At 46.6% G+C, this 72,089-nt stretch overlaps 3 long non-coding RNA genes across 3 annotated transcripts; 2 read left to right on the top strand and 1 right to left on the bottom strand.

Annotated features, from left to right (window-relative positions):
* The first annotated feature begins 23,118 nt into the window (after nt 1-23,118).
* Nucleotides 23,119-27,668, top strand: LOC135373197 (uncharacterized). Its single transcript, XR_010416338.1, has 3 exons — nt 23,119-23,307; nt 23,717-23,927; nt 27,067-27,668. It is a non-coding gene; the product is annotated as an uncharacterized LOC135373197 (long non-coding RNA).
* Nucleotides 27,669-56,026: 28,358 nt separating this feature from the next.
* Nucleotides 56,027-57,187, bottom strand: LOC135373200 (uncharacterized). Its single transcript, XR_010416343.1, has 2 exons — nt 56,677-57,187; nt 56,027-56,207 (listed from the first exon to the last, which is right to left on the bottom strand). It is a non-coding gene; the product is annotated as an uncharacterized LOC135373200 (long non-coding RNA).
* Nucleotides 57,188-67,647: 10,460 nt separating this feature from the next.
* LOC135373207 (uncharacterized) lies at nt 67,648-68,453 on the top strand. Its single transcript, XR_010416347.1, has 2 exons — nt 67,648-67,796; nt 68,273-68,453. It is a non-coding gene; the product is annotated as an uncharacterized LOC135373207 (long non-coding RNA).
* The last annotated feature ends 3,636 nt before the right edge of the window (nt 68,454-72,089 follow it).

The raw sequence follows: 72,089 nt of genomic DNA, 5'->3' as shown, positions 1-72,089 counted from the left end.
CAACATGCTGTCAATAAAAAGAATAATGGAAGGAGCTCAATATGATCCTTAGGCTGTGCGTGGTCACTGCTTTCTGACAAATGGTGACTTAGAATTTCAGCACAGTGCCTGCAGTGGTAGTATTCTTGTGTTCTCACCCTTGACGCCCATTGTGTGTCATCGGTCACCTGTAATCTGCTAACATGCACATAGCTAAAACAAAGTATATTTGTATTTCTTTGAATACAGTTGGTACAGCACATTGTTTTTTACATGTTCTTTGGAAAGTATCAATAAAAAATTATCTACTCTGCAAGTCTTCTGTCAGCTCTACAGAGCAGCTTCGAATTGCACTAGAAGCCACGTGCGAAACCTAGACCAAACTAGTGGTGAAGGTCCATTTAGGTCATAGATAGATACTATTATTATTATTAGATCATAGGCCAGGGTTAGGTCCTGGTTGGTAGCAACGCATTTGAATCTTATTAAAAATTGGTGCCGGATGTGACCAACAGCAACTAAATACACCAACTGACTCTCGCAAATTCTGTAGTGTTATACTTTTGAAACAACATTAATACGCCGCAGTGGTCTTTTCTCCTTTGTTCCTTTTAACCTAGAAATATTAGGTCTTCGGCATCACCAGCCTTAGTTGCTGAGCATGCAGTTATTTACGTTGAGCACTGCAGTTTCATATTTGTTTCTCTGGACAAGCAAGCCCGCTTCCCCATTTTGATAAGAGTCTTTCAGCTTTCACAGGGCATTTGTGGACAAGGAAAACATTTGGACTATTGTGTATTTTGCTATGAAGTGCACCATACAAGGCAGAGGACACCATCAACCATTTCCACCAAGGTTATCAAATTTGTGATAAAGTACATATACCTTTTGTCACTGACTAATTTGGTGGCAAAGTTACTTGAGTGGCAGTTGTGCAATTTTAAGCACATGTTTAAAAAAAAAAGATATGGCAAGTGCTGACTGGTTGAACATGTGGAGTACCCAATATCATGATTGGGGGTTTACGTCGCGAGACAACTGAGTGTGGAATACACAGCACAGTGTAATGTTCCTTATTCTGACAATGTTAGCATGGTTCAAGAAGTGGGAAATGTTGCAGTACCCTTAAAAACATCTGTTGGGCCCAGCAAACAGGATACACATACCCTGATCTGAAGACACTATGCCTAACTCAAAAGCAATATGAGATCGACCCGTACTTGTTTATTTGCGAAACTGTTATTAATGAAATATGGCCTGTGTTGTATAGAACAATGCACCCACTCAAGTAAACATGCAAAAAATACGTATAAGGTCTCTCGACCTACATGCCGCGATGCGCTCTACGAGATAAAAAACACAATACAAAACTACATCCAACACTTTTTGTGCAGGGCAACTCTAATGAGCACTTTCATATAAACGACGAATGGTTCAACGAATGCAGTTCGAGTGGTCACGATACATTGCTACGTCGTTCATTGCAGTCGCGCTATGATGCTGCACAATATATGTATCTCGCGTAACAAGCCTGGCAATCGCACGATGTGCATGGGCAGAAATACGGCCTTCTTTCTTTGAAGACCAGTCCTCTGCAGGCATATGCTCAAACACTCACCAAGTCTCACGTTGTTGCTCAATCGCTCCCGTACCTGCACTTGTAGTAAAAGCAGCAAACGGGTTGACGTGAATGGCAGCTGAACGGTTGAACTGCGAAGTTCTCGAGCACAGAATCACAATTTCACGCCGAAAATGATGTTGAGCTGAGTTCCCGGTTGTTGTTTCCATCGTTCAATAGTTCTCGGGATTACCTCGGACTCCTCGGACGAAACGCTCATCGTAGCCGGCGGCCATAACTGGATTTCCTCGCAAACGGGAGAAGACGCCAGGGAAGTCAGAGAAAGCCTCAGCTTTCATCGAATCAGATCGCACGATTCTCTATCTACGTAGATGGAGCAGGTTTATCCCATCTACGTCACAAAAATCGCTGCGCCCATGGCTTGTTTTGGTTTCTTTGATGAATTAATTTTCATAGGAAGACAAAATTGAGAAACGAAGGTGCGTTTCGGGGGCAGTTGGATGTGCTCGTTCTGAATATCACAACCGTTTCAACACATCAGGAAATCGGCGTAGCTCACCTTTAATTAATATGCAACGCGACTGCAAACAGCCTCAATCTGCGGCAAAAGTATCTGTGTGTATTCCAAGCAAATCCTGTTTTTAGAAATTTAATGACACTTTCTCACCCGACACCTCGTATATTGTGATGTTTTGTGTTCGTGGGGAACTTGGCACAAAGAGCACTCGCAGACACTGCCATAGAGTGCGAAGAACAGCAACAGCTATGTACCAGACGCAGTGTAAAAGTCAGGACATGGAGGCTGTCATAAGATACAGAAAAACAGGCATCTGTCAGAATTTCGTGCAAGGACTACTTCAGGAAGGCAGGAACTGACATTTTTTTTGGTACTTAATGTCTTCAGTACTCTGTTTTCTGTGATTACTCATATTTTGCATTTCAAAGTACCCTTTAATTCGAGGTAAGAAATCCGTTGTTGTGTAGACACCAGCGTAATTTTTTTCGTGCCTAAACCAGGAAGATGTTTTATCTCCGCTTATATTTAAATATTGGCAGCCAGCTCCTGCCCTTTCACTAGTCATTAGCCTACCCTGTGATGTTAACAGGCACCAACATTTTTATGGTATTCAGTACATTTGATGTTTTGTTTCCTGTGATTAGTCATATTTTGCATTTCAAATTGCCCTCTAATCCCAGGTAGGAAATGTTTGTTTTTAAGTCTGCAGACACCAGTGTCACTTTTTGTTTTTACGCCTAAACTAGTAAATTTTTTTGTGTGAAGTTTTTCTTTTTAAATATTGGCAGCCACCTGCTGCCCTTGATTATTCTAGTGCACCCTGTGATATTAACAGGCATTGCCACTTTTATGGAGTTTAGTATGTTCAGTATTTCATGCCGTAACTAGGAAGGTCTTTTATCTCTAGTTTCTTTTTTTAAGCATTGTCAGCCAACTGCTGCTCTTTCTCTGATCATTCAAGACTACGTTGTGATGCTAACAGGCACTGACGGTTTTATAATGTGCGCAGGTGTTGTTTTATGATCACTCACATTTTGCATTTTAGCAGCGAGAGGCTCTGCATACTTTTATGCTACTTTAATGGTATATTTCTTATACATAGTTCTGGTACTTTAACATGTATGAAAGCCAAGGTACAATATATTGCAGTCACAGAAAACGTTGTGTCGTAGTTGTGCCACCTAAACTGTGTTAGTTTACAAGACATGCTGTTGCTTTGTCTTCTTGTATGGCTATTTGATACATCACTACTGCCCAGTACCTGGCAGTTGCAATAAATATTTAGTACCAATTTGTGTGTCTCTAGATTACTTCCAGATGTCAATCACCTGCATGGTCTGAGTTTTGCAAAAGCCATACAATTTGGTAGGAGGACTCATGTTTACGCAGTTCTTTCAGTGGACATAATACCTACAAGAAGCCTCTTCACGGAATGCGCTACATGTTGCAGCAACAATAAACAGTCCCGTGTCAGCATATTTATAGATCATAAGAATGCACAGCTGGGTAGCCCCCTTTTCTTCCCAGAGTCATCCATGCCACGTCCAATAGGATATCCATGGGACGTCAATCGGTGGACAACGGGACGTCCCTGAAACGTCTGGCGGCGATAGTGGGATATCACATGGATCTCCCGCACGTCCCGTAGTGATCTCCTTGGGACGTCCAGAGGATGTCACTGTGTTGTCTGGGAAGTGCTTCTGCGGACGAAACTTTCAAAGCATGTTGCAGCAAATGGTTCTGAAACAGTTGCACAGCATAATCAAAGACAAATGTTTGTGCTTTATAGACAAAAACCATTACCTTTTCAGATCTGAGAGTGTTGTTGTTCAATATCCCCTTTTTTATACGTGCCCGCTAACCTGACACTGTCTGCTGCCACTACTCCGTGCATTTGTCACTAATCTTGGATATAGGTATATAATATATTATATTCAACTCAATTCAATTCAATTTTATTAGTAGTATTTGCAATACATAGTACACAGTGGGGGCCCCGTAGCATAGCTAGAGGTGGGGCCTCCGGGAAACAATCTGAATATCATATCATATGTGGCGACAACATCTGAACAAGGTATCCAATACAGTATGGGACAAAGCACAATACGCACAAAAGAAAAAGAAGAACAAACCAATTAAATAAATATAAGAAATAAAAACAACTGAGATTGAGCAAAATTGTGACGTTTATGAAGGTGAACAGCGTAGGCGAGAAAACCCATGGGAGAAAAAAGACAAATAGTTGAAAAAGCGTGCATGAAAAGAATGTGTATGAATATGAATAACTAATTCATGAAATGGTTCGTTAAGATGATTCGAAAACGATGGAACGAACGTACTGACTTTAGGTTATCGGGCAAGGCGTTCCATAGTTTGGCAGCAACGAAGGTGAATGTTTGCTTCCCGTAGTTGGTTGTTGTGCGTGGCAGGAGAAAATTACCGGAGCGAGGTGATCTAGATGGAACGACTACTGCAAGACACTGATTGTTGAAGACACCTGACAAATGTTGTACAGAAGCAGTAGAACGCGGAAATGAAACAGCTGCATGAGTGGCAAAATACGCAGTGATATGAAGAGGTGGCGACTGCTGCATACTGTGGGAGTGAATGTAATGATGCGAATAGCTCTTCTTTGTAAGCGGTTTAGAGACGAGAGATGAGAGATATATGTGGATCCCCAAGATGTGATGCAGTAAGAGAGGTGGGAATGTATGAAAGCGTAATATAATGACACAAGTGTATGGAGTGGAAAAAAAATATTTGACCTTGGATAACACATGAAGGCCGTAAGCCGCACGACGACATATGTTTGAGATGTGTGATGTGAACTTCAAATGGGTATCTAACGTTACTCCCAGGAACGTTACCTCGCCAGTAGGTAAAAGAGAGCTACCATTTAGCGTTAAAGTTGGCAGCAGCGGTAGTTTCCTCTGAGGGCTATGGAAGAGAATGAATTCAGTTTTTTTATTATTAATAGTTAGCTTGTTGGTGCGGCACCAGTCAACAACATTAGTAAGGTCCTCATTTAGTTTAGCCTGCAATGAGTTAATGTCATTTTCAGCTAAGAAGATGGTGGTGTCATCAACGTACAAAATGCACTGTGAGTGAATGGTGGAGCTAGGTAAGTCATTAACATATAGTAAAAACAGTAGGGGACTTAGAATAGAGCCCTGGGGAACACCTCTATTAGTTGTTACGGGTGAAGACAACGCATCATTAATTTTAACCACCTGCGAGCGATTGGACAGATAGTTAGATATAAGTGTGTAAGCAGGACCACAAATGCCATAGCTATTTAATTTAGACAAAGGAATGGTATGGTCAATAGTGTCGAATGCCTTGCTTAAATCGATGAGAACAGCTGCGGTCACTTGGCCCGAGTCGATTGCACCTCTGATCTTGTTAGTAAGTTCAAGTACAGCATATTCAGTGGACGAGTGGCGCCTAAATCCAAACTGGTTCGGCGTGAGCAGATTGAACTTCTCAATGTAATTATTGAGACGAATCACAAGAAGTTTCTCGAGGACCTTGCTAAAAAATGGCAGGATGGCAATGGGACGATAGTTATCGATAAGGGTAGGCTTGCCTTTTTTGTAGACTGGTGTAATCCTAGCAAGTTTTAAAGGAGTAGGGAAAGTGCCGGTCTTAAACATGAGGTTAAAAATGTGTGCTAATACGGGAGCAAGAGTGTGCTTTACAAGTTTGATGTGACTCGAGCAAATACCATCAAGACCAGGAGCGGTATTACGCAGATCTGATATCACGTTTGCTACCTCCTCAGGGGACGTGGGTCGCAAGTAGAAAGAATGATGACGCCTACTCAGAGGTACAAATGGCGAAGTTGCGCAAGTCTGACTGGGTGTTGTAGTGAAATGGATACTGAACGCGTTGGCAATTTCACTGTCACCTTTTAAAATATTTTCACCCGAGGACATTTCGGGGGGAAAGCATGTGCCTTATTTCTGCCTAGAAAATTGTTGATGACCCTCCAACTTTTCCTGGGGTCGCTTTTATATTTTTCAATTTCACCAAAGTAATATTCCCTTTTAGCGACCCTAAGAAGAGTGGTTAAATTATTTGAAAAATTCTTGTATCGATTCTTAAGGTTATTGTCATGAGGGTATCTTTTTAACTTCTTGTAGAGATTATTCCTCCTACGAATGGAATTGAGGAGGCCAGTGGTTACCCACGGGTTCACGGGACTACTAAACCTCCCACCGCACCTTTTATATGTTGTGCACCGAGCGCATGCATTGGTGATGAGGGACACAAAAGCTGCGTAAGCTTCTTCACTGGACTCTAGCTCGTAAATGTCAGACCAATCTGTGGTATTCAGTATCTCGATGTATTTGTCTTGATTGAGAGATGGTTTCAAGAAAGTATTTCCGTTAACCTTAACGTGAAAATCGCAAGTTGCAAAAATAGGATAGTGGTCAGTGATCTCATGGCGTATTACCCCTGAAGCGTGTATGTGGTCGAAATTGGTGAAGATTGGTGAAGATGTGGTCCATAGTGCTGCTGCATGAGTCAGACACCCTAGTTGGAATGTTGACAACGGATGTAAAACCATAGCTAACTAAGCACTCAAAATATTCGGAGCAGGCCGATGCAGATGTATCAGCAAGGTTAATATTGACATCACCGAGTAAAAGTACATATTTGTTTTCCCGACAAACGGTGCTTAATAATACGTCTAAATAATGACAGAAAATATATAATATATATATTATATATTGGAAATAGGTATATAATATATATTAAATCATAGGTTCTGTGAACATTTTCCCAGAGGCAACATGTTGAACCTGTGGTGTACAGCGTAACACAAGACACATACAACCATCATCAAAGTTCACTGCTTAAGAAGAGCTGACTAGTGGCTTCCAGCTATGTTCCTCCTCGTGGCAACTAACAAGGGGGGCAACGAAAGCTCAGCCTGATTCTGGGGGAGTGTCGCATTGTCAGGTGTTGTATAGCCTCCGCCATATTCCAGTTCAATGATAGCACGTTAGGAGGTGTCAGGGACGCAAAGTGTTTGTGAAACATTTCCAAGACACTCACATCCGCACCTGGAAGAAACTACAATTAGAGAACTAGGTCATCCATATGATGTATCGCATGTTACACAATGTTATGGATCTGGTTGCGTGCTTCTGCCATATTTCTACAGGGTGTCCCCCCGAAAAAGGGCCAGGGGCTAAAGAAAAAAGTGAGTGCTCTACGCAAATGGAACCAAGTGCACGTGCTTGGCTGTTGTGTAGTCCATCCGAAAATATTTTTTCATCGCCCCTTGTCAATTAATTAACGGTAATTAATTTTCAAACTTTTTAATTGTCGGTTTTAGCTCTCGGATGTCAATCAGGAAGTTGTAGTACATGTCGAAAAAGACGCAACTGAAGTGGTTCGAGCTTGCTATGGCTTGTGGTTTCGTTTTTTCCCGGGTATAAAAATTCGTTTCAGAAGTCGCGCGCACCACATAGTGCTCCCCGTAATTCGGCGCCCGCGCGCGACGATTGCAGTGCACTCTGATAGGTGTGCCGTGAAACAGGTTAAATATCTTCCTCTTGAATGACGTGGCCCAACGATGGTCTCCAAGCGCTAATCTCAGGGTCAATGTACGCCGGAGGGCGCTGGAATCGTCGCGCGCAGGTGCCGGATTGTAGGCAGCGATCTGCGGTCCGCCCGGCATCAGAAACCCGGGAAAAAACGAAACCACAAGCCACAGCGACCTCGAACCACAACAGTTGTGTCTTTTTCGACATGTAATACAACTTCCTCATTGACATCTGAGAGCTAAAACCGATAATTAAAAAGTGCGAAAATTAATTATCGCTAGTTAATTGACTAGGGGCGATGAAAACTATTTTTGGATAGACCACACAACTGCCAAGCACGTGCAGTTGGATCCATTTGTGTAGAGCACTCTGTTTTTTCTTTAGCCCCTGGCCCTTTTTCGTTGGGACACCCTGTATATATGCGTACAACTGTAGCTATGTTGTATATAGTGTGTGTCAATGAATATGTAATTAAATGTGATGAGTTAACCAGTTTCTATGACATATCAAAGCATACTGACAACTTAGTGCGTTGACCCTAGTTGAGTCCAATGTCTCCTTTGCAGGCTTATCCTTGTGCGCATTTGATGCAATGCCAAAGAGGGATTTGCTCATCAATTCTTCTTCGGTGAAGAGTACACATAGAAGGGCCCTTGCAAACTTCGTTGGCTGCCTGCACAGCGACTTTTGAGGTAGGTCAGGTGTGTGATGCCAACGAGCACTCCACCACCAACGTCCACCCCATTGCAAAAGCATGATAACACGGCCACTGCGCATTGGCTTCGTTTCATGCACTAACACTGTACTACAAGCGTATTTAGAATCGGTTAACGACTCTGTTGATTCACACAGTAAAAGATCCCAATATCCGAGGCTCATCCAGCATACAACAGCTGGATTTGTCGCTGAAGGACAGTGGCAGATATGAGTCTGATTCATGAGGTCTAACTGCAATCAACGATTTAGCACACAACTCATGACTAGCAAGCATAACAGAATACATCAGCTTGTTCTAAAACGTCAATAAAGGGCTTCCACGGCTCCCACTCAATTTTGAAACAAAAATTCAAGGGGGTTTCAAAGGCCAGTGTGCGGCATTCTATTTAAGTAAGTATTACTTAAGAAAATACTTACTTAAGGGCCTTCTTTCTTGAATATGTATATGAACTGTTAGGTATGGACTGCTAGGCAAGCCCGAGATGCAGTCCCACTAGACCGTTAGCAGGGCTACACGAGACTGCAGCATCTACGATGTTCCTCTCGTTGATCGCACAGGCAGTACAAAGACTCGTCTAAACCGCTCTCTCATCCTCTACGCCTCGTGACCATATTTAAAGCTTTGGTTTTCAATCGCTTTCTTGCTTGCACTACTCTCACGCTTTTGTGATTCTCACCATCCCGCGCAACCACCTTCATCGTAACGTATCCCTGTCCAGACAGCACCTCTCATTCAACGGAAAGCAGCTCGATCACTCATCCGTATAACTCTTTGACTTAAGGTTTCTTGTTCTGAGTACGCGTCCTGGAGTCCGTGGCTGACCATGTAATGGAAGGCTAAGATTCGGAACATACAGAAATAAAACTGCACGCGTGTGCTTAACACAATGATAACATATAACAACCGTATCTCGCGTTTCTGCGTCAGGTAAAGAGTGGCGCCTCGTTATTGTGGTTACACGAGCGGTCATGTCGAAGACAATGCGAAAGGTGGCACTTCCGCCCCTAGAAGAATGGATGGAGAGGCAGCTCTTAGCAGCTTCTGTTTCCTTTCTCCATCTTATTATATGGTGGCGACGCACATTCGTAAAGGCGACGACATTTTGATTCATGGTACGAATAAATTAAATACCAAGGATCTGCCGCATAGATTTATTGTAATGAGGATTACAAACCATCGACTCAACCAACGGCTACCTTGGTGAAGAGATAACGGCGTCTCTATGCGTCGAAATAGCCAATTGCTGAATCACCATAGACGATGACAAGCATCACACAAAACGCGAGACTGAACATTGGCATGTTGCTATTTTGCTGCATACCTCTGTGTATATCAGTGTGTATCTGTGTATCTAGTTGATTCAGTGATGGATTATTTCTTACACTGTGTCCTTCGGATCGTCTACTTGACGCTAGCCACTGTTTGTATCATCTGTGCCATAAACGGGGCTAACCTTATGGACGTTGTATTCTGCAGTTGCGCTGCTATTGCTTTCGTTTTGTTCGCTGCATACGACTACGTAGTCTTCGGCAAGTGGTCAGATAAAGAGCCTTCTGAGCATTTTCTCGCTGAGCTTACGGTGGATCATAGTGCCTCTGCGTACCCGCCTACCGGATGGCTATCCTCGAACACAAGCACTACCATATCGATGGAATAATCTGAATACCGCCTAACCTGGTCCACCTATGCATGTGTGCCTGTGCCTGCCCTGGGCTCACTGAGTCCTGGTAAAACAGTGCAGGAGCTCAGGGCAGTTTTACGCGAGGTACAGGAGAGGGGAGAAATTCGAAGCACATCAGGCATACATGACGTCAATCAGTCTGTCAACCAGCAATTGAATCGGTCAGTCAACCAACCAGTTAATGAGTCAGTCAACCAATCAGTGAATCAACCAGTCAGTCAATCAGTCAGCCAACCAACTAATCAATCAGTGAACCAATCAAACAATCAGCGAACCAAACATTCAGTCAGTGAGTCAACCAATCAGTCAACCAACCGATCAATCAGTCACTCGACCAAAAAGTCTGTCGGGCATCCAACCAACCAATCAGTCAGTCAATCAACCAATCAATCAGTCAGTCAGTCAGTCAACCAACCAACGAATGAATCAGCTGACCAACCAACCAGTCAGTTAGTCAATCAAACATTCAGTCAGTAAAACAATCGGTCAGTAAAACAACGGATCAGTCAGTCAACCAACCAATCAATGAGTCAACCAACCAACCAACCAATCAGTCAGCCAACCAACCAACCAATCAGTCAACCAACCAACCAATCAATCAGTCAGCCAACCAACCGATCAATCATTCAGTCAAACAACCGTTTGAATGAATCAGCCGACCCTCCAATCAGTCAACCAATCAATCAATAAGTCAGTCAGTCAACCATCCAATCAATCAATCAATCAATCAATCAATCAATCAATCAACAAAACAATTAATAAATCAGTCAGTCAGTCAACTAACCAACCAACCAATCAGTCAACCAATCAGTCAGTCAACCAACCAATCGACTAGTAAATCAAGCAACCAATCAATCAATCAGCCACCAAGCAATCAGTCAACCAACCATTCAGTCAGTCAGTTAACCGACCAAACAGTCACTCAACCAACCAATCAATCAGCCAGTCAACCAACATATCAATCAGACAGTCAACCAGTCATCCTACAAATCAAGCAACAAATCAATCACTCAGTCAGCCAATCAATCGGTCAACTAATCAATCAGTCAGTCAACTAATCAATCAGTCGGTCAACCAACGAATAATAGGCAATGGACAGACAATGTCGGCGGGAAACAGCTATAGAATTGATGCGGAAGTCCATGAAAGCCAGGACACTTCCCAGTGCGCAGGGCCTTGACTGCAGCATAGCATGCATGCAGAAGCATGCACACCACAATATAAAAGTACAAAAAAGGGTGCAATGGTTAGGGTGCACCACATGCGGCGGACTACCTTCTTGGCCCGGAGATTCGTTTCTTTTGTTCCTTTCAGCAGTATAGGCCGCGCTCAGAGTTTACAGTTCCCCACTTAAAAGATGTGGGGACCTGGTGCTCGCGATGTGGTACCTATTACTGTGATTTCCATTACGCGGACTTCCACGTTGTGGGGACCATCCCCACTCTCGGGGTCGTGCTCGCACGTCCGGCCCGTGAAAGCAACTCAGAAACCAAGTCAATGCATCAATATTTTATTTACCTCCGTGCCTCAGCAGTTTACACGAGTATATCCACCAAGGAGAGCCTCCCGTACCTTCTTCCTTCTGCACCTTAAATCCCTTTCTCTTAAAGCACCACCACGCCCCCCTTCCCGAACAGCGGACCGATAAGGACTGCGCCCTCTATCGACATGGTGCCGACATACTTGAAAGAATGCCCACATTTCCCCCACCCCAAAAGTATGTACACAGTGGAAGACAATCACGATTATGCGTCCAGGTCGATGAGGTCATCGTCACGGGCGGGGGGAGGAGAGGGGGGTCTGGGTTGCCGCTTGGTCTCGCGTAGCAGCTCCGGACGGAGCCGACAGAGGGTCGAGAGGGCGATGGCAACGTCGATCATCTCAGGGCGGTGGGCCTGCTCAACACGAGATCGGCGCAGGTTGCCGCGCCGGTGAGTTGCTCGGTGCAGCTCAGGTACCTGACAGACGGGACATAACTTGCTCTTCTCTTCCGGTGACCAAGGCTGAAGAGGATCAGCTGGGTTCCGCTCTGACATGGTGAGTCCCCTGAACGGTGGTGTGGCAGAGGCCAGACCAGCAGTCCTAAGGAGGCGTGGCTGCGCCGACCACCGGCTATGTGACGCCCAAGAAACTGGGTAACCTTGATGCACTACGGTCCACGTCGACGCAGACCTCTGGGTGGGTCCGGGCGACCGCGAACGGGCGTACTGCGTCGACCGAGGGAACCGAGATGCCCATCGAGATGGCAAGGGTACGTTTTCGTATTGGGGTTGACGGTGCATAGTAAACCTGAAAAAAAAAAGGAAAAGGGAACGGCAGTAAGAGGGCAACTCTGTACCGCGAGCGCCTGGAAAAGCCCTCCCCAAATGTAAACGTGGAAGTCCGCGTAACGGAAATCACAGTAATAGGTACCACATCGCGAGCACCAGGTTTTGGTGACCGAAAATAGTAACTGCTACGTGCGCTGCGCGCGCATAGTGTCGTAGCTGAAAGCAGGTCCGGAAGGAACCAAGCGTAGTTGATGCAATGCGGGCCTCTCTAGGTCCCTAATTGCGGTGGTCGACCTCTGTAGAAATACGAAGGGATCAAATGCTTGGGGGAACAACACATTAGAAGCATGCTTTGCTCATCCCACCAGCTAAAAGCCGGTACTCGGTTGAGTAGACGCCAAATTCACCAGGAAGATATCGTGTAAATACGATATTCCCACGCTATCGCTTCAGAGTTATCAAAGTGATACGCTCGGAGATATATGCACTAGGGGGGTGGCAGTGGCGGGAATAGCTTGTGCCAGACGTCTGATATCAGTGCAGCCTACACGATACACGTGATTATTACTCCGTTGACGGTTCTCATGACAGTCTGATAGGCAGTCATGCTAGCTACGAAGTCTGGTTCAGACCTCTAGTCTGTGTACCGGTACTAAGTCAGCACCGAATTGATTTTGGGGAAGGCACTGCAGATACCATAACCCCAAGAACGTGACTGCCCGGCAAATCGGGTCACCGTCAACAGGCCTACGTCCGACCGACGTGACTGGCCGGTGAGGAATCTCCCCTTGGGGGCGGGTTTCATATCCATGGTCGGGACGCGCCCATAAAATGGTCGTCCGCGCAGCATCGCTTGCGGTGCTGTTCCGGGAAGATATTTTCTCAGAGTGAAAAAATTGGAATCCGAGAAAGAAATTTTTTCGCCATGTACCAGCTGGCCTGCACCCTTGCCCTTTTGCCATTTTCTCAAAGCTTGTATTAAAGCTTGTGGGGATGAAACTAGCGCAAAAAAAAAAAACGCAAGTGATTGTAGTACCGTGCTGCTAGCAGTCGGGCCAGAAAACTAATCCTGAGATCAACAAATTTAAGCTGCCGCAGCAAAGCACTACAGCGGCTGAATTCTCGGGCCCGGTTGCCAGCTGAGACCACTACACTGTCAAAAACTACTACTAGGATAACATAGCGTGTGTACTCTCATCAAGTAATAACGCTAACGGTGATAACGCTTCCTACACGTGGAAACGCTTTGTTGGATTTATTTCTTGTGTCTGACGAAATTACTTCCTTACCACCGGTTCATATTAGAGGATCAAGCGATCATGACGTTGTGGTCATCGATACAAATATCCAATTTATGAAAAGGACTCAACGCAGTACCAAAGTCTGGGATTATAAGAAGGCAAACACTGCGCAAATTGGCTTGTACCTTTCAACCTTCATCAATAATTTTTTGAATACACGTCATGACTACTCCATCAATGATAACTGGATTCGCATAAGGGATGCTCTTCTCACAGTGCGCGAACGTTTTGTTCCTTGCATCACAGTACGAAAAACGCAGTCTTCCCCATGGCTCAATCGCTCTTTGCGAAGACTAGATAATAAAAAGAAAAGACTATTTCGCCAGGCCAAAAGAAAAAATACTGCGGAGACATGGATGGCCTATTATGAGTGTCGTAAGCTATATAAAAAAGAAGTGAAGATGAGGAAAACTAGCTTCTTCATGGACGATTTACGACATATTTTAAAAACAAGCCTGGAAAATAATTAATCCGAAAGTGCGCCGGAAAACTCCCGTTATCTTAAAAGATAATGGGGAAACTTTCACAGCCGAGGAGGTAAATTCAACCTCTTCTTTTCCTCTGTATTCACTGAAGAAAGTTCCCCCCTTGACGTTTCACTCCTACAAGTACTGCAAGAGATGCCTCCAGTAATTATCAATCCATTGGGCATAACAACATTAATAGATAAGCTACCTAACGCATGCTCAGCCGGGCCAGATGACATCGATAGCAAAATTCTAAAGTTAACGGTCCAGTACTCCAGCCTCCTCCTGAGTTGCCTTTATCAAGATTCTCTATGTGAAGGTGAATTACCCGTCGACTGGTTGCAAGCCAATATTATACCCATGCATAAAAGCGGAATTCCTAGCTCAGTGGACAATTACCGCCCGATCTCGCTGACATCAATCCCATGCAAAATTCTAGAGCCTATACTGGTTTCACATATAATGGACCATCTTGATGCTAACGGTATTCTTTTCAAAAACCAACATGGCTTTCGAAAGCAATTCTCGTGCGAGAAACAACTATTTGAATTAGTGACCGATCTTCACAATTGCATGCATTCAAATGGCCAAACTGACGCCTTATTTATTGATTTTAAAAAGGCTTTTGATAAGGTCCCCCATCAACGACTCCTTCTAAAGATTGCTAACTACAAGCTACATCCTCAAGTTCTAAAGTGGTTGCGTGCTTTCCTTCAAAATAGATATCAATCGGTTATCATGGATGGTAAAAAGTCTCCACACAGTTTGGTGAAGTCCGGAGTCCCTCAAGGGTCTGTGTTGGGTCCTATCCTGTTTTTGATGTATATTAACGATTTACCTGACTCTGTTCAATCAACAATCAGGTTGTATGCAGACGATTGTATTATTTACCGAAGTATCGACTCAATAAGGGATTGCGAGATTCTTCAATCGGACCTGGATAGTCTTTACTCCTGGTGTTCTAAATGGCTTATGGAAATCTATGACGATAAATCTAAATGCATGACAGTCACTTCTCTGACAGTCCCATATATGTATACATACACAACTCCGCATTCTTCACTGCAAAGAACCTCTGCGTATAAATATCTCGGTGTCACTATAACAAGCGACCTCACCTGGACCTCACACATAAACTCCATCGTGACTCATGCAAATAAATCATTAGGCTTTATTAAGCGTCACCTGCACCTGGCCTCACCTGAAACGAAGTCTCTCGCTTACACAACCTTAGTCCGACCACAGCTGGAATATGCCTCTACAATCTGGAACCCATCCCAGCATCTCTTAATCGATAAAGTAGAATCTGTACAGAACAGAGCAGCGCGGTTTATTGTTCGTGATTATCATCCTTTTTCCAGCGTCTCAGCCATTAGAGCCCGACTCTCTCTTACTCCTTTGATTACCAGACGAAAGGTATCAGGCCTGGCGTTCTTTCATAAGTTATACTACGGTCACCCGCTTCCGCACCCCAGTTACTGTCAACCACCTCACAAGTCCTTTCAACGACGTGATCACCCGTCCAAAGTACTTGCTCCTCCTACGCGAACCAAAAAATTCCTCTACTCACCACACCAGCTGATGATATCAAACTGGAATGACCTTCCTGCCCACATAGCATCAGACCGAAATATATCGTCATTTATTTCCAATTGCTATGATCATTTTCAAAACGAATGAATTTCTATGTGTCGAGTAAACGAATTTTGTGCATTTTTGTGTACGTCGTTGTTGGTGTTTGTCTTGTTACAAAACTCCCCCCTTTATGTAACTCCCTTCACAAGGGTCTTTAAAGTAAATAAATGAAATGAAATGAAATGAAAGTAAGGAACGTAGACTAACAATGGTTTCTCCTTCTGGAGGATGAGACAAGCGTAAGCTCGTCCTCACCGGCCTCCAAGCATAGTACTGCACACGCCCCAAAGACGAAGAGCAGGCGTACTAAAAGCAGGCAGGTAGCAGACTTCATAGGAATACTCCCTTCCACGGCAACCGTAGTTGTATTGCCAACTGTAGGACGAGGCAATCACAAGATTACTCACATCAATCCACGGCAAATGCATTTACCTTATGTACCTGGATCAGGGATCTTCCCAGGAACAGCTTCGCAAGCGATACTGCCCTGATAGTGCGATCAGGTGCGATCACGTGCGATCAGTGCACTTGCTTGCCATGAAGAGACGGCTGCGTACAGTGAATTGACTCCTGCGAGCTGTCCCTGGAACGCATCTGACAATTCCAGAACTCCCACCACGCCACCACGTGTGCTGAACAGCTGTGGAGCTGATGAAGTGCTGCCAGCACTCGCAGGGTGGAGAGCGTGGGCGGGGGCACGCGTTTCTTCATCGTCGGCGGAGGCCGCTACAGTAAAATGAAGTGCCCCTCCCACTTCCCTTTTTCTTCTCCCTCCTCGAACACAGTCACAAGGCTAGTTACACTGCACTTTATTGTGGCTGCATTTTTCCTATGAGTTGCATTCTGGGTATTTGTTAACCCAATGTTTTCTTGTCAAACCAGACATTAAAACCGTACAAGAAGTTGTGCCACCTGTTGGTGTAGAAAGAGACTCAATGCTAAGACTTTCTTCAACCTGTACTTCACAGATGAACATACATAGTAAGAAACTGCCCACTAGGTGCTAAAATTCTGTTTCCTGAGTATTACTTTGAAGCAGGACGAGCATTATTCGACTTAAGTTGCTAGCTCATTTCCAAAGAAACAGAATCCCAGGTTCATGATCATGCAAAGAAATGAAAGAAATGTAAAAATTCAATGGAGTTTTGGTGACAGGTATTGATGAACTTCTATTTTTGGGGACATGTGGCATTTCTTGCAAAGAAATGCTTGTGCAAAAAATGTTTAGGCTATAGAGCCAAAGATACCCTTTTCTTGATATATTTGTTTGCCTACGTTTTCAGTTCCACGCTGGGAATGATGTGTGGCTTCCCAAGACTGTTTGGGAGAAGGTGTCGTCTCATCAAGACGACGTCTGCTCATCAAGCAAGCGGCGCTGGCCATCTGACCAGCATCGGTTCTGGCAAACAGGTCTCTCTGCGATACCCTCTCGAACAAAGCCATTGTGGATGGGAGTAGTATAGAAAGAAGTCATATAGCCAAGAGTTTTCTCTAATCCAATTTCAATCCAATTCTAATCCAATTCCAATCCAATTCTAAGCCATAATCCAGTTATAATCCAACACAATCCAGTTCTAAGCCAACACAAGCCAAATCCAAAGCCATCTGATTGGCCGCCATTAGCTCCGCCCACTTCACGTTGATTGGCCCATGCTAAGCCTACTGATCTGATTGGCCGCCATTAGCTCCGCCCACTTCACGTTGATTGGCCCATGCTAAGCCTACTGATCTTTGATTGGCTGCCCGTAGCTCCGCTCCTTTATGCTAATTAGTTGGCTTGGCTCCGCCCAGTTCACGCTGAATGGCCCGTGCTAAGCCTACTGATCATTGATTGGTTGACTGTAGCTCCGCCCCTTTATGCTAATTACTCGGCTCTGCCCACTTCACGTTGATTGGTGCCTGCGTATCGCTGAGCACAGCTCCGCCCCTTTATGCCGATTAACTGGCTCCGCTGATTGGTCCATTCGAAGCCTACTGATCACTCTCCACATTTTCCAGACTTTCTAAGCCCTCTGATTGGTCGTCCCCCGTTTAAGCCTACCGATTGGCCCCATTCTAAGCCCACTGATTGGCTGACTAAGCCCGCTGAACATAGCCTTCGTTAGCGCCCGCCAGATGGCGCACTCGGCAGCGACCCTGCTGCGGCTTTATCTCAGACATCCAAACTTACCTCATGCTACCAGATGGCGCGACTCAGGTGCATCAACTCCACGCTGTTCCACTTTGAGGCGTCACACGAGCGAGAGAACTTTGTCGAGATGTGCTGCCACATATTGCGCTCCCGTATCACCGCAAAAAAGTTGCGGGAAATCATACGCGAAATCTTGGATGAGTACCTGTCGGCTTACAGGGAGCAATCACTGCGCGAGCTTCAGGAACTATGTCAGGAAGAAATAAGAGTCCTGGAGACGATCATCAATCGCGCTAGGAGCTATGGATGAAAATAAAGATGCATCACACCTCGCTACACAGTCTGCTCGAGTTATTCCACGATGCGCATGCAGTTCCAGCACCCCGCTCGAATTCTCATCTCCGGTGCCTCCATGTGTGGGAAGACGGTGCTCACGCAGAATATAATGAGACACCCCGAGTTATTTAGCGTTCCACCGCAGAAGATACTCTACGTACGAAAGTATGCAGCCGGCTGGGAAAAGGATTTCGACGGTGTGGAGTTTATGGACAGGATACCCGCAGATTGGGATGAGCGATATCCCACTCTCATAGTTATTGACGATCAAATCACGGAAAAGGGGGTTCTATCGGAGGTAGAGTCGTTGTTTGTACGTGGTAGCCATCATAAGAATGCGTCTGTGATCCTGATCACACAAGCCTTGTTCTATCACAATGCCGCTTTCGAACGATATCGCTGAACGCCAGTTATATCGTATTGTTCCGGAACGCTCGGTCCGTACAACAGATTGAAACCTTCGGACGTCAGGTGTTCGGGAAACAGGGTCTCTCCTATTTTCTCGATGCATATAACCAGGCGACGGAGAATGCGCACGGTTATTTAGTTGTGGATCTGCACGCGCAAACACCTCCCTCTCGTAGCCTGCGAACGGGTATTTTACCGCACAACCGGCAGTTCCTGTTTACGCCCGCGAAATGACGGCCGATCTTAGAAGACATCTCACACTCCTCAAAGTATTGGCCGCCAGCAAACCGACGCACCGCGCGGAGTTACTTAAAGAGCTCAGCTGCGACGACATTCGAATCCTTTCGGAAATCTGTCTGAATATTCTACGCGGAAATATCCCACTTTCGACGGAACTTCATAAAAACCTGAAGAAACACAAAAAAATCCTCCGCTTCCTCGCCTACAAGTCACTTCATAAGTGCCCCCGGCAGTTGAAGAAATATATTAGGGGACAACGAGGTGGTCTCATTCCCATACTTCCACTGCTCCTCTCAGGGCTATCAAGTCTCGTGGCGGGAGTCGCCGGGCGAGCGATATCCAAAGCCATCGGTCATGGCTCATAGAATAGAAATAGGTGAAGTTCTGAAATCTAACGATTGGGACGATCTAAAAGTGGGCAAAATACTGGAAGCCCTCTATTACTTGCTGAAGCGCGCTCACTATCATCCTCCTCCTCCTCCTCCTCCTCCTCCTCTGGAACCTGTCCATTCGGAGCCTGAACCGGTTCGATTTTAATCTTCTACCCTCCGGCGTTGATAAAGCACGCGCGAAATCTGTGCTAAAAGAATTGAAGAAAGTTTTCACCTGGCAGGCGGATAATGTGCTAGTATATAGAGGGAAGCGAATCAATCGCTCAAACATTGTGGCTCTCGTGAGCTACTTAGCACGTCGTAGCGCGCTCATCAAGAAACCCCGCTGGTACAAAAAAGTATCGAAAATTATAAGCGCTCTGAAAATACACCGCATTGCTCGCTGGAGCAAATATGGGGCCCTATAGAAAGATCAAGGAGAAAGGGTTAGGTGGAGTGGATCGGTACCGACGTTATCACAAGCTCACGCGCTCAGAAGCCGTGGAACAGCTGAAAAAAGAAGATGCTTACACCCTTCACAAGCCAGTGAAGAAAAAATTTAAGCGGCGCTCCATCATCGCAACTCACGTGCGGGATTTATATCAGGCAGACCTTCTGGATATGCGTAAATATCAGAAATTTAACAAGGGCTTCAGGTACATCCTAACGGTCATAGATACGCTATCGAGGTACCTGTACCTGGTCCCCATTCGCACAAAGCGGCCGCAAGACGTAAAGAAAGCCTTCCAACGAGTTTTCCGTCACGGAATTCCGATGAATTTGCTCACGGATCGCGGAAGCGAATTTTGGGGTTCCCCCGTTCGTCAGTACTTTCAGTCGCTACTAAATCACTATAGCACGCAAAGCGGAATGAAAGCGGCCTCCTGTGAACGCGTGCAGAGAACAATTACAGAAAGAATAGCCAGGCATTTCACTAGTACGGGGAAGTTTAATTATATCAACGCGCTGCCGAAGATAGTGGCCGACTATAACGACTCGGTACACTCCGTCACGGGCGAAAAGCCGAAAAACCTGAACGCCGGAAATGAAGTAGCTCTGTTCAACAGATTGAATCGTAAGACAACCCCACGCGAGAGCAAGTATAAAGCAGGGGACCAGGTGAGGCTCGCGTTAGATCGCGGCGTGTTCGCCAAAGGCTACGATCAAAGGTGGACGGCCGAAGTGTTCGAGGTGTCGCGAACGAGAAAGACCGATCCGCCCGTAGTGTACGTGAAAGATTCGACGGGAAAAGAAATACTGGGATCATTCTACAAGCAGGAGCTGCAGCCCGTCCACCATCTTTCCTCGTACGATAAGCGACTCATATCCGCGGTGATTAGAAAGAAGAAAATTAACGGGGTATTGGCACTACTTGGTTCGTTGGTTCGGATACGCCAAAGATCACGATTCTTGGGTGCCCGCCAGCGATGTCAGAAAATGAATTTTACGTGTATCTGCTCTCGAACGCCAGCATGGACCTGTACCCATCCAACACGTGTGAATGACTTCACGATCGCGTTAGATAAGCCGCTACACCTGGATGATTCGTACGTCGTCGGTCTAGAAGGATTTTCCATTCCCAACAGCTTCCTGAACGTGAACCAAGCGCCTGATAACCTGATAACGCTATCAACGGAGAAGTGGCAAACAAAACAGCTCACGTTCGAAGATACGGACACGCTATTGAATAAAATATTCCCTGAATATGGGATAGAGTGGACTTACGAGGAAGATCACTACGTGTTTAAGCTACCGTCGCGCGTGCGCTCGGTGAAATTAATTGACAGACCAGTAGTGGTATATATAAGATCTTATAACAATGGGCCGCTCAGGTTACATGCGACACGCACACGCACGATAAGATATATCAGAAAACAATGGAAATCATGTATCGATAGTGTGAACAATGGGTTCCCAGGTTTCAATAACATGCGCCGCCAGGATAAGGTAACGGTTAACTCGGGTAAACAATGGGAACTCACGTGTCGATAGTGTTTGATGGGCACCTGGATGCACGTTTAATGACATTTAATAACACGCAATGACATGTAATAACGCACAATGACATGTAATAACACGCAAATGACATGTAATAACACACAAATGACATTTAATAACAGGCAATAACATCTGATGACATTTAATAGTATTTTTCCGATCGGGTTGACGTCAGTCCGTCACCTAGTTTGGTTGCCGCGTCAGAGCGCCAGGTAGTTTCGGTTCCCACCAAGCGCCCTCTAGTTTTCAAGCTCTGGCCGTCTGTAGTTTCGGTTTCGGTTTTAAATGAATGGACGCCAAGCTTGGTTGCTCCACGTGTAGTTCTGGTTTCAGTTTCGAATTCCTAGGTGTTGCCAGATGCCCTCTGGTTTCAAGCTATTGACCGACTGTAATTTCGGTTTCAAACCGCAGCACGCTAGTTTCGCTGTGACAACGTCAACGCAGGTTTTTGAATGGTTACCAGATGTCCCTCTAGTTTCAAGCTTTTGTCCGTCTGTACTTACGGTTTCATTTGACAAAAAAATAAATGCCGCGTCACAGCATGATTTTTTCCCCCCATTTGATAAGTACACTCAAATAATGATGTATATCAGAGACCAGACAACACTGTATATATTCCTTTTTTATTTCAGCACATTATTTTACTACTCTTTTATTCAACTAACGAAAGATACGTTACAAATTACCAGAGTCTTGCTTGACTTCATCCTTGTACAGAAGCAATCTGCAAAAACAAAGGGAAAACGAAACATCCTGTGAATGCTCTTCTCAATCAGGACAAAGTCTAGGATGACTCAAATCTCGATCAGGTGTCACGCAACAACAACAAGCAGCATTATCAAAGAATCGGTTAACGTTTTCCACTTTCCGATATGTCTCTGTTACTGTGTCATGCATTTGCATAGGAGTACGACGTTTGGAAGTAAATAACCCAGTGACAACAATCACAATAAAATAGAGGTGTTCTATACACACACATTTCCAAACTTGTGTTGCGCATTGCGACAACAGCATACAACGAATCGAGAAGCATTGCATGACTACGTATTGCGGTTACCAGCTGTGATGGTTTCGAAATAAAAATAACAAAAAAAAGGCATAAAGACAAGAGGTATACTCACATCCTTTCAAAGTTGCGTCGTCGATGAAGGTCTGATCGGTCTCAGTCGTCGACAGCTAGCTTATAAGACCCTTCATTTTTGTTTTATTTCAAGGGAAGGAAGGATCACGTGAATGCATCGTGGACAGCTTCTCCTTTCGCAGGAGCAGCATGTGAAATGCGATACCTCTTGCCGACGCGCTCTTTTTTCTTCTTCTTTTGGTATGATAACACAACCGCGAAACACCCGTCTGGCTTTTTCCAAACGCTCTTTGGGAACACCAACCACACACACACAAAAAAGAAACCGTTATCGCCCTCGCAAGATGAATTTTCGACTGGTGGTATACGCTGTCTGCCACGTACGAGCTTCCAGCAGTGAGTGTGCCACGTAAGAGCCAAGTGATGTGAGTATTTCAAACCATTTCTTGTGTTACAGTGTATCTTATAGCTAAATGAAATGCGGGCATGTATTTGTTTTAAATTCTTTTTATTGTTTCGCTCAGATGAGACAGCAGAGACATGGTAGCCGATTTCGAAAGAGTGATACCGTAACCGCTGTGCTTTCCATTCCCAATGAGTCTTGCAATATTGTACACATTGCCGGGACATCGTTCTATTACTTGCCTGGGTTCGAAGCTTATTTCACATAGCTTCGAGCACTCGAAGTTATAATAATTGTGCGCGACATTTGCTTCTTTCAAGCAATGCCATAGTTGACGTGTATCATTTTGCGACAGATTTACTCCGTATCTCGTCGGATGACCATTGCTGAGCCAAAGGCGTACGGCAGTTACTGCAGCTGGACATCGGTGGACGTAGATGTGATGGTCAATCTGAGTCACGGTAGTGCATTTTCCCTGTTTCAGTGTTGGTTTTGTAAATTCTGTTGTAGCTACGAAAACGAACAGGGAAACAGCACTCAGAAAGGACAAGGTGTAGCAGAACATCTCCGGACATCTATTTACCATGACGACCTACAGTAAAATGAGACAACTCGTCATGGATTTCAATATTTATTGGTAAGCGTCTTTGGGTGACAACCTATTTTGCAACAGGTCAATTGTCATGTCGTTTATGTACACAGCCAGGTAATGGTAGCCAGTCTTCATTGCGTAGTACATGATACATAGACTTTCGGCCACCAGTTGCATTACGTCGACGTCACGATCACCGTAATAGCTGAATATTGAGCTCACCTGTTTTCCCCATTCGGAGACCAGGTCGAACGGGTGGTCGGATAGGTGCTCACACTTCCTGTGCACCCGGGCATACATTGTTTTTGAAGACTCCCACACAGTCTTTTTCGCGGGAAGGTTCAGAGGCAGGAACTGGAACAGGAAAATGTCTCTGGTTATCTTAAATGCTGCGACGAGCACTGTGTCGTCCGTTGACTTCGATGAACCGCATTCTAACACGTCATTCCAACAGGTATGAGGACGGCGACATTTTCCTTGGAGTTGATGATCCTGGGTAACGTCCCGCATGCCGCACACATCATCACCCGATTGAGACCAGGAATCGCCAGCGTTGGCTGGCTGTTCGACATCGGACCAGTGATCGCCAGTCATTTCGTCGTCGGTGGTGGCAGGTAGTTTTCCGGAACCCAAGTCCTTCTACGACTTCCAGAAGGTTGCAACAGGTACTGCACCTTTCCATTCCGAACGCGTCTTTTTATAATCCGGTGGCCCTTTCCAGGCTGCACACGTGTTAATTCGCTTGCATAAAATTGACCTTCAATAGGTTCTTCCTGCTGGTCACGTAAGAGATAGGTATTCGGGTAACCAATCTTGACTGCTCTCACCACAAAAATTTCACGCGTAAACGAACCAAGATAACTTTTGACTAACTGGTGTCTAGACTTTGCTATTCTGACAAACTGGCCAACGCGAAAACGTGGCTTCTCTGGGGGTTTGCTCGGAGTAGGATAGAGCTTTTGTCTAAATAAATGTTCATTTTCTTTGTTGACATCCACAGGTCGTGCCGACAGAGTTCTATGAACACGATGATTATATGCTTTGACTAGAGGCTGTAAAATTTTCAAGTACGATTTATGTCCCTGATATTCAAAAGCACGATAAAGTGGCGTCATAAGACTTCGAATAGATCGTTCTGCAATACTTGCTTTCGTATTTGAATTAGAGTGGAAGAGAGATATCCCTTTTGATTTTAAAAATGCTCCGACTGACTTATTGGTGAACTCTGTACCTCTGTCTGAATGAATCAGTCTCGGAGTCCCAATACGTCTAAAAGCGAGTCTCAGTCCACGTATAATTTCCGCTGCTCGTTTATTCTGCACAGGCACTACAGCAAGCATACGAGAAAATGCGTCGATACAAAACAAAAGATAGCGAAAACCCTTGTTGTATCTCGACAGTTTCTGAAGGTCTTTCAAATCTATTTGGAATATATCCTTCACACCCAAAACGATGGTCTTCCGGAACTGACGTGGTCGCTTAAGTTCTCTGAAGAGAGAGTACACATCACTGGTTTCCAGGAACTTGGCAACCTTCGCCGGCTTTTCACCGATCGCTCGTGCGAGTCGTTGAACACCACCTAGAGCACCAGGATGGTATACGTCCACGTAAGCAGCCATTAGCACAATTTTCTTCCACGAACACGAAGTCCGTCGAATGACGAGTAGGCATTTATAACGGCTGCCACGTCACCTTTGTACCAAGAGGGCGATCGATTGTGCAGTTCGTATTTTATAAGCTCGATGACGGAACTACTTGGAACAACGCGAGAATGACAGATAATCCTTCCCTCTTCATCTATCGCAAATATGGTCTTTAGCATCTGCAGAATGGCGAGGGCCTTCTTCCTGTGTCGTGCGGGAAAATGCGCCAGAATGTTTTCGTCCCGAAGGTAACCACAGTGTTCCTGTTGCGTTTCCAACGTGCTCAATACCGGTTCCATTCTCGAAGTCTCTTAGCCGCTCTTGTGATAACCGGAGAAATGCGTCGACGAGGTGTCTCAGGTGTGAACGTAGGACTACCGGCTGATGGCTCTGCAGTCTCCTTTTCAAGTCGAGATGGATGTACGATAAGTGTCGGTATATTTAGCTTGACCAATAGTGGTAGGATCCTCTCGAGATACGCGGGTCGCCACACATTTCGCGCTCTTGTGACCAAATAATAAACAAGGTCTACAACGTTGGTATTTGGTATTTGTTCACCATTGACAATGAGCTCAAACGTTTTACTATTCCAGCCGAGCACGGGTTTTAGTAAACGCAGTAATTGGCTTGCTCTCATCTTGTAGCCGCTGCTCATAAAATTAACGATGGCATCTTCCTCCTCGTCCGCTTGAATCTGTGTCTGCTCTCTTGTCGATGCCACATGATTTGTCTCCTCACCTGCTGCACTAGGCTGTCTTAATGTGTTCGCGGGAGGATGCAATAGCTTGTGCAAGTACTGGATGATCTCCTTGGCCTTGATATCATCAGGCTCCTGTTTATTCAATATCGACGGAATAGTGCTTTCCCGATAGGGAACAAGCTCGTATTTCTGCATTATTCAAATGCCGATTGCTTTTGCGATGCTTTTGCCCGCTAAACTTGAAACGAGACCTAACAAGGGGGGCAACAAAAATTGCAAAAACCCGCCGGACTGATGAAGAATCCGTTTAACTTTCTTCACATCTGCACGGTCTTGCCTGGAAGCCAGTGTCCTAATGGGTGTTGCAAAAGGCTGCAATTGCTTTTTAACTTTCGCCGGTACGTCGATGTTTCCTTTGCAGAGGTTCATACAAATCTCCCTGATTGTTCGTAGCTGTTCCCTGCTGGCATGTTGAATCAGGTTGTAACGATCTTCCCCTGTCTTTGCTTCAGCGATCATACGAAGGAAACGAATGTGTTTGTTAAGCCTTTTCATGACCTGTATACGATCTGTCTGTGATCATCCGGGAAAATGTTGGTCCACACCTTATAGTGATCGTTGCTCTGTTGAGACAAGTCGATAACTAAGTATGAGTATGGTTTCTGACAGGCATCTTTATATATCGTGGGCAACAAATCATTTCGCCCGAAAATCTGCCTGGACAGCATACGCAGCTGGTCTGTAGTGCGTGGTGAACGAAATAAAACGAGAGCCGTGCTATTGAATTGTATTGTGCGATACAAAGGGTCGTTGACGAACAGGTATTGCGAGATGAACACAGCCGTGATTGACAGGTGGTGACACCCAGCGATATAAAATTTGCAGATTTCTTTGAGTCTTTGCCGGTCGGCTAAACAGTCGTCAAATATAAATAATGAGTGGCTATAATTCTCCGGATCTGCAGGGATGTCTTGACTGAAATTTACTTCAGGAAGAGTATCGAATACCGGCTGCTTATAAAGATAGATATACCATATTTGCTTGAACGGTTTGTCAAAGAGGACAGCTCTGTGTTTAATTAGTCGTGCCACGAAGGTGGATTTCCCACTTTGACTAGCCCCTGAAATTGACACCGAGGCAGGCGTCACGAACCTAAAAGGTGCTATCACTGTCATTTCGTGCAAGGGAATGAAGTCTGGTCAAGATACGTTTCGTTAGATAAACAAGTCCGTGCTTGCAAACTGCAGGGAAAAAAAGCAAACTGCAAAGGTAGGTTCGACTGCAGAGTTGACGATGTAAAAAAAAAAGAAGACTCCTCAAGGTTGCCATGCTGGCAACTTCTTATATAAGAACTGTCTGACGCTCAGCTCCTTCACTCTCGAACCTCCTTCTGAGGAGGTATGGTGTTCAGAATGATGAAATATTTTGCAGTGTTCTAACATGTGCTCCTTTTGTTTTCAGTCGGTCCAACGTGTCCGAAGGATCATCGTCGTCATCATTGCATCAGTGTACAAGTAAGCATCATGTCTTCGTCGATCTTGCATAAACTTGACAAGTTAAAGAAATGTGGAGAGTTTCAAAAAATGGCGACAATTCCTAAAAACATCAAGTATGATGTGGTTGATGTTAACAAAATTGAAACGAGGTATGGCGAGGCGGTCTACGTAGAAATTATGAAGGATCACGAGCACGTAAAGGTGTTCCTTCCAGCTCGGTTTCATAAACTAAGCACTCAAGACATCGAAGACATGAGGAACACGAGCGGACTCTGGATGGAGAAGAAAGAGCGAGTTGGAAAAGAGGGGAAACGTCTTCTTTCGCCAGACATCGTGTTCGGTCAATCCGAGTAAAAAAATAAAAAGAAATGGTGACATGCCACCTTTGTCCTCCGGCCGATCGGCAGCACTACACAACAGCGCTGGGACTTCAAGTTCATCTGGCTAACGTTCATAACCTTGCAACACCCTGTATCCCATTTTGTGAGACACTCTGTACGCTCCGCAACTATACCAACCGCTATGAGCTTCATCTACATGACAGAGACGACGACGGGCAGGATGTCAGCACATGAAAACGGACGCTACCTTGCCGGTGTACTTCGACATTTCGGATTTCCGTTACGCTTTTATGTTTTGCTGAAGGCGGAACTCGGTCGACATACGCCTGAGGATGAGATCATATTTGTCACTCAATTTATTTCTTCGAGTGTGCATACGCTGTGGTCGGAACGAGACGTAGAACGTGCTGTCATTGAAGTAGGCACTGAAGTCACCAACAATTTAGGAAAGCTTGAAATGCAAGGGTCGGGATTTTTCTTATTTCGAATTCACGCCTGCATTCTTCATGTCGGTCGTCTCGCGCCACAGCTCATTGGTTGTACCGACTTTGAATTGCCAAACGAATTGAAAAAAAAGTGTCGGTGTCTTCTGAGTGTCGACCTTCACGAGGATAGTGAACAGAACATGTGTTTCGCATTTTGCGTACTTGCCGGTCTACATCCTGCAAAGGGTTCTTACAGACGCAGAGCTTCATCCTACAGGTCATACCTGTCTCAATATGTATTTCCAGAGACGTTTCCTGTAGTGTTCCCGAAAGATGTAGAAATGTTTGAGAAGCAGAACGATGTGAGCATTAACGTGTACGGTTATGACAAAGATGAAAAATATGTTTACCCGATTAAGGTTGTTGACGACCAGTGCAAGAAGCATGTCAATCTACTGCTGATTGACTTCCATTTTGTACTCATTACTAATTTCAATGCTTTGTTCACACCACCTGGTTATTTTCACTGCAAACGGTGTACGATGGGTTTCACCACCCTGGGTGTACTCGCCGATCATCTACTAATGTGTAAACAACAAAAAGTGTCCAAGACTATTTTTCCAAAGAAGGGTGAGACACTGTCGTTTGCCGGAGAGCATTTGATGTCGGAAGTTCCCTTCTACTGTGTATACGACTTTGAGAGTGTACTATCACCGTGTTCGGGAGGCGGGAATGTCTACGAGGAACACATCCCTTCATCCTTCTGTCTCCTCGTCATACGCTCGTGCGATTCGTATGTCTTGAAGAAACATATTTACCGTGGTGCAGACTGCGTTTCCGTTTTCATGGAACTATTGCGTAATTTGCATGATGAGCTGTATGCGATGTTGCACGAGACTGTGCCCTTGCAAATGACCCCAGGAGACGAACTCGAACATTCTGAAGCCACTCACTGTAACATCTGTAAAGAACCATTCACTAAGAAGCAGAAAGTCCGAGACCATGATCACGTAAGTGGAGAATTTCGCCAATCATTGTGTCAGGGATGTAATCTGAAACTGCGGATACCACGGAAAGTGCCCATCATTGCACATAATGCCAATTATGACCTCGGATTCATAGTAGCTCATCTGCACATGCTTCGGAAGACAGATATCAGAGTGATAGCCTCCAGTTGTCAAAAGTTTAAGGCTATAGACATTGGTGTGTTCCCCTTCATAGACTCGTTAAGCTTCCTCAATGCTAGTCTCGACACATTGACGAAAAATCTATGTGACAAAGGTGAATCTAACTTCAGGTGTCTGCGTCAGTTTTTCGTAGAGGAGGACTACTTCAGGTTGGTTGTACGTAAAGGGGTTTTCTGTTATAACTACGTTACCTCTTTTGAACGTTACGACGAGCCCTGTTTGCCATCACGTGACCAGTTCTTTAACCAACTGAACGGATCAGAAGTGAGCGAGGAAGATTACCGCCACGCGCAAAATGTGTTTGAAAAATTTCAACTGAAGAGCCTGGGCGAGTACTCGGATTTGTACCTTCTGACGGACGCATTGCTTCTGGCAGACGTGTTTCAAAACTTCCGAATATGGGCGTTGGAGACGCACAAAATTGAACCACTTCATTTCGTGTCACTCCCGGGACTAAGCATGTCTTGCGCACTAAAAATGAGCCGGATTAATCTGGATTTAATCCACGATCCCGATGCCTATCTGTTAATTGAACGGGGCCTGCGTGGTGGTATGACCCAGTGTTCAACGCGAATGGCCACTGCAAATGTCCCAGGGACAGATCAGTACGATCCCGAAAAACCAAAGACCATAATTCATTACATGGACATAAATGGACTCTATGGCACAGTGATGCGTGAACCACTGCCATTCGGAGACTTTGAATGGCTGTCACCCGAAGAGGTTGCAGGTTTAGATGTAACCCTTGTTGCAGATTATGCAGACGTTGGTTATTTTTTAGAGGTAGACCTGGCCTACGTACAAGAGCTCCACGAACGACATAAAGATTTACCGCTCGCGCCCGAAAAAATGAGCGTCCCGTATGAGTTGCTTTCGGATTATCAGAAAGACCTGATGAAAAAATTTAACCTCCCACAGCATGATATAGAACCGAAATTACTCCTTACACTGCTTGACAAGAAGAAGTATTTTCTTCATTATCGCAGTCTAAAGTTGTACCTACAGTTGGGTCTTCGGCTCGAGAAAATTCACCGGGTGCTCAGGTTCAAACAAAAACCATTCCTGCGATCCTATGTTGACTTCCATCATGAACTACGCAAGCAGGCAACCAATACCTTCGAACGTAACCTGTACAAGTGTTTAATTAACTCCGTATATGGGAAAACATGTATGAATGTACGAAAGTTCGTCGACTGTCGCTTAGCCACTTCCGAGGAGCAAATGTTGAGATTCTTGCGTAAACCGAACCTCAAACAATTCAGGGCTCTAAGCTCTAACGTAGTCTTGTTTCAGTTCGCTCAATCGATAGTCCGTATGCGACAGCCTCTGTACCTGGGGTTCACTATTCTCGAGCTGTCTAAAGTCATGATGTATGACTTTTATTATAACAACTTGCTTCGGGTAGCCCCGGACACAAGGCTCTTGTATATGGACACAGATTCTTATATCGTGATGCTGAGCGATGAGAAGGCCCTTGCGGAGCTCGCCGATACCCACCTTGATACATCTGGTCATTCTTGTGATGACTCGATGTATTCTACGAAAAACAAGATGGTGCTAGGAAAATTTAAGAACGAAATGCCCCACGACCACATCCTAGGGTTCTGTTGCCTGAAACCAAAGCTCTATGCACTAGACCTCCATAGTAAAAGACGATACAATCGTGCTAAGGGGGTGAAACAATGTGAAGCCCAGAAGTTGCATTATTCAATGTACATAGACTCTCTTAAGCTTGGTGAAGTGTACAAAGTTTGTCAGAACCTCATTGTGCGCAAGGAAAATATAAATAAAAGTGTATGTGTTACGAAAGTAGCTTTAAATCCCCTAGACACAAAGCGTTTCATTTGTGAGGATGGTATCCACACGTTACCCTTTGGGTACGCATCCAATGGAAAGATGTAGACAGTTTTTATGCATATGTTGCCCTACCTGGCTGTTGTTGTTGTAATGCTGTTTTTTATATATATATATATAAGATTGTGCCTGTAACGACATGGAAATAAATACAATTTTATTGTGTCAAAGTACACTGCAACATGACATGTTGTCTGTCTTTCTTGGGAATTGCTTCCGTACAAGGACGGGTACCAGCTTGTCGTTCAGTGTGAAGTTCGTTGACGAAAATCTCTGAGTGCACTCTCGGAGCGAGAATCCACAAGCGAGCACGCTGCCTACATACAGGCAGTAGAGGCCATATGTAGCTGATCCATAGCCCTGAAGTCTTTTCTTGTTATAGTAAAATGACCTGGTAGGATGAATGAATTGGTAGAATTCTTTGTAGACGGGCTGAATGCCGTAACTATCAAAATACGTAACCACATTGTCACCGGAAACATAAGTCATGGTCCAGTGTTCACCGTTACTGCTCCTTGGAGCTGTGTTAATCACATAAATCCCGGGTATGGCTTCCTGTCTTGCGATTTCATTGCATGCAAAGGTTCCCCGAAACAGTTCTCTGGTGCAGTAGTGTCTACTGAATGCTGCATAGAACTGCCACTCCTCCATGTTTATTTTTCAGACAAATTTCACTCGTCTGTCTTTGTTGATTTCTAGCACACGTGGTGTTTCTGATACAAACAACACTGTAACTGCTTCTGTTAGATTGGCAGCAAACGTTAGGGTCAGACGAACGTTGGCTTGAACAACAGGACAAAGAGCATTCACTTCTGCATCTGGAGTTAGATGGTAATAAAGCATAAATGTCTCTTTTGCATACGCAGCTGGAGCTATTGGTATATCCTTGCGTTTTAGTTTGTGAAGCAGGTGTATATAGGCTTTGGAATAGATGTCTCGTTGGAAGTCGAACTCATCCGTGTACTGTTGTCCACCAACGTCCAGTAGTGCTCGTTTTAGTTTGAAGTTCTCAAGCTTGAATGGGTTTCGTGGTCTGCTACCTTGGTAGGCATCGCTCCTGACCATCAATACTGTTAACTTGGAGGGAACTCGCTCGCTGTACAAGTCGTCAAATATCACCTGAGATTGGTTAGGGGCGATGGTTCTGTACTTAATTTCCAGTCCTCGGAGAAGGTATACTGCAGGTGTTGTTTGAAGTCTTCGTTCTATACCAACAAGTATACTCGGCGATAACTGAACACGTCGGAGATAGAGCACGATACGTGAAAATTCCACAGTGTGCTTTTCTGTTGCACCATCAGCTTGCAAGAGACGAAAATCATCCGACGCTTGACGTAGCACAACTCGAATGTCGGTTCCGTTAAGAATGAGCTTCTGTTGTTGACATATGTCGCTGAAGATTGGGCTGTACATGTCACACAGTGCCGATCCTTTGGTTCGCTTGTAACGAGCGAAAACTCCTTTTCAATCAGATGTGGGAGCATATACCTCACTCGTGCCTAAAGGGTCTGGCTCGTATAACATTGCTGAAAGGGTGTGTGTCTGAGTTACATTGTTGGCATTCGTAATGATGTCCAAGTAGGAACGGTAGCCATAATGTTCGAAACTCGAAACCAAGGTTGAATTCAGGTACATATGTACGTGTTGAAACAATGATGAACCAAACGCTTGGACAGGTATGACTGCATCAGGTGTTGTTGAAGTGCTTGTTGTAGTTACCGCTGGATCTCCATTCTTTCGAATGATCTTGCACTGAATATGCAAAAAGCTGGATTGAAGATCAAAGAAGCCCCCACCGAGTCCCGGAACATTGTACTCGATCACTCCGCTTGATGTCGGAGCAGATACTGGGAAAAACTCGACGTATTCAGACTTCTCCAAAGCAAAATTTGTAGGTGGAAGAGAGAAGAGTTCCAGCTGGTTTGTAGTACACAGACAGGAATCTTTATGCACTACTGCAATAGACTTTTTTTTTTTCTGTCAAGTAAAGAAGTCAGATTTCCTCCGCTTCTCCGCAGGTCGAGCTTTTTTAACGGCCTTGCGTTTTCTTCCTTTCCCTGTGAGTCTCTGAAGTAACTCGTCACGAGTTTTATGCACTGTGCGGTCTACTCCTTTCTTGACGGCTTCTCGAAATGATGCTCCTTGCTGGACTTCCTCGGCTATATGTCTTCCAGTATCAAGGAGCTTTCTCCCAACGTATGGCGCTACCTTCTTGGTCAGTATGGGCAAGAAACCCCTCAATACGTCACCAAATATGCCTCCTCCAATCTGATAAAGCTCGGGAGCAGTATAGTGTGGTAGATGCTCTCGCTTTCCTGCACCAAAATGTGCTATGCAACATGGTGGGTTTGTTATATACATTTACGTAGGTGGATCGTCAACCCGACACGTCCAGAGCCAGAAATGAATGGAATGAAATCACGTATCTCGTTTGCCAACTCGATTTGAATGGTTGTCAATTCCTTCGCAGATACATATTTATAGTACAGGTTTGTGAATAAATAAGACATCACATCATTCCTACCCTGGACCCTGAATGGTATCGATCGAAGAAGTGGTGCTGTCACGTCACCCACAAATTCGTTCTCGATGACATCGCAGCATATGAAAATATAGTTTTGAGCAGGGAATAGACAAACGTCTCGTTCGGCGACTGCATAACTTGAGAAAGTTGTCCTCTTTCCGAAGCCCAACATCAAAGCCAAATAAGGATGAAAGGTCACATAGCCATCGTTCATGCATTCCAGGTGACAAATTCCGTTGTATGGGTTACATACGAGGAGACGAGCATCTTGCGACAAATGAAGTTTTGTTCGATAGGCATGGTTAATGGAATTAACGAGGTCCTTCCCCGATTCGTAGTAGCCTTCTGGAACTTCATACTTTACTGTTCGTGAACGATAGGTAACTATGTTAATCGTTTCTTCCGTATCCACCTGGTATTTCAGTAGCTTCACGGGTGACCCTCTGTCCAACTCTCCACAGCCGATTATCTTTTCAGCCATGCCAAGCTTAGCGGCAAGAGTTGCGCTAATTTCCAAACCATAGTTCAGAGGAAGTTGTATCTCATAATGACCGCTACCACGTATAATTCTTGTCTTATGCTGCAAATGTTTTGCTAAAAATTGTCTCAAAGACAAGAGAATGTTTTCATTAGCGTTGAACTTGACCTTTTCTGTTGCTTCAATCGTAGAACCAAGGAATGTCGTTTCCGATATACTATTGACTGTGTCAGTTACATTTTTAATCGCAAAAGGGATGTTGATTTCTGTTAAAGCGGCCTCCCACCTACCCTCCAACGTCTGTGGATGGGCTAGCTTTACTCGGAACTTGCTCATTGTGTTGTCGGGAAACACATCCAAAGATGCATTTGAGAGCAGGTTCACATAGAACTGGTCAACCATGTTTTTTTTCTCTTTTTCTGATGAAATTTCTACGCGTACGCTTAATTTATATCGCCAGAAAATGCGTTGACGTTGTCACAGCGAAACTAGCGTGCTGCGGTTTGAAACCGAAATTACAGTCGGTCAATAGCTTGAAACCAGAGGGCATCTGGCAACACCTAGGAATTCGAAACTGAAACCAGAACTACACGTGGAGCAACCAAGCTTGGCGTCCATTCATTTAAAACCGAAACCGAAACTACAGACGGCCAAAGCTTGAAAACTAGAGGGCGCTTGGTGGGAACCGAAACTACCTGGCGCTCTGACGCGGCAACCAAACTAGGTGACGGACTGACGTCAACCCGATCGGAAAAATACTATTAAATGTCATCAGATGTTATTGCCTGTTATTAAATGTCATTTGTGTGTTATTACATGTCATTTGCGTGTTATTACATGTCATTGTGCGTTATTACATGTCATTGCGTGTTATTAAATGTCATTAAACGTGCATCCAGGTGCCCATCAAACACTATCGACACGTGAGTTCCCATTGTTTACCCGAGTTAACCGTTACCTTATCCTGGCGGCGCATGTTATTGAAACCTGGGAACCCATTGTTCACACTATCGATACATGATTTCCATTGTTTTCTGATATATCTTATCGTGCGTGTGCGTGTCGCATGTAACCTGAGCGGCCCATTGTTATAAGATCTTATATATACCACTACTACTCAGACCGCTGCATCTCGCCTTTGGAATCGTGGACATCGATGGAGATCATCCGGAGGGCGGTAAAGTACGCGCCGTCCCAAACGTGTTACCGCTCGCGGAGGAAAGAGCCGTTATGATGCGAGTTCGCCGGGTGATAGTGATCAATAACGATCTAATTTTAGAACCCCGATCGCTCATTACCGACACATTCAACGAATTCTTCAGAGCGACGAACGATACAGAATCAAGGGTGGAATACAAAGACAACACTTACTCGCTCTCTCTCCCGGCGAATTTCAACTTGTCGACTGAGTTCCTGGACCTCATTCAGGTGAAGCACGTCCGTGTTGAAGGATCCCGAAAGCGCATCACGTGTAATCCCATAGTGAAGACGTACCGCATCCACATAAACACTCGAGAGGCGGAAAGTCGGCGCATTTCACTTCCACCGAATTACTACGAAACATCTGAAGCTCTCGTGAGCGCCATCCATGAGCGTCTGCCGCCGGAGGCTTCCCTCAAGTACGATGCATGGGCGAGGAAGTGTTCGTTGAGCTTGCGGGAAAACGTGTCGCTTACATTATCCGATTACTTTGCGTACCTACTGGGTTTCGGCGCAAAAACCGTATTTGCCGAAAACGATACGGGCGTCGACGAAGTGACCATAGATCTTCCCATTAACTGTATTATGATATACACGGATCTCGTCGCGCCCTCCGTAGTGGGAAACGGGCGGCATCCGATACTGAAATTAATTCCATTCGTATACGATAGAACGAAAGAACAACTGAGTTTCAGCTTTCTTCCCGTTCAGTATTTTAAGTTAGTGCAGCGCGAAATTTCCTCAATCACCGTCTCCATACGCGACGACACGGGTCGCAAGCTACCGCTACAAAATCGCGGTAGATCGACGCTGACGCTGCACTGTAAGCATGTACACTAAAGCGGTACCAATCTACGGATTTGGCGTTCCGTCGGTATACAGGTCGCACCTGTACCAGAGGGGAGGCAATTTCTTTTCTCAGCTCGGGCGTTTCGCTATTCCACTGTTTAAACGCGTATTGCCCTACTTAAAAAAGACGGCTGTTGCGGCCGCTAAGCGCGTGGCCAAAAATCTGTCGGAGGGAGACTCTTTCCGAAGTGCGCTTAAAAGATGGGCGAAAGATACGGGCCGTGAAATTCTCCGCGACCTCGGAGGGGCTGGCGGGCGAAGAAAGAGGAGAAAACCGGACGTCTTCGACGGCATAAATCACGCTGGTTGCGCAGCCACAATTTAGTGGAGCGCAGTTAGCGCAGCCACAGTTTAGTTTAGATGGACACGATTAACGTCGTACATCCCGACACTCCTCTGTTGGATAAGTCGGAAACGCAGTTATTTTCCGTGCCGGGAACGCAGTGGCATATACTGAAAGGGGAATATGAGGTATTCTACCCGGTCGCTGACATATCCTCCGTCATAGAGTTCCAGCTTTCGAATTTGGGGCATCACTATCTCGATTTGAACTCCGCGTACATAGTGACGAAAGTCCGCATCGTACGTGACAATGGTTCGCTACCGGAAACACAGGTTGGCGATCGGACGGCCTACGACGAGGTCTACCCCGTCAACGTGCTCGCCAGCTCGCTTTTCAAGAACGTAGCCGTCTTCTTGAATCAGACCATGATTACGAATAATGATTTGTATAGCTATAGAAGCTACTTGGATATTTTGCTTCACGCCAGCACCACGGAGCAAAATACCGTGCATAAAGCAGGTCTGTACACGCAAGAAGAAGCGCGTCAAACGGAAAACAACATTCGCGCTCGTGGACCGACCGAACGACACAACCTCACACGTGGCGGCAAGACCATCGACCTGGTTTCCAAGATCAACTCGGACATTTTCCTGCAGCCTAAGCTACTCATATCGGGAGTGGAAATTAGGCTTGTTTTTTATCAAGGCTCCGACGCGTTCCGCATTATGAAGACCGATCAGGAGCAGCACATGCATAAAGTGGAAATCATGAGTGCCACCTTGTACATAAAGAAAATCACCGTGTCTCCCAGCCTATTCCTCGGACACGAAATGGAATTGCAGCAGCGCAAGGCTCTCTACACACTGGCCGGAAGTGAATCGCGTATTCGTTCGCTACCAGTCGGCAACCTGGATGCATGCCTGGAAGATTTATTTCCAGAGAAGATACCGTCTAAGGTGGTGGTCGCATTCGTGCCCACCCTAGCCTACCAGGGAGCATTCAATCGGGACCCGTACCGATTCGTGAACTGCGACATTGAGTCGGCGACGCTCACCGTGAACGGGACGCAGCGAATAGACACGTTCGACTTCAACAATAACCTGAACCACCGAAGCTACTTCAACTTCCTGGAGCAGCTCTGTGAGAAGCACGTCTCCTACGAATACGACCACTACGTTGGAAACAATTTCCTACTGTACTACGACCTGGATCCCGATCAATCCTCCGTCCACCTGTCACCGATCAGGCGTGGAAACGTTCGTCTGCAACTCAAGTTCCGACGTGCCTTGGCCGAACCCACGACCGTATTGATACTGTCCGAGAGTATGCGAATTATGTCCATCGATAAGAACAGGAACGTCACACTGGATTAGCGATGTTCGAGCAAGATATCGAGAGACTCCTGAAGTACAACGATTACACTTCGGCACTCTTCCGTGGTGTATACGCTCGAGACGACCGTCTGCCCGCGCTGGATAGACCGGGTATAATCGTGGTGAACACCGATCGGCGACAGCAGGCTGGGGAGCACTGGATTCTGTACGCGAAAATGAAGGATGACCTCATCTAGTTTGATTCCTTCGGATTGCCACCCATCGAACCTGAGTTGAAACGCCTCATCGTCGACGAATATAATGATGTCTGTATTCAAAGCCTGTATTCTCCAATGTGTGGTGTGTACTGTTGTATCGCGGCGACATTTTTGGCGAAAGGGAAATCACTGAAGAGCATTGTATCCCTGTTTTCCGATAATCTCGCCGCTAATGACCTAAAATCAATAAAGCTGCTAGAAAAGTTGTTTGTCGCTTAAAAATGCCTGGTGTCCTTTATTTTCTATAGCTCCCCCACAAACTATACTTGCTTAGTCAATGAATACACGCTATAGCTCCCTATCATATCATTCTATCAATACAGCTTCCCATCATATCAGCCTATCTTTCTAATCCAATACAACAACGCAACACTTAAAATCAGAAATACATGTATTTTTATTTTACTGCTGATTACATATGGGACGCGGACTTTCGCTGGTCTCGCGGTCACTTCTTCTTCGCGTGAGTAAAGATGATGTCGGGCGATGCGACTCTTTTACCATCCCTTAATCTCTCCTTCTTCTCTAGTTTCAGATCTGGTAATTCTCGCATTTCTTGCAAATCTTCATCTGTGAGTCGCTTAAAACGACTGGGTAGGTATACCTTTACGCGTTTATCGTTGTCCATCAGGAGTTCCACGTACACGGACTCCCCGTACATAGTATCCACTTTGCGCAAGTCCAACACGTCGAGCTTTTCGTTGTTCGGAACAGTGCTCATTTTCTGAATGTCCCCATCACCGGGTTTCTTTAGTTTATCCAGCTTCTCGAAAATAGATGACATATCTCTCAGCGCAAGTTTCTACGCACGCCAAATGAACTGAAAATGAGGACAACTATTACCTAACTTTCCTCATCTTGAAGACAATAGTGAAACATACCTTTCTCGTTGTGCGCTTCACCGAGAGTCAACCGACGGAAGTAGCTTCACAGACCTCAAATGAGTTGTATATATCGCAACTTTTATATACAGCACCCCTGGAGGAGCGCAAGGGTGGTGCGATTCTGTTTACACAATCACGCAGGAACAGCATGTGATTTATGATGCGCGCGCGCGCACGCGAAGGACATTTGGAACTTCTTGGAAACCAAAGTGCATAAGCGAACCCTTTGTTTTTGGTTACAGAAAGCTTGCTGATATAAAACAGATGGCCCAACTTGTTGAGACATGCAGCGCCGCGGCCGAGGCTCCATGACCTCATTTCTTGACAAACGTGATTTACGACCTCCAAAGCATGGCAGTACGCGAGCTTTGATATAAAACAGATGGCCCCAACGTGTTGGGATGGCCGATGAAACTCCGTGACCTCATTTCTCCTCCGTGACCTCATTTCTCGGAACACGTGACTTACGACTGCCAAAGCATGGGAATATGCGAGCTTCGCTATAAAACACATGGCCCCAACGTGTTGACACGTGCACCACGACCGCGGAGGCCCCATGACCTCATTTCTTGGAACACATGATTTACGACTACCAAAGCATGGGAGTACCCGAGCTTTGATATAAAACTGATGGCCCCAACGTGTTCTGACGTGCAGAGTGGCCGATGAAGCTCCGTGACCTCATTTCTCGGAGAACGTGATTTACGACCTTCAAAGCATGGGAGTACACGAGCTTTGATATAAAACAGATGGCTCCAACGTGTTGGGATGGCCGATGAAGCTCCGTGACCTCATTTCTCCTCCGTGACCTCATTTCTCGGAACACATGATTTACGACTGCCAAAGCATGGGAATATGCGAGCTTTGATATAAAACACATGGCCCCAACGTGTTCTGACATGCAGCATGGCTGCTGGTTTATAAGCCGCGCGATCGCCTCAGGGGGGAACAGTCTGCTTTCACTCGCTTCAAAAGTAAGTTATTCGCCTCACTTGTTGCACGTTTCTTACGGATCCGTTTATTTTCAGTGCCTCGGTGTGTGTTCTGCTTTTTTGATCCTCACGATATCGAGGATGAATCGGATGAATCGGACGACGATTCTCGGGACGGCGCACCTCCTACACTGTCTGCTCACGTGATGCGATCGCACCCCGACGTGGATACATCTTTCCTGCCCTTCTTCCAGACTGACAGTACATTTAGAGGTGTCGTTAAAAGGTACGTGCTATTGGCATCTGTTCACGATCAGGGAGTAGAGGATTTGCGACAATATTTAATGAGTCACTTTCACGATATGGTCGCTATATTGAGAGCGCAAAGAATACCCTTTAGGTTTTGCATTTGTTCGGATGTTTTAATGGTAAAGGAAACTCGTGGGGAGATAATCGCGCACATTGCCCACTTGATGGCGTTTGCTCGCGAAGTCCACAGCGACGGAGCCATCGCGAATACCCTGATGGATGTGATTCAGGAGTCCACGGGACGCGTAGAAAATTATCATCGGGAAGGGAGCGGGTTCGTGTCCACCGACGTCCAAAACGTTCAAATGTGCGTTTCCGCCGTGAAAACGAAAAAATTCGGATGCAATGGGACACTTCCCGATCATTTGGCTAAGCACAGGAATGTGCTAACAAATATTCATTTACCGGCACGTAAGGAGGGTGAGTGTTTTAAATACAACACGCTCGCCCTCCTGCATCCACAGAGTTGGAATACATGGTCAAAAAAATATGAAAATTATGCAGCGGAGTACTGGTGGCCTAGTCGCTTCCCCGTTTCCTACTCTGACCTGGACGAATTCGAAGACAAAAACATGATATCCGTGTACGTATACGAGTACGTCGATCAGGGAGTGCACGTGTCGCGACCTCCAAAACTCGAGTATGAAAAGAAAATTCACTTATTGGCTATAGACCAGCATTTTTTTGGAATCAAGTCCCTCGAGCGGTTACTGATTAGGAAAGACAAGCGTTTCGTCTGCGAGCGTTGCACGCGCTCTTTTAACAAGGAAGAGAGCATGGCGAAACATCGTCGCCTGTGCGCGGACGTAAACGAAATCATATTGGAATTTTGCGAACCAGGCAAAAGCTTTGTAGAGTTTACTAAAATACAGTACAAACAGCAGTACAACTACGTCGTCGCGTTGGACACGGAGAGCGTACTCGCGCCCAGTGGTGTTGGCATGCAGCGTCACGTCACCTCGAACTTCTGTGCCGTGCTCGTACGCACCCACGACTCGAAGGTGATGCGCATCAGGACGCACCACGGTGAAGATTCTGCGAGGCAGTGCGTCAGAGCTTTGATGGAAATGCGGGACGAGATGATCGCCCTGAACGCCTGCCCCGCGGAAATGGTGCTGAATGATGAGCAACGAGCACGGCACAGAGCTGCCACCCACTGCGCGTACTGCGGGCGGGAGTTCGCGCAAGATCTAGCCCGTGTCCGGCACCACGACCATTCCAAGCGTTGTACTGCCGGCGAGACAAATTACATCGCGACGCTGTGCAACCCCTGTAACGTGGCGTGCACGACGCGGGAAAAACTGCCCATCATGGTGCACAATCTGGCCTACGATTTGGCCGGACTACTGCGGGAATTTCACCTTCTCGGGTGGAAGCGAGCTCCCTTCATCGTGGCCAGTTCCATGGAAAAAATCCGATCGTTCGAAATTGGCACCTTCCTATTCAGAGATACCATGCAGTACCTAAATTCGTCGCTGGGAGAGCTCGTGGAAACAGTCAAATCCATGGGGGGCGCAGAGGCGTTCCAATGCCTGAAGCAGGTATTTGGAGACGACTACAAAATTTTGCTTCTTAAAGGTGTATTCCCATACAGCCACGTTAGCTCGTTCGCGGTCTACGACGAATTGGCTCTGCCGGCAAAATCCGCCTTCCGAAACGATCTGACGGGGGAGGATATAAGCGATTGTAGCGGGCCGTGGACAATGACGAAGATGGCCACGCGCCTGAAGCACCTGCCTCAGTTCCACCGGCGCGGCCATGGAGATAGGCCACCGTCATCGCCTCTCCGTGGCATACCATCATCGCCGGTCGGGGCTCATGTAGAGGAAGACCATCGTCCTCTACATTTGGTGACCCGAACAACGAACACCATGTTCGGAGCAATTCGGCTCTTTACTATCCCAAATTCCTGACGACGCCTTCGAGGAGCACTACCACAGCGCTCTATACATGGACCCACCGCCAGGAAACCTCGCCGTTAACGTACCCGGCGCCTTTCCACCTGCGGCCTCACCGTCCAGCACGGCCCCGCCCACCTCTGCAGTCTTCAGCATTCCACCGTCCGGCTCACGACGACAGCATCACGACTGCCCTTCTCCTGTCGACTGACGCGCCGACGCTCACGTACCGCCCCCTCCACGGTACCGATTCGGACGACCATGCAATGCTCCAAGCGGTCACTGGTCATACGATCCTCTAACCGACCATCGCTTGACGGATCCCGGGGACCGCCCTACGCTGTGCACGGACCCCGGCACACTCACTACCCGCCACTTCCCTTCCGCCTCTCGACGCTCATTCGCAGCCGGCCGCGACAACAGAGCAAAGTGCTCGCCTGCTGGTTTCGGCAGTCGCGGCCGCCGACGCCACGGCCCGCATTAGCCAGCGTCTCGGCAGTTTTCATGGCAATCCTCACGGGTACGCAGCATCACTTCCTGGGACCCTATGAGCTCACGCTCCCGTGCCGGTTGCGGCACCCCAGGCCACGACTCTCACGCCCAACGATTCGCCCTTCATCTGCCTCGCTCATCGAGAGCTTCACGCAACGGGTATTGTGCCGTCCCACGAATTCGTCCTGTAGTGCACGTCATCCACGGCCGCTCTCGCTCTCTCCCTCCGGTATAGACGTGATTCTTCCATCTTTCTTATCGCCGCTCCGCGTCTGAGGGGGGAGCCCTGTAGCGGGCCGTGGACAATGACGAAGATGGCCACGCGCCTGAAGCACCTGCCTCAGTTCCACCGTCATCGCCTCTCCGTGGCATACCATCATCGCCGGTCGGGGCTCGTGTAGAGGGACAACACCTCCTCTACACGATGAAGACTATCAGTACGCTCTGCACGTATTTGAACGTTTTGGATGCTCGAATCTGAGGGATTATAATGCATTGTACCTGAAAACGGATGCCCTGTTACATGCTGACGTAATGCAGCACTTCCGACGCCTGTGCTAAGACGCGCGCGGTTTGGAATTGCTTCATTGCGTTTCTCTGGCATCCTATTCGTGGCAATGTGCTCTAAATTACACGCGGGCAAAATTGGAGCTGATCATCGACGAGGACATGTACCGGACCATCGAATAGGGTGTTAGAGGCGGACTCTGTCAGGCGAGCAGGCGTCATTTACGGGCTAACAACCCGCTGTGCAGTGGCTACGATCCCGATAAAGAGGAGGTGTACATATCGTACATAGATTGCAACAACCTTTACGGATTCAGTATGATAAAGCACCTCCCCGTCGGCGATTTCGAATGGGTCGAGGATTTTAGCTCCGTGGATTTTATGCGTCATCCCACAGATTCGGATGTGGGATACGTGTACGTGTGCGATTTGGAGTATCCAAAATCTATCCACGCGCTGACGCGGTACTTCCCCCTGGCTCCTGAGAAGGCGGTCGTCCCGAAGGAATGGCTCTCGCCATTCCAGCGAGGGCTCCTCGAAGAGTTAATGTATCAGCCGGCGAACAGCAAAAAGCTGCTGCTCACGTGCAAGGACAAGGTCGAGTACGTTGTTCATTACGCGCTGCTCGCTCTCTATTGTAGACTGGGCATGCGGGTGACAAAAATTCACCGAATTCTAAAATTTCGTCAGGCACCATTCCTGCGTCCCTACATCGAGGACAATGTTGCCAGACGCGTCGCATCGAGCACGACGTTCGAGAAAAATTTCTATAAAATCTCAAATAATGCGGTCTTCGGGCGTACGCTACTAAATAAATTTAATATGCGGGACATTCGAGTAGCCTTCGATGAGGAGACGGCGAGTCGCCTCGGGAGCCAGGTGGAATGCGCGCGAATGGAAATTTTGTCCCCCGATTGCGTCATGTACGAAATGCGCAAAAGAAAAGTCCGATGCGATTTCCCCCTGCAGATTGGCTTCACGATTTTAGAACTGAGTAAGTTAACCATGTACTCGTTCTACTATGAAACCCTGTTGAGTAAGCTCACTTGTCCAGTGATTACGTGCTACTTTGACACGGATTCTCTGATCCTCGGCCTATTCTGCAAGGACTATGAAGATCAGTTACGCGCGATCGCCGACGACCATTTAGATTTGTCTTCCTTCGATCGTGATCATCCACTGTACAGCGAGAGGAATCGCGGTAGACTTGGCGCGTTCAAAAGTGAAACGGGTAGCGTACCCATTGAGGAAGTAATATGCTTGAAAGCCAAAATGTACTCCATCAAATTAGCCGGGGGAAAACAAATTGCAAGAGCTAAAGGGGTCAAAAAGAACATTGTGCGCAAACACCTCCTCCATGATACGTACCGCGGTACCCTATTCAAGCACGCTAGCGTATCGCATGAACAGGTGTCAATAGTGGGAAAGAAACAGTGCATATACACCATCAGAAATGTGAAAAGAAGTCTGATGGCGTATGACGACAAACGATACCTCTACAATGACGTGGACTCCTACCCGTACGGAAGCTGCGAATATGGTAAGCTCGAGTGGATGACGAAGATAGCGAGATTTCACCTGGCGTTCTTTCCCCCCGCCGCACAGATAATGCAGTGGATGAGTAGGAGTAGCTTCATTTGACCTGCGTCATTGGAAGGATGAGGCACCTCGTTCTCTTCTCGCTCGTCTCGTGCGCGCTGGCGCTGGACGCTGGCAACTGTACTGCGAGCATCAAGCTGGAGAAGGATAAGCACACGTACGCGCACGAATGCCCTGGCGACATCTTGGCCATCAGAGAGTGGCACGTGGTACCTATGCGATCCGGTATTAACATGAATAGGAACGCTACTGGATCGCTGCGCGCGTGCCTTCACTCGCTGGACGTGAGCGACAGCTACGAAGATATCCAGTGCACGCGGATGTGCCAGCTCACGGAGGACGAAATTTTCTTCAGCCGCTGTCCCGGAGACGTCTACATGATCCGTCACTTCCGTGGAACCATGCCCAGCATCAAAGGAATCAATCTCTCCAAGACCGCCATGCTTTTTCTCAAACATGTACTCAATAAACGTTGAAAGGTATTTTTTCCCTGTCTGTCTGAGATAAAGCCGCAGCAGGGTCGCTGCCGAGTGCGCCATCTGGCGGGCGCTAACGAAGGCTATGTTCAGCGGGCTTAGTCAGCCAATCAGTGGGCTTAGAATGGGGCCAATCGGTAGGCTTAAACGGGGCACGACCAATCAGAGGGCTTAGAAAGTCTGGAAAATGTGGAGAGTGATCAGTAGGCTTCGAATGGACCAATCAGCGGAGCCAGTTAATCGGCAATAAGGGGGCTTAGCTCTGCTCAGCGATAGGCATGCACCAATCAGCGTGAAGTGGGCAGAGCCGAGTAATTAGCATAAAAGGGCGGAGCTACAGTCAACCAATCAATGATCAGTAGGCTTAGCACGGGCCATTCAGCGTGAACTGGGCGGAGCCAAGCCAACTAATTAGCATAAAGGAGCGGAGCTACGGGCAGCCAATCAAAGATCAGTAGGCTTAGCATGGGCCAATCAACGTGAAGTGGGCGGAGCTAATGGCGGCCAATCAGATCAGTAGGCTAAGCATGGGCCAATCAACGTGAAGTGGGCGGAGCTAATGGCGGCCAATCAGATGGCTTTGGATTTGGCTTGTGTCGGCTTAGAACTGGATTGTGTTGGATTATAACTGGATTATGGCTTAGAATTGGATTGGAATTGGATTAGAATTGGATTGGAATTGGATTAGAGAAAACTCTTGGCTATAGGACTTCTTTCTATACTACTGATGGGCACGTAAATGCAAAACCAGCACTCACTCCACAGAAAATGGAGGCACTATATTGCGAGTGTCCTTTTCTGTGCTAGTTTTGAATCGCTGCGTGATTATTTCTCATAATTTGCATACCATCTCAGAAACTACTATCAGTTTCTGACTGAATCTGGTTACGGAAGTCAAAAGTTGAGATGGTGTGGAAGTTACACAATTGCTCTCTTCAACAAAATGTGAGCCTCATTAAGCGATCATACATGCTTTTCAGTGATCATCATAGGGGTCAAAACCGGAACTGAACCATAACTGGAAACTGCAAAAAGACGCTATTTTTAGCCGAACCGTTAGCATTGTTTGTCTCCCCTTGAACGAACCGTAACTAAAGCGAAAAAATATTATGCGGTAACCAGTTCGTCAGATGGTAAAAACGGCTATACCTTCCCATTCGATTGCTGCCAACACCACCTAGATTGAGAATGCCTGTGCATTGCCTCCTTTCCCTCCTCTAATACGTGGACACATAGTCAGAATTTGTCTACTGCGATTCACCGTTCTGTGAATTCAAGAACCCGCAAATGATTGCAGCTCACCTTGAACCTGCAGACCTCAGTATTTAGACAAAAGTGCACGGTGCTTTCCCGGTAATCACCTTTAAGAAAAATTGAAACCGTTTTGCGCTTTAATTCGAAGTTTTCCCGTTTTGTACGCGATGACGTTAAATCACAGCTCGGTGACGACGGTGGTTCTTCTCAAATAGCCATGGTCGCTGGAAGCACGTTCGCGATTTCTGCACAAATACTGATAACTGCAAACATCTTACTCCATCAACATAGCAAGCAAGGTGAATACTGACACTCAACAACATCTAACAATAAACAAAGAAATTCAATTATCACTAATTCCGAAGGCCAAGCGACTTTCTTCTGCTCTACCTGGATGCTGACTGTTTCCCCTCAGCTACATTCTGAGTAAAAGCAGTGAAATAAGAAAAGGCCAGTGAAAAATTATACACACTTTTGCTCGCATAGCTATGAGAGAAAAATAAAATAAGGAGATACACGCTAATAAACTGTGACAAAGACACCCATTTCTGCTATCAGATAATTGTTGCATAATGCTAAATACACAATTGCATTGTTCCTGCGTGAAGAAAGCACAGAAAAGGGACACACAATTTATCTTAAGCGAGCAGGGAAAGTCACTTTCTTGGACAGCTTAATACCATCAAGTCTGAATTTTTGCAAAGAAAACAAAGCTTGAACAGCGCTACCAACATGACAGACATATATTAACAAACAAATAACAGCAGGACCGGCGTCGGGCACTCATAAAATGCCCTGTCCAAAACAAAGACTTCACCAGCTTCGCGGGGCAATTGCATTAAAAACGCTCGTCCTCTCCTACAGATAGCAATGCAAACGGGACTACCCTTATTTTTTAACCACTATTTCACGCAATAGTACATAAATGTATCACTCGTGTCACACGAAAAGGCAAACACATAGAATATATCCAGAAGAAAGTCGCTTGGCATTCGGAATTGGTGATAATTGAATTTCTTTGTTTCTTGTTAGATGATGTTGTGTGTCAGTATTCACTTTGCTCGATATGTTGATCGAATAAGCTGTTTGCAGTTATCAGTATTTGTGCAGAAATGCTGGTATCTGAGCGTGGAGGAGAAATCCCTAAAGAGCACCTCTCGCTGTGCATTCCTGAGCTGCTGTCTGTGCGTGTGTGCGTAAAAAGCAACGCCAAAGTCGAATTAACTGTGATTACACTGAAGGAATGTAAAACGGGTAGGAACACTTTATTACAATTAAGATGAACAAGGCTTTCGTGCAGAGCCTGCACTTCATCAGGTTAAAGAGTTGCCGTACAACAGGACGTATATATACGAGTAAAATAAGTTTGCAGGCCGGCTGGGAGGGGGGGGGGGGGCTTCGCAGCGCGGGCGGCTGGGGATCGCGGACCGACCTTGAGCTTTTCCCGAAACTCCCGATTACAGGGAGCATCGGAAGGGTCGCCTTGCCTTTTTCAGCTGTCCGCGCTGTGAAGTTTCCCCTGTTATGTGTCTGTGACACATGACCCTGGGCTGTAGTTTTTGTCTTGTCAGGTCTGCTTCGCTTTTTACTTATTATTTTTTCAACTCCCTCAGCTAGATAAGTGTCTTCGATTGTGTTTTTGCTTGTCTATTTCCTTTTCTCCCTCCCTTTCTACTGGTATATATACGTCCTGATGTACGGCTACTCTTTAACCTGATGAAGTACACGCTCTGCACGAAATCCTTGTTCATCTTAATTCTAATAAACTGTTCCTACCCATTTTACCTTCCCTTGTTTAGCAGTGTTACAATTTTACCCGCCGGTAGTATCTTGTTGTCGTCTTGTGTTAGCCGCATAGCGATGTGTGGTGACTCTGCGATTATTCCTGAGGTCTTAAGCCTTTTCACTGCTCGCTTACAGGGATTTGTGTGCCCTTGTCCTGTGCTTTCTTTACGCAAGGGCAATGCGGCTGTGTATGTAGCATTGTGCACGAATTATCTGATACAGGAAATGGGTGTCTTTTTCTTAGTTTATTAGCGTATGCTTCGCTTGTTGCTTGTTGCCCTTTTCCTTTTTCACGGATTTTAAGCAGAAGGAAGTCGCATGGTACAGCTGAATTTGTGAGAAGAGGGTTTGTATCTTTTTTGTTTGTTAGATGTAATTGGGAGCACGGTGTGTTGAGGAAGGCAGCTGTTACAAGTATTTGTGCAGAAATGCTTGCATCTGAGCGCAGGACAGAAATTCCTAGCACGCCACCCTCAGTGTAAATTAATTATTTTTGATGTGAGACTGCTTCACTGCATGACAAGGCTAAAACGGGAAGAGAGAAAAAATTGGAGCGCTTCATTAATAGTGATCCAAGTAACAGGGCATTTATAGTTTCCAGAGAAAGTAGAACTTAATGCTCCTATATTATAGTTGAGCGTTGTACGGATTTTTTTTTGTGATAATCTTTCTAAACTGCAATGCAATAATCATTAATATGTAGGAGTGCAATCATGTTCCCGTAATGGCGTTGTGTCTAGTCCTCAGTCGAGCGCGAATGTACCCTCAGAAAACGAATGTATGAGCATAGAAAGGGTCATGTATTACATAAGCCTGGTGATGATGTTGAGTGGTCACAATTATTATCATTTCAAAGAGCAGTCGTAGTTTACTGGTGTTATGATTCTGATGACCACGATGATCCTTAACAGTAAAAATCGCTAATATGCACGGTGCTTTCTCGTTGAATTTTAAAGTAAGAATGAATATCATTAAGAGTCGGACAAAGGAAATAATCCTGCGATTCAATAAATAGTAGGAGTCTTTGTCTTTGCCGCTGCCTTCTTCAGACAGGATGTGATGACGTCACACAGTGTTCCAGGTGTCTCTAGCAATGCATTGACCGTTACTGGAAAAAAGTGTAGCAATAGAAAAATGGAGGATGGTGTGCATTGTCTTGGAAGGATTTACGATGAGCTCTGTTCTTCGAATAAGAGGAATGTGTGTGCTTAGAAGTAGTTTGCTGTTGGTTTTCTGCTTTGTTCAAGTGTTTCTCTTCGCTTTTTTCCTCCTTGTCTGACAAACATGCGCTGACATGCCTAGACCTGTTCTGTCATGCTTTCCTTCTACATGTAGTTTTTTTTCTCTTTTTGAAATGAAACATTCTTGTTTTGACGATAGTGCTGCCCTGAGTGGAAGTAGTGCTAGAATGATTCTTAATAGTTTTGCGATTCAATTAGTTCAGAGAGTAACCGCAAGGGGGCAGGTGCATGGCTATATTCAGGAGGAACAAAGTTTTTCAACAAGCAACAATAGTTTTTCTGCTTCCTCTGCAATCGTTATAGAGGGATAGAGGAAATAATCTTGGGATAGTGATTCAACGAGTAACAGGTCCCCTGTCTACAGCGCACGCGCCCTTGAACCGTACAGCTGCATTCTTGGGTGATGACGTCATGCTGAGGCTCTATTGTTTCAGGTGGACCTTGTCCAGTTCAGCATTAGTAAAAAAAAAAACAGTGTAGCCATGAGACAATAGAATGACGTCACGACCTGTGAGAAAGGGATGCAGAGGGCGCTAGAAGTGACTTGTCTCTTGGCCATTGGCGGGTGTGGACGCGTTAATTCTGTTCCAAGCAATTGTGTTGGCCGTTAGTGGAAAAGTGCAGCCTCGGTGGGATTCAGGTTACCTCTGACGGGGTACGGATGTATGGTTCGTCACTGGTAAATGGTGTGTGCTTCCGTGGACGGACGTACGATGGCGACTTTATGAATAAGTGGAGTGTGTGTGTGTGTGTTTGCCACTTTGTTTAAGTGCTTTCTCTGTGCTTGCTTTCCTTGGTTGTCTAGCAGTCGTGCACCTTTACATCGTGTGACACTGCTTGTTGAGAAATGTCCTGACATGCCCAGACCGGTTCTGTCTTATGATGTATGCTTTCTTTTTGTTAATGCTCTGCATTTTTTTTTGACAAGAAAGATTCTTGTTGATCATTCTTCTCTTGACGATGACGATAGTGCTTCCACACCCTTGATCTGGACGTGAGTAGCAGTGACATGATTCTTAATAATTTTGCGATTAAATTAGTTCGTAAAGTAACCACATGGGTTATACATGTGGGGCTTTATTCAGGGGGAAGAAAGCATCATTATTCAGTTATCTGCCTGACACCCGGATGGAACGAACGCATTGTTGTGCGCTCCTTGTTAGCCATGCTCTCTGCTGATCTGTACCTAGTCCTCGTTATTAGTTATTCATGATGTTCCTTGTTAGGATATTTTGTACTCTCTTGACTTTGCAAAGTCGCATTTACTAAGTCATTGGGATAAGAATGCTTGCTATGACCAGATTTCATGCATGGTGCCCTTCTGCAGTAGGTTTTCTGTTTCATTATAGTTGTGAAATGGAAGGAATCTTGCGATAGTGATTCAATAAATAATAGTTCTCCTGTCCAGAGCGTACGCGTCCTTGAATCATGTAATAGCAAGGCTGAGTGATGATGTCATGCCATGGCTTCATTGAGGATTGACCTTGTCCCAAGGAGTTGTGTCCACCGTGTGAAAAAAAAGCGCTGTAGCCTTGGGACAATGGGATGACGTCACGAGCTAGGCAACGAGAGGGAGCAAAAATTCACTTCTCTCTTAGCATCTCGCAGGTGCAGCTAGGAGCACGCAGAGGGCACTAGGACGCACAGCCGGTCGCTCCACTGTCTCCGTGCCCGGTCAGTTTGTGCCTGGCTGTTGAGGGAATCGGACGCTCTGTCGCCGAGGGGGAAAGGCGAGTGATTTGCCGATCTTTGCACGTTGTTTTACCGCGCTCGTGTTAAGCCTTTTCCCGCATGTTCGCCTAACGAATATTCCCCGCACGTGCATGTTTAGACTTGTTTTGCAGTGACCCGTAGCGGCCTTTTGTTCGTGTTGTTGCATGTTTAGCGTTGTGTGACTACTATTTTTGTGGTTATGGTTATTTTCTTGTGTTAGCCGTTGAATTCTCTAGGTGATGACGCTGTGGTTAGGCCTAGTCCATTGCCTTAAGCCTTTTCCCCGCACTCTGGCATGCTTAAACTTGTTGAGCAGTGTTGCAATTTTACCTGCCTCTCGTATTTTGTTGTTCTCTGTCTGTCTCGCATAGAGCTATGAAAGCAGCACCATCTGGTGTGATGCCTCGCAACTACTTTGCCATCTGTCTCTGCAAGCATCCTGCCCCAGCCGCCCGCACCGGAGTGCATTTTTCAAGATGGCGTCCTTAATTTTCAAATAAATTGTTTCCCTCCGTCTGCTCCCTTTCTGTTTAGTTTTTTTTTCTACAACCCGAGTTTTAAAAAAAAAATCCACGACAAGTATTGTTTTGAGTCAGATTATGCACTATTTTAAAATAAAAAAAATCAAATAATTTTAAAGTAAAAAGTGCCATACTTGCCGTGGATTTTTTGTGTAAATCGTGGATTCAATACTCGTGTGATGCACAACACGTAAGCTACAGGTTTCGAATGCCCTGTAAGGGCCTTTGGGGTATGTAAATAAATAAATATGACGACCCTTACTTTCCGTTATTGCACGTTCCACGATGCAGCGTAGCTGCAGGTCAGTTTCAGGACATACCTTCTACGGCGAAAGAGATCTGCGTGGCAGTAAGACATTTATCCATTATTTTGAACCTTGACCACCGCATTTCCGTTTCTGTTCCTCTATGTCCATTTCTGGCATAACGAACAATGAGCGCGGCAGCTTAAAAAGCAAACAGAGGTTTCCTTTTAAATAATCAATCATCAAATAGAGGCAAATATAGAGACAACGAAGAAGTCCAAAAAAGCGCACTGCGAAAGGTTAAGAAAATTGTTTCCCAGGATCAATACTACAAGTAGTACTCCCCCGCGACTTTGAAAGGTACTGGCGTTCCCCTCCTAATAGAACATAGGCACTATATATTGTTTTTTCCGCAAGCGTCTGCAAATTAGAGAGCCCTGCTGTTACTCAAAAAGAAGGATGAGCTGTCTAAGTATAATTCGATTACGCCCAAATACAACAGTCAAGCGAGGGATATAAAAGTTTGGAATATAAACTCTCAATCGACGTAACGTCTATGTTTCTTGCAGTGAACGTAACATTATACTTAGAAATAGACTTATTACACTTATAAGACAAATTAGACTTACACAGCTCGCTCTTCTTTTTGAGCCAGAGGCGAGCAGGACACCGAGCTGAAATAGGACTCCAATAGGACAGGACTCCAATAGCTGAAACTCGCGTGACAAACAATCTGTAGTACCCGTTTTCTCTTAGGCTCGTTTATTTCGAGGTACTGCACACTCCCGATCACTCAGCGTGCGCATTAGTGCAGTGCTCTCTCGGATGGGCCACAAGGTGGCTAATTGAGAGTCCCGCATTTCGGCCCGGGACCGAAGTCCTGCCTCATCAATACGCAGGATGTGTTGATGTTGTGAGGCGTTTGCGACTCAAGCTTCCTGACGCTGACATCCAGTTATGGGCTGTCGGCGATTTTTATACGGCTATCGAGGAGTTGCCGGTCCCTCCGGTGCTGACGGAGCTTTCGTGGCGTCCAATCACTGCGGGATGGCCAGACACCCGCCACGCCAGTCTTCAGTGGAAGCCCGCCCTCAATGTTCTTGCTCTCCGCGAGCAATTTCACCGGTTTCACATCTCTCGCTCTGACGGTTGCCCGTCTCACGGGATGTGTGAAACCGCTGAGCACTATTTCAGGCGTTGGCGTGTTCCTCTTTTCCTGGGCCGCAGATTAACGCAAATATTTCAGTTGTCGACTGTCGCCTGTGCTACCGTACAGTTCCTTGAACCGTTGCCTGTTCTGCGCACTCAGCGTAAACAATTGGCTTTATTAGTTACCGAGATAAACTTTCAAATTTGGATCCATCGTTGTCGGCTGGGTTTCGGTGGCCCAGACTTCGGAGTCGCAGCTATATTTTAGGCTGTCAGGCCAGGGCTTCGTAGCCACAATGTCCGTGGTGAAGCACTGTAGGTCTTGTCGAGTGCTCCCACCGCTGGCTGATGTCTACTCGTCTTTTCCGCCACGTTCAGGGTGAGTGGCAAATCATGTTCTCGCCAGCTCGCTAGAACTGTACTGCACTCCGCAGCGTCCAAACAGGACTACCACCATAGGTAGCTCTCGTGCTTGATGACAATACACACACATGCCAGTACCGCCGTGCAGTACTGGTCCTGGGAAGAATTTTCATGACCTTTCGAAGTGACTTTTTCGGACATATTGGTTCTCTTTATATTTCTCTCACTATATTTTTCTCCGTTTGCTTCTTAAGCTGCCTTAAACTGCCACACTCATTCTTCGTTATGGGAAGTACCAGAAACGAACAAAGAGAAACACAAAAGCAAATGTGTGGTGGCCGAGGTTCAAGACAATGACGAAATGTCTTACTCCCACACACCCCCCGTTGCCCTGGAGGGTACATCCTGAAAGTGATCTGCGGCTATGCTGCATTGTGGAACGTTCAATAAAACAAAGTCAGAGAAACTGTATACCTGTAGCTTTTCTGTTTTGCATCACACATAGACGCAAGCTAAATCATGCCAGGGTGCAGCGATTGGAAGCCGCCGAACCCGCTTTTTAGCATTTTTGTATGGAGTCTCTATTGCATAATGTCTATTGACGCTTCTCAATACATACACGGTAGCCAATTTGGAATAGGGTTGCAATATAATCTGTATGGCTCATGTATATACAATAGTACATACATCGAAAATCAATATGAAGGACATAGAGATTTACAGAAGTCAGGTAACTGAGAAATGCAATAGGTTGTCAATATAGTACATAGACCCAAAACTAAGAGTCAATACAGAGTCAGTGTTCATTTTCGTGATGGGCTGCTCAGGCAGATCTGGATCCAGAATTTTTCTGAGGGGGGGGGGGGCGCGTTCCTGCCTTGGAAAGCATGCCATTCACTACCAAGGTGAGCTGAAACTAACCACCGAGGTTGAGGTTGGGTCAGGATACCCGGACCTCCCCGTCCCTCAATCAGCTTAGGGTCAATCACATGTGTCACGGAGAGGTACAGCGTGCTCCGTGCGGCGTCCAGTTTCGTTTCTGCTCTTCGCAGCGCTAGTCCTTTGAGCCGTTTCAAGTTTGCCCCTTCGCTGACTCGCCGACGTGGAGATGTCTTCGTTTTCCCTTGAACTGAGAGTTTTATCGTTTTAGAATGAAAAAAAAAAAACGACAGCGACACACGGGCCAAGCCCGTCTACTGCGAGTCTCAGATTTATGCGAGGCTGTCAGACATAAAGAAGCATAGCAAGTCAGAAAAACACGAGAAAGCGTCGGAACCTTTTGCAAGCAATAAACAAATCACCATTACGTGCTTACGATGACAAAGGTAGACAAAGTTCAGCAGAAGATGCTCAAGGTTCCGAATTTCATTTACTTTCTCTTATTTTTATCCACTCAAACTCGTGTTGTCATGTCCTCTCTTGGCCGTCTAGCACACGCATTCGTTAAAATATCTGGTACATCTGTCAGCACATTGTTTCATAACGTGCGACGAACAAAAAGGGCACAGTGGTGGAAGCGACTTTCTTTAGCGACTTTTAGTTTCAATTGTAGCGACTTTTCGGGACGCCAATAGCGTGTTCCTGTGGATGAGATTTGGCAACACCGAGCCGTCTTCAGTTGCGCCTCGTCTCTGGACGTCTTCAGACGTGTCTTGTGCGTCCTCCGACTGTTTCGCGAGCGGCTGAGTTTGTGTATCATGTCGTGTGGCGTATGCCATATGTATCATGTCTGTATGTAGTGTGGTGTGGTTGTGTGGTGCGATCTAGGTATGCATTCGGTATAAGAAGCACAAATAAGACGAATGTCTAATGCTAACACATTGTCATCGCATTCATTACATTAATCGCCCTTAATGTTTTTTCGCTTTCCCCTCCAATAGAATATACCGTGTGGATGTCGCTCGTGCAAATACACGGTAGCAGGCGCATTCAGAAATATTTGAAGAGGAACCATTCCAATACAATATAGCAGTCGTCGATATAGCCAGACAGTGGCAGGAATCTAAGCAAGCGCATCTCGATTGCCGAGCGAGTGCGTTAACATATTACCCTACGCTGACATCTGCTTTCCGTCGACTTCAATGGGGCTTCGTTTAACTAACCGAACACTCATTAACACTCTTCGCATTCTCTCCAACACTTTTTTCTGGTACACACAAACATACATATAACACAAATCCGAGGCAGCGTCACCTAGTGTGTTTCAGCCTCAAAAACGTTTCTGCCCATCATATTCCAAGATTTCCACTCCTATCACTCCGTAAAGCACTACTAAATGTCTGCCCTTCATTAAAGAATCACATCAAGGATTATAGCGTTTTTGCCGAAGCACAGCATAATTTATAGGCTCTGTACAGGTTCTCTAAAGTGTTCCATCACCCGATACGTACCCCATAGTGAAAGGAGAAAGATAACGGTTATTTTCCAACATTTCTTAGAGTTCATTACAATTTCATATGTTAACCCACACGAAATTATTATTACATAATTAAAAACGATAAAAACCCTGACAGTGCAGGACTTAAGAAAATTGAGGCGGGCTCAGTTGTGTCAGAGCCGTGGTCTTTTACATGAAAACTTCACTATCTCTGATTCTCAGTAGTAAGTACTGACCACGATTATCCGGAAACGCACATCTGGCCTGGACGCCATTAATTAGCAATTAGAGCTAATTGGGACCCCCCACATTAATCAGCACCCTCCAGGGAGCCATCACACTAATTGGGGAATGTCTATCTTGCGTCCAGACCAAGATGTGCGTTTCCGGATAATCGTGGTCATAAAAAATAAAAAAATAGGCAGAAAATAAAATAAAAAGATAGAAATAGAGTAGAGAGAAACAATTTATTCGAAAATCAACGATGCCGCGGCGAAGAAGCCGCTCCGCAACACCCGAGTGACCAGCGTCCGCCATGTTGGTAGTTTGCACCCAGCAGTTGCAGAGATCGACGACAGGTGGCCACTTAGTTGCAAGGCATCACACCAGATGGCGCCACCATCATAGCTCTAGACGAGAAAGACAGAACAAGATACTAGCGGCGGGTAAAAATGACAGCACTGCTAAGCAAGTCTAGGCATGCGAGAGAAAAGGTCTAACCGCTACTGCTAAAACAGAAAACAGTACACATCGGGGAAAAAGGCTTACGGGGGGACGATCGCTTAGGCCTAACACTACGCAGCTAACACAAGGCGGGAACCACACATCGCTAAACATGCGAGAAAAGGCTTAACACGAGCGCGGTCACCGCTAAACACGGCAAACATACGAGGAAAGAGGCTTACGGGGGCGATCGCTTAGCCCTAACCACAACACTATGCAGCTAACACAAGGCGGGAACCACACATCGCTAAACATGCGTCAACAGGCTTGGACACCGCAAAACAAGTCTAAACATGCGAGAAAAGGCTTAACACGAGCGCGGTCACCGCTAAACACGGCAAACATACGAGAAAAGGAGCGCGTCAAATCACTCACCTTTTCCCCCGCGGCAACTTCCAGGCAGAAACTGAGCGAGCGCGGAGAACATACGTCTGCTCCCTACGAGATCCAGCCAGCAACTGAGCGAGCGCGCGGAGCGCACGTCCGTCTTCCGCGACGGTCCGAGAGAAACTGAGAGAGGCGACGCGCGCGCGCCCTCTGCTCCACCCGTCCGCGCATGCGCGCGCGCGCGCTCCTAGCGCCCCCTGCGCCGGCCGCGGGTGTTTTCGGTTTCGGCTCTCTGCTGCTGCGCGCGCGCTCCTAGCGGCGACGGGTGGCTTTTCAGTTTCGCTTTCATTCTCCGTTCTTTGCGCGCGCGCGCGTTTATCTCTATAAAGGCAGCGCGCACCGCGCTCGCGTCATCATTCTGACCGATACGTGGAAAACGCCATGTGTGGTTTATTCTCCTGCGTTTCTCGTCGTCGCAAGGAAAAGACAAAAAACGAAGAACTTCGCGAATTTATACGCGGCATCGTGGAGGAAGCCTTTCAAGTCCACCGTCTGGAATGGTTGCAAGCGCGTCAAGAAATGTGTCAGGACAAGATGAAGACGCTCGACCGCATCTTAGCGGCGGACAGACTGGCGAAAAAGAAGTCCAACTTTAGCCTGGACAATCTGTATTGGGAACGCAGTTCCGATGTAGAGGACGACGACGAGGATGTGTAAATAAAAAGCGATGCATTTCTCTTCGAGTCTCAGTCTCTTCTTTCTCTTCGTGCAACGTGTACGCACGCAACATGTCTTCCCCCGAACCTTTTCGTTTCCGTCATCCCTTTCGCTGTATCTTAAGCGGCCCCTCCATGTGCGGCAAATCTACGTTCGTTGCTAACGTGTTGAGGAACCTGAACGACGTGGTAGACAAGCCTCCGTCACAAATATTCTACGTGCAGAAATATGCTTAGCCGAGCATGCAGGACGAATTCGGGGACTCCGTAAAATTTACCAAGGAGCTACCGCGAGAGTGGGACACGTCGCGCGCTACGCTGATCGTCGTCGACGATCACATGACCGACGCCGGTTCCTTGAAGGAGGTGACCGATCTTTTCATTCGGGGTTCTCACCACGCCAACGCGTCGATCTTCTTACTCGTTCAAAACATCTTTTTCGACAGTAGCCATTTTAGAACAATATCCTACAACGCCAGTTACGTCGTCCTGTGGCGCACCGTGCGCAGCGTGCACCAGATGGAACATTTCGGCCAACAGCTATTTGGCAGAAAAAGATTGGAGTATTTTCTGGACGCATATAAACAAGCGATGTCGTCGCCCCACGCATATTTACTCGTGGATCTTCACAACTATACGCACGAGGATCACAGGTTGCGTAGCAATATCTTTCCGGGAGAACGTCAATATATCTACGCTCCGAAATGAATCTCCGCCCTCACCTCACTTTACTCAAAGTACTCTCCACTCTACCCCCTCCACGCCGCCGCGACGTCTTGAGACGTTCGTCCTCGTCCGACATGAAACACCTCTCCGAAATTTGCCTCAATGTATTGAACGGAAAGGTGGCTCTAGCTCCAGATACGTTCGCGCGTTTGAAGAAGCACAAACGCTTTTTACGACGGCTCGCCTACAAAAAGATTCACAAGAATCCGCAACGTTTGAAGCGCTATCTGTCTCAGCAGCGAGGACAGGGCGTTCTTTCGTCGGTGGTTCCTCTCCTGCTTTCCGCCGTGTTGAACCTTTTCGCCAATGGCCAAGAGAATTGAAGTGACCACCTCCATCGGAAACATTCTTTCCTCGAAGGAGAGTGACGACGTCAAAGTGAAACTCATACTGCAAGCACTGTATCGCATACTCAAGCAGTACGGATTTGACCCCTACGACAATAAAAACAAGGCGTCCGACGCTACAAATGACTTTGACTATTCGCTCCTCTCTCCAGAGGTGGACGAAGAGGAAGCGGAAAGGGTCGTCTCGGAATTAAAGAAGGTTCTTTCCTGGGATCGCGAGGGTTGTGTCTCCGTGTCGGGCAAGCCCATCAGACACTCCTCCGTTTACGAACTCGTCAATTATTTGTTGCAACGTAAGACGGGAAAGAAACCTTCCTGGTTCCCCAAAGTCTCGAAACTATTGCGTCTGATTTCTCTACCCAAATCTCGCGAGCCACAACAGCAGCAGCAGCAGCAGGCCTCCATTGCGTGGACGACTTATGGAGGGATATGAGAAACCAGAGGGTGGTTTGGGGGGTGTGGAACGCTATAGAAAAGCGCATCACTTGAGCAAAAAGAAGGCTCTCGCCATTCTCAGAAAGCTAGATGCCTACACGCTCCACCATCCGGTCAGAAGAAAGTTTAATAGGAGACGCATCATCGCGCTCAAGATCAACGACGTGTGGCAAATGGACCTCGCCGATTTTTCAAAATACAAGAGATTCAACGGTGGCTACCGCTACATTCTCGTGGCAATCGATTCCCTCTCCCGCTTTCTGCGCACCCTCCCGCTAAAGACGAAGCGCCCCGCCGAAATGAAAAGGGCCATGATAAGACTTTTTCGGGGAGGTAACGTACCTACACGCATCTTTTGCGACAGAGGCGGGGAATTCTACAACAAGACCGTCAAGGAGTATCTCTCACGAAAGAAGGTACAGATGTATTCAACCTTCTCTCCAGTAATCAAAGCGTCGCAGGCAGAGCGCGTCATACGGACTTTACGCGACAGAATATTCCGTTATTTTAGAGTAACGGGAAAATACCACTTCGTTTCCGCGCTTCCCAAGATCGTGCGCGACTACAACACCACCAAACACAGGACTTTGGGCATCAGCCCGTCCGAAGTCACGCCCGAAAACGAATTGGAGCTGTTCAATAAGATAAATGGGAAGCCCGTCGTACCCTCCGTGAAAAAGAAGCTCAAACTGGGGGATAAAGTGAGGGTCCTACTTCACAGAAAAGGTTTTCATAAGAGCTCGGAAGGGAGTTGGTCGCCTCAGATTTTCACCGTCTCCCGCCTGAGAGACACCTCTCCTCCCGTCGTACACCTGGAAGATTACCGGGGTAAGGAAGTGGACGGATCTTTCTACCCGGAGGAGGTACTCGTCGTAACCCGAGACGCCAATCAGCCTTGGCCAGTAACGAAAGTGCTGAGGAAGAAGCAGGTGAACGGTCAGAGCTTCTCCTTGGTTCGCTGGTTCGGTTACGACAAAGAACACGACAGTTGGGTTCCGAGCAGCGACGTGGTCAAGATTGGAAAATGATGTCGGACATCTACGTCCACCTGCTCTCGAACGCCAGCATGGATAAGTTTCCCTCGAATAAACTCAACGCCTTCACGGTAGCTTTCGATAGCCCGCTTCAGCTCTCGAATCGGTATAAAGTCGGTCTGATGGATCTCAGCATAAGTAACGATTTTTTAAATATCGGGTACGAAAGGCAAGATGCGAAAATCGAGGTTTCTTTCGAGGATACGGTGGAAGCCGGCAGAACTTTTCGTGTCACCTCGGATCTCGAGAGGGATTTGGGAAAAGCCCTTTCGGAATTCGACGTTTCTTTCGCGTACAATAAATCGCGATACGACTTCGTCTTACCCGTGGACGTGAAAGCCGTGGAATTGGACCCTCGGCTCGCGCAAGCGCTCGACGCCTCGCTAGCGTCCCGCGAAGCAGGTCGTGCGGTGAAACCCCCCAAATTGAGCGAACGCGAAGCCACCTCCATCTTATTGGAGCACACCGCAGCCGCCGTCGCTTTCGGCGACGTCACTCTGAATTCGGAAACCACGTCCCTACGGAACACACTCAACAAGTATTTCCAGACGCACAAGCTGGACGCCTCGCTAGAATTCGCGGATAACGTGTACTCTCTGAAAACACCGAAAGGGTTGCACGTACCGGAACCCTTTGTCAAGCTGCTACATCTCACAGCCGTCGAGGGACACGAAGAAACGCTACGCGTCTCTCTCCCCGTAGCGCGCCAATTTTCTTTCACGATCAAGACGAAAATTCCTCGATCTTTGCAAGTACATGTGCCTCCCGGCTATTATGCGACGCCGCAAGCACTTCTAAATGCGATTAATCAGCGCGTAGGCGAACGCGCGCGCTTCAGCTTCGACGGAACCGAACAGAAATGTAAAATTCGGCTTTCCGAGGGCACCTCCACCCTAAGACTTTCCGAGTACCTGGCCGTGCTTTTGGGCTTCGAATCGCGCACCGTGTTCACGGGGGATGAGGATGCCACGAGCTCCGTCGAGGTACTCCTGGAACCCCCGTTTCACAACATAATCGTGTACACGGATATCGTGGAACCCACGTACGTGGGGAGCGGGAAAAAACCGATATTAAAAATACTACCCTTTTATTACGAGAAAGACAAGCACGTCGTCACCTACACGTTAGATAACATCCAGTATTTTAACCTGTCTCAATTCGAAATTCCTTCAGTGACGATCGTTCTCGCGGACGAAACGGGAAGACGTTTGCCGTTGCGGTCCAAAGGCAGAACCAATCTAACGTTGCATTTCAAATATGTACCGTAATTCCCCCAAAATAATTCCCGTGTACACGGGACCCCTTTTCCAACGAGGGGGCGGTGTGTTGAGCAACATATCCAAGTTTATCGTTCCCATCTGGCAGCAAATAAAACCGATCGCCAAGAGAACGTTGAAGCGCTTGGCGCGGAATTTGGCCGATGGCGAAGGAATATCGCGTGCAGTAAAAAAGACGGCCATAGCAACGGGGAGAGACGTGCTGGATTCCATGGAGGGCTCTGGAAACAACAATGGGAAGAAACGCCGCAAACGACAACAAAAGGCGCCGACACACGACGCACCTGCAGATATCTTTGGTACGCCGTGAAGGTCACACATCCGCTGCGCGCGCTCCGTCATGACGTCAACGAAAGGAAAAATACAGACGCCGATCTGTCTAACGAGTGACGTGATGATATTCGAACCCCCTTCCATTCAATACGGCGTGGAAGATACTTCGTACCAACTCTTTTATCCGGTCAACGGAGTAAATAATTCCGTGATCGAGTTTTGTATTCAAAATTTGCAAAGGGCACACTTGGATCTCTACGGCAGTTTCGTGTCTTTGACCGTGCGCATTGTTCGCGACGACGGGGAAGAAATGGACGAGAAAGATGTCGTTTTCCCAATAAACCACCTGTTGAGCGGCATGTTTAAGACGGTCACCGTTTATGCGAACAACAAGCTCGTCAGTTCCAACGAGTTGTACGCCTACAGGAGTATTTTGGACGTCGTGCTTCATTCCACGCCCGCGGCTCAAGAAACAGTGCACGCGGCTGGACTTTATGTCGAGGACGACGAACATTTAAAGGACGATTACGACGTCTCGTCTCGCGGTCCGAAACAACGTTACGAAGCGACGAAGGGTGGCAAATACTTTAACCTGGTCGGTCAGATCAATACCGACCTGTTTCAACAGCCGCGCCTGATGGTACCTGCCGTCGAAATTCGCGTCGTTTTCCTGTTAAACAACGACGAATTTAAACTCGTATCGGTCCCCAAAGACAAGAAAACGTACAATTACGAGGTGGACATTAAAGAAATGACGTTACACTTGAAAAAGGTGACGCTGGCACCTTCCCTGTTTTTGGAATACGAGCGGCGGCTTCAGACCACGCCGGCCATCTACGTGTTACGCGGATTGGAAACCAAGGTGCGGAGCTTGAGTGCCGGGAGCTTGGACGCTCACTTTGAAAACGTTTACCCCGAAAGGGTACCTTCCAAATTATGCGTCGCCCTGCTCGCCACGTCCGACTTTCTCGGCGACATCCAATCGAACCCCTACAAATTCCGTCATTACGACCTGTCTCATTCGATGCTCTCCGTGGACGGCCAGCAAGTGCGAGCCGAGTACGACTTTCAGAACGACCTCGTCAAAATTCCCTACTTTAACTTCTTGCAAGAACTGGGAGAGAAACATTTCAAGTATAGCTACGAGCGATTTAAAACGAACGGGTTCCTTCTCTACTTTAACTTGGACGTGGACAAGTGTTCTTCTCCTTCGCATTTGAACGAGTGGCGAAAAGGAAACGTTCGCCTGCAATTACGCTTCGCTAAAGCCCTTCCACACGCGGTCACCGTCCTCTTGATTTCCGAGTGTCCCAAGCTCATGTACGTCGACAAGGACCGTACGGTCACCTTCCCATAAGAAAAGATGTACGAGAGCGACATCTTGGAACTCGTGTTCCTGAACCCCCTCGCTTCCTCCATGCTGAGAGGCATTTGCGCTTCAAACGAAGCCTTCGTTTTACGCAAGCCCGGTTATTTAATCATCAATACGGAAGAGCGAAGAAGACGCGGGCAGCACTGGGTGCTCTACCTGAAAAACTACGACGGGTCTGCCGTGTTTTTCGACAGCTACGGACTTCCCCCCATCGAAGCAAACCTTCGAAAGACTTTACCTGTAGTGGACGAGTATAACGACAAGTGTATTCAATCGCCTTTTTCGCCTTACTGCGGGCTTTTTTGTATCTACGTAGCCACGCGCATGTCGAAACGCTACAGCTTGAAAAGTTGTGTATCCATGTTTTCCTGTAACCTCGAAGAGAATGACGAAACAATAAAACGTCTCCTCGTGAGCGAACTCGTTTCGTAAAAAAATAGTCTATTTATTTATTCACGACATACACAAGACCCTTGCGAGACGATCTTCCAACGTGCTGACCCGACGCTCGTCGTCGCCGGTCTGCACCGTGACGTCGAGGGATGTGTGGAGAAGCCAGTAGCGACGGACGATAGGCCGGTTGAAACCCGCGTTGATGAGACACGGGTCGACTGTCTCTCCTCGTCTATACTTTTCCAACAGCTCGAGCTTGTAATCTACGAAACGCTTCATTTTCTTTGCAATCTTCCCACTGACGGTGAACAGACGTAAGGGTATCGTCTTGAGAATCGAGCGAAAGTCTCCCTCGCAGCTATCGCCGTGAATATAATCGCGTAATCGCAGCAAGTCCCGATACATTCGCGTTTGCACAAAGGTGGCAAACCTCTGCTCGGGCGTCATCATCATGACTGAGACGGAATGAGAGTAGACAACCTTTATTTCTCGTTACACACGAATTAGGCTCCAGCTTTGGTTTCGTAGCCGGGAAGGCAGCCCAAATACGGACGAAGGCTCGAGTCTAACCAATGGCTGGGGTTTCTCGACCAGAGTCCACCGCAGCGACAGGTAGTCAGTTGATCGCCGATTCGCAAAAAGAAGGTCTTTGGAGGAGGCTTGAAGGTTAGGACCAGGGGTAGATCTCCCGTCAGTAGCCATTCGTAATCTGCAACGAAAGGAGTGTGAGAAACGCGTGTTTTTAAACTCAAACACACACGCACGTACAATCTTCTTCAGTCACAGAGTGACACTGATGGTCCATCTTCTCCATCTTCCTTCAATAGTCGAAGTCCTTCGCAACGTACGTCGAACGGTACCGTCCGACAGCCGAGAAACGGGCGAATCAATCGGTCCGTCCAATGCTTTTGCTCTGGAAAAAAATGTGAACGATTATAGAACGTATTAAAAAATAACGAGGAAGCGTACCTTTGGACCACAATCCACCGCAATTGGTGCAGAAGAAGCGGGCCCTGCCAATCTCCCGAAATATGTGAGGCGGGAAAAAACCGACTTCACGCGCAGCAAAAGTGTTGTACACTGGAAACGAAACTCTTCAAACATTTCGGCGATGATGATGATGACGTCATGGGTATTACTTACGAGGATCTACCAAGCTGATCATGATGGAATGACGATCGACCATTCGCTTCGACATTTATAGTAAAGCTTTGCCTCTCACTCTCTATGACGTCATTGAACGTGTTTAAACATGTTAAGACGTGTTTGAACATGGGCGGCGAAGTCGCCCCTGGACACACTCGTTCCTCTCTCTTCCTCTTTATGACGTCATTGAACGTGTCTGAACATGTTTGGACGTGTTTAGACACAGGCGACGAAGTCGTCCCTGGACACACTACTTCCCCTCTCTCTCTCTATGACGTCATTGAACGTGTCTGAACATGTTTGGACGTGTTTGAACATGTTGTGACGTGTGTAGACACGAACCCCGCAATACGAAAAACGTCACGCAGTACGAATTAGATTGGTGGTTAGTGTGTCGCGCCCAGTGTAGAAGGATCCTGGGTTCGAATCCCACTCTGGGACGGTTACACAGGATGTGACAGCGGGTCGTCTCTCTCTCTCTCTCTCTCCGTCTTTGTAGTCCTTGGACGTGTCTGGTCTCGAACCCCCTGTGTCTCCCCTCCTCCTCCTCCTCCTCCTCGCACGATATTGGAGGAACAAAGGGCGGCATCTTGTCACAGAAGCAAAGTGGCGGATTTACGTAATCGATGGATATGACGTGAATGGGGTTAGTGCGAGCGTGAGAACCCTGTACTATAAGATGGTCATCCCCTGTACCCCCCTTGTCCACTATTCTCGAATCAAGAGTCCCGAGAAAATGCTGCATACGTTCCAGACGATTTTGGACCTTCTGGTCCACATTCGTCCGCCGTTTGGTAAGTTTTTCTCTATCTCTTCTTGTTTAGAAATAGTTATTTTTCTAATACCTAACGTTCCTCTGTAGGTTTCACTGTGACACACATTGTGCAGCTATTTTTCCAGTTGATCCCCGGTGCGGGGGGAGATGTGCCCCGCTTGGATATGGAGACGTTTTTGCAAGCGTTCGCCATCGTAGGCGAAGAAGACATTGAGACGGCCACCACAGAAGTGCTCATGGCGTGCTACGGCAGGGAGTGGCGGGAAATCGCTGTGCAGCGGGGACTAGAGGGAGAGCTCTTTTTCAGAGTGCCCCGAAGCTTAGAGGAGCATACTTTACCGCTAGAAGGTACTGCTCCTTTAAGCTTCGGGGAAGCGGAGCACCTCCTCTACTCCCTGGTGCACCAGTGGAACAGAGCGAGTGCAGCGGGTTGGAGAGAACTCGCTGAACGCTGGATGGCGAGTCAAATACCGTGAGTGTTTTTCGATTGTGGTTTTTGTTCGTAGAATCCTTATTCTGGTTCTTTATTACTAGATTGGATCCCTGGGTTCTTATAGAAGACCATGAAGCACCCATGTAAACACGCCAGCCAATAAACGCATATCGTCTTTCGCATCACGCGACTCTCTCTCTCTCTCTCTCTCTCTCTCTGCCCCAATACAATAGGAGAATAGGAAACCACAGATCCTGCGTATAAAAGCGAGCGTGGGATAGACCGCAGTTAAAGATGATGATGATGTCGACGATGTCACCACCACCACAACGTTCGGTCTGCTTGCGCAGGAGGTAAGTGCATTTGTATGTGTTTAGATCGATGTTTGATTAATGCCTCCTTTTCTCTATTTGCTAGGTGCACACAGGAGAATTATTTCAAATTGGGGGGAGGGACTTCATGCCTAACATGAGGTCCGATTAGGCTCCGCTAATTTCAAAATTAGGGGGAGCATCGCCCGCATTATTCAAATTTCGGGAGGGACGAGAGTTCATGTCAAACATGAATTCTGATTAGGTTTAATGGGGAATTGTGGGGCGTCCCCCGCCCCAGTCAAAATTGGGAATGGGTAAGAGAATTTATGTCCAATATGAATTCTGATTAGGCGTAATGGGGAACATTTGGGGGTACATTTTAATCTGGCCTTATTCAAAATTGAACTCCTTCTTTCATTTTTCGTTAGATTATTCCAAAACGGGGGGGAGAATTCGTGCATAACACGAATTTCATTAGAGACCATGTTGATTATACAAAATTAAGGAGTTCTTAAAGGGAGAATTATTTCAAATTGGGGTTAAATTAAAACCTTCTTTCATTTTTCGTTTGGTTGACATCGTCGACATCCTATGCGATATTGCAATGGCGAGGTGTCCAAAGTACAGACGCCATCAGCGCAATGACAGGAGGAGGAGACGGTTGATCGAAAACCCACGAGGGGCATTCATCCACGACGAGAGTCGTTTCGTGGAGCAAAATGTGAGTCGAGTGGTTCTGCTGTGAGAGGGGCATTCATCCTCGACGCGAGGCATTTCGTGGAGCAAAATGTAAGTTGACCGTCTCTGCTGTGAGAGTGTATTCTATGTATGACATTGTTTTTCAGGAACCGCTGTCGTCGCCCATCACGCAGCACAGGAAACGCCGTCCAGCAACCTCCCCGTTAGACCAAACTGCCTTCCTGTATAGCAGTAGGACCCCTCCTTGTACAGCATTGGGGCAAGGAAGACCGCGAGCGCCTTTGTGAATCGAGTGACCGTGGAACAAAGAGCAGGCATCTATCGACCAAGTCCTTTGTATGTATTCAATAAAGATGTTTCAGTGAAAGAACACACAGAGTCTCGTCAAAGTTATTCGGACTGTTTAATGCGTTGCATGTCAATAACCAAGCGGTATTTCAATAAATCAGTGACAAAGTTGACGATGTAGACTGCTTGCAAATGTCGCTGCTTCCGCAGGGCGTGCTTAATATGAGCGATGGCACGAGCGAGAAGGTCCACGATGTCTGCAGCGATGTAGTTGAATTCTGCGTTGGCCAAGCTCACAAATTCGCTCATCAGTCCCAGGGGTCCGTCAGGAACCGTTATGCAGACGTTCTTGTAACGGGCGTAAATTCGACGCACCATCTCCTGCAGCGGCCCCGGCGAGATCTCTCCTATATTGCCAAAGCCTACCATGTCTATCACGTAGCGAAAAGCAGTGATGACGAGCTCGTTGCGGGGACTTTCGCCGTTGAAACATTCCTTCTCCACTTCTTCCCAAGAAGCGTGGGTACGGGAACAATTTTGTAAAGAGTGGTAGCTGAACATCTTCACGTAGTGATGACGCGAGCGCGGTGCGCGCTGCCTTTATAGAGATAAACGCGCGCGCGCAAAGAACGGAGAATGAAAGCGAAACTGAAAAGCCACCCGTCGCCGCTAGGAGCGCGCGCGCGCGCAGCAGAGAGCCGAAACCGAAAACACCCGCGGCCGGCGCAGAGGGAGCTAGGAGCGCGCGCGCGCGCGCATGCGCGGACGGGTGGAGCAGAGGGCGCGCGCGCGTCGCCTCTCTCAGTTTCTCTCGGACCGTCGCGGAAGACGGACGTGCGCTCCGCGCGCTCGCTCAGTTGCTGGCTGGATCTCGTAGGGAGCAGACGTATGTTCTCCGCGCTCGCTCAGTTTCTGCCTGGAAGTTGCCGCGGGGGAAAAGGTGAGTGATTTGACGCGCTCCTTTTCTCGTATGTTTGCCGTGTTTAGCGGTGACCGCGCTCGTGTTAAGCCTTTTCTCGCATGTTTAGACTTGTTTTGCGGTGTCCAAGCCTGTTGACGCATGTTTAGCGATGTGTGGTTCCCGCCTTGTGTTAGCTGCATAGTGTTGGGATTAGGCCTAAGCGATCGCCCCCCGTAAGCCTCTTTCCTCGTATGTTTGCCGTGTTTAGCGGTGACCGCGCTCGTGTTAAGCCTTTTCTCGCATGTTTAGCGATGTGTGGTTCCCGCCTTGTGTTAGCTGCGTAGTGTTGTGGTTAGGCCTAAGCGATCGTCCCCCCGTAAGCCTTTTTCCCCGATGTGTACTGTTTTCTGTTTTAGCAGTAGCGGTTAGACCTTTTCTCTCGCATGCCTAGACTTGCTTAGCAGTGCTGTCATTTTTACCTGCCGCTAGTATCTTGTTCTGTCTTTCTCGTCTAGAGCTATGATGGTGGCGCCATCTGGTGTGATGCCTTGCAACTAAGTGGCCACCTGTCGTCGATCTCTGCAACTGCTGGGTGCAAACTACCAACATGGCGGACGCTGGTCACTCGGGTGTTGCGGAGCGGCTTCTTCGCCGCGGCATCGTTGATTTTCGAATAAATTGTTTCTCTCTACTCTATTTCTATCTTTTTATTTTATTTTCTGCCTATTTTTTTATTTTTTATGACCACGATTATCCGGAAACGCACATCTTGGTCTGGACGCAAGATAGACGTTCCCCAATTAGTGTGATGGCTCCCTGGAGGGTGCTGATTAACGTGGGGGGTCCCAATTAGCTCTAATTGCTAATTAATGGCGTCCAGGCCAGATGTGCGTTTCCGGATAAACGTGGTCAGTACTTACTACTATTCTCTTGCTCGGCTCCTGTTCCTTCACAGTGCTGATCTCCCTCACTGGATGCACTCCATCGTCTTTGTAGGTGACTTTCACACTCGCACAAGTCGAAGTTACACCGCTGGTAGAGGGTAAGGGCTCGCTGTGCGCGCCGGCAGTCGAATTTGCCAACGCCGCTAATTCTCTTCGGCGCACCCGTAGCTCCCTCGACCACTCGGTGCTGAACTTTAGGGGCTTTTTGGCTTTCTCTAGAGACGCCGTTTCTTCTCATTGCCGGTTCCTTCGATTGTGGTGGCCTTCTAGTTTCATATATGATTACATTCATGCGAAATTTTGATATTTCAACTTTGCAAATTTATCAAATCTTGGTTATTGTTGTTGAAGCCGATACCGCTTAAGGTCCAGGTAGAACCTCTCAAGAAATTTCCAACGACACCTTGACCTGCGTCCTAGCTTCACGCGTTCGCGAGATAGACCGCCCGCAAGGTACGCTAGCCTATATTTCCGTCTCTCCTGCACGCGCCCGCCGCACCCAGAGTTTGCGGCAGCCGCGGCAACGACTTTGTTAGGTAGAATCTTACACGTGTAAGCTATCTGCATTCAGCCGGTTGATTGTTATCGGTTTATTACTCACCGAGTTATACGCAACATGAAATTCGGCATAATTTCGTTGGATTGTAAATTTTGACCTGGCTACCAAACCGAACTTGCAGACGTTTTCACGTCGAAACGGACACACACAACACACAGCACTGAACTTTCAACAAATTGATTTTAGTGATGCATGAATACAGTATTTCCATTGTCAGCAAAACATGTACCAATATATAATCTAGCGATTATCCCTTAACGGTATTTCCAGGAACCGGTGGATTTTATCAGAATAAAATATGGACGCCTGACTGACACATTTTTCGTTTTTATTTTCTATCTGTCTGGCTTCCTCAAACAAAAGTGTCCCCTGACCCCAACACCCTTCACGATTCCTGTTTTGTGAAACAAAGGTACGCAATTCAAGCAACATTCTGAGTGTTGAAGTAGTTTGCTTTGTGGATTATTTTTTCTCTTATGTTCGGCCAACGTGGTGTTTACGTAAAGAGTGGATATGCTAATGTACTCCTTTACGAGAAAATGGAAGGTGTTTTACAAGCAAAAGTTTTTCTACGTTGTATGTATATGTTTGTACGCTTTATCTTACAACCTGCGTTTCTCTGACGGTAGTCATCTACTAGATAGAGAATTAAAGACGTTCCTTCTTTTAAAACAATTTGAACTCAAACTTTTTCCGCAAATTCCATTATTCCATAGGTGCACGAGGGGAAGCAGTGTGCACATGTGGAATAACCGCTACGTTGTTAATTTCCGCAGTGTATTTTTATTTTCTTTGTTTTTGAGATAGTCGGTATGCGTGGGAATAACAACGATTTCATATGAGTAACTAGGGACGAGACAATACATGTTGGAGCCTATGTCTCCAGACGAATCAGCCAGAAGAATGACCAGGCCGAGCTTTCGCGCATCGTCTTCAGTGTCCGCAACCCAACCCACTAGCGCCACTACAATACCTCCCCCTTTAATAAGTTGAGCCATAGCGGTCTACTGAAGGACGGATCCTCAAGGGGTATCGGCGTGCATTGTCGCCCGTAGGAGCCGCTTCACTTGAAGGTGCGATAGCCTGTACATCCCTCGGTGGTTGAACACTTAAGGACGTATGACGATTTCCGTCACTCAGTGGTGGGTCCTCCACTTCGAGGAACGGTAAAGGAAATTCCGGTCCCTCGAGCACAAGATCTTGATCTGCCGTTGTCTTTGAAAATCTGCTTTCCCACGATTCCAAAGATTCCCTGAGCTTAAGATGGTCCTTATGTACTCGATGAATCTTCTCATCAGCATCTCGCACATGGAAGATCACTCTCCCTTCTTTTTCCATAATTTTTCCGGTTTTCCAGTGACCTTTCCTCTGTGGGTCAAGCATCCACACGCACGCGTCTTTTCCAAAAGATCGGTCCCGTGCCCGTTTATCACGACAACGCCTTTGTCGCTCTCGGGCACCCGCATCCCTTGACGTAGGAATCGGAGAAAAATGTGAAGGTCTAACAAGGTCCAACACAGACCGATAGTGCCTGCTGTTGAGCCGCTCGCGCGTTTGACGACCTGTAGATGCATGTGGCCGATGTCTCCAGACGAATCAGCCAGAAGAATCATCCAGGCCGAGCTCTCGCGCATCGTCTTCAGTGTCCGCCACCCAACCCACTAGCGCCACGACAGTTTTAAGTCCCCAAATACCCAAACACATACATCTGTAAGATATACGACCCACGGTGATGGTGGTGATGGTGATGTGATAAAGGAAAAAAAATGGGGACGTGAGTTTCGAGTGTGTGTAAGCGAGTTACGCTTACACACAGAGAGTACAAGCAGATTATGAGATGATGAGAAAACAAAGAGATGATGACCAGAGAAGAACAGAGATGATGGTGGAGTTCAACATGTAGTTCAAAAGTTTCGACCAAGTGAGTGTAAAATGTCGGAATCTGGCGATTCATGGTACCTGGCGCTTTTGAATCTATTGAAGTATTTGGAAAAGCTTTCCTCTATCTTGTGTTCACGAGAAATACACAAGGTGCTTTTTATAGCTCCAATTAAGGTAGCTGACTTCACAGTTTTTGAGTGGCCTGGTCTATACTGTAGAACTGGTTTCATGGACTTTTGTCTGTATTCACAACCAATAGAATTCTTTTTTTAAAGAATCAAGTCTAAAAATTGAACTTTTGAATCATTCAGCGCATCGGCGATAAAAGGCACACCTGGCGAGTTATTACTCACAATGTCCATTATTTCTTTTGTTTTTTACAGTCTAAATTGTTTACAAGAACCAAATAATCATCAAGATATTGAAAAGCTTCTATGGTAAGGTGCTTTTTCATTTTATGATGAGTTTCTACGAGTACATTTCTATCATATTCAGCCAAAACTAGACTACTGAGTATCGGGACGGTTGTGGAACCAATGCACACTTCGCTTTTTTGTAAAAAAGGCGTCTCCTTTAAATTCGATGCAAGTGCGCTACAACCATGTACGTCTGATCTACTACTTGACATGAACTCTAGCCAATAGAGTTAATGAAGGAAAAAGAGCCTTCTTTTATGGAGGTGCTCTAAATGTTCTCAAGGACGTCAGGTATTTAAGAGACGAGAGAAAATCTTTGAAGGCTGTAACCAATGAGTTCAAAGAATATTATATTTTCCTTTTCATTGCTGACAAAACGAGTAAATCTGTTATAATGAATTCTCAGTTCGCTGCCAATAACGAAGCTGAAGTAATTGAAAAAGAATTGGGGAATTTGAAGGTATAGTACGGGTAGCCGAAATAAGGCTGAAATTATGAAATTTTACTAATCTATCGGTCTAGACAAGTTCGA

This window comes from Ornithodoros turicata, unplaced genomic scaffold (assembly GCF_037126465.1).
Source record: "Ornithodoros turicata isolate Travis unplaced genomic scaffold, ASM3712646v1 Chromosome22, whole genome shotgun sequence".
NCBI classification, from domain to species: domain Eukaryota; kingdom Metazoa; phylum Arthropoda; class Arachnida; order Ixodida; family Argasidae; genus Ornithodoros; species Ornithodoros turicata.
The sequence above is the reverse complement of the archived record's forward strand: the minus strand, read 5'-3'. Positions and strand labels throughout refer to the sequence as shown.